Source organism: Embiotoca jacksoni, unplaced genomic scaffold, assembly GCF_022577435.1.
Source record: "Embiotoca jacksoni isolate LCO1_2020_lvr unplaced genomic scaffold, fEmbJac1.0.p SCAF_7, whole genome shotgun sequence".
Taxonomy (NCBI): Eukaryota; Metazoa; Chordata; class Actinopteri; family Embiotocidae; genus Embiotoca; species Embiotoca jacksoni.
The window spans coordinates 5,329,722-5,392,763 of record NW_027185425.1 but is presented as its reverse complement, the minus strand read 5'-3'; the positions used below and the strand labels follow the sequence as shown (position 1 = coordinate 5,392,763).

Here is a 63,042-nt window from a genome sequence, read left to right as displayed (position 1 = left end):
CATTCTGTGCACGTTCGTCAACTTCCTCGCTGTCTAAATCCTCCATTGTTGAAGACAGACAGAACAATTACGTAATGTTGGTAAGTGACTCACCTACCCGGAGACCTCCTAAAACAGAACACCTGCACGAGGATTTAGATTTGACCACTTATACTGTACATGTTACAACTGTACAGATACAAGAATGAACTAATACATTAAATAATGCTCAACAAACCAGCTTCATATGTCCAATATAAAAACTAACAGAATCTCAACGTAGAGTTTATGTTATTTCTGATCAAATTTAGGTCCGATTTCCCCTGGTACACCAAAAATGATAATAAACAAAGGTCTGCAGGAAAGTTTGATTCCAGCAGCTATAAAGGAAAGCTCCTCAGTGCGGGGAAAAGACAAAAATATACAAGCAGTTATGGAAAGTTTTAAACCTACTGCGGCCACCTGTACACTGATATTATCCCTGCATGAAAAATATGTGGGGGCATGCGGCAAAACAAAGCAGCATCAAAGTATCAGGTAAAAAAGCTGAAACTGGCAAAACTTATTAAACAACATAAAATCAGTCAGCAAGACACCACATGCAAGTAATGATAACACAATATTTCTGTCTGCCTCTTACAACTGTGAACAACACCCACTAATTAAAAATAATAAGTCACACTTTTGAGTCAGTGTGTCTCATTCTGATGAGTTTTTATCACAAGTTGTCATGCATATAGCTTTTGATCTATTTAAGCTTTCCCTGGCATGACTGGTCTTCCACACATACTGTAAAGTAAACTGAAAAGTGAACCTGCCGTGCAGACAGGTAATTTAGCAAAGAATAAAATCACATTTTAATTTTACTTATTAAAAAAAAAAAAAAAAAGTGCATCCTACTGCCTGAAACTTTTTGATGAATCCATTTTCAAAGAAAGCTTGTTTTAGGCGAACAACAAAGGACCTTGAGTCACACAACTTCAAACTAGCAACAGAGGATAATCACCTCTCAATTTAGCTTTATTCCTTCCCATCATCTGGCAGCTGCAAAACTCAGGTAACAATTCAAAGCCTGTTAACTGCTGCTCTGCTAAAACGATGCCCCTTAATAACAGCTCTCCAAGTAGACAGAGGTGAATCTTTAAGAAGTCAATTGAAATGCAAAGGCAGCTCTGCGCAGCTTCCTCATCGAGAGGAGCAAACCCCTCACCTCTGAGCCAAAAGAGTATGCTGGCAGAGATACTGAATTATAATGCAATCATTATTATGGATTTTGCTCAGTGCTTCATGTTACTGTACTCCGGTGCATCCTCTCTCGTGAATACTGCCACTCACCTACCAAGCTGCAGCCGTGGTGATGGTAGTCGCCTCACGTTTGTTGCAAATAACAGGAGATTTAACAAAGAAGGGGGGGAAAAAAAGAAAAAGCATTTGAGGTCATTTGTGGCGGCTTTCATAAACATCTCTGTCTGCGTCAGATTACATCTACTTAGAGTTGCTGTTAAGTAAATGCTGAAGTCTGGGATGGAGCTTATGTATTGTGTTGGAAATACGGGATTAAAGAAAAAAAAAGGCGTCACAAATGCGTTCACTGTTCATAGGCGTACTGAATATGGCATAGAAAATGTTTGGCCAAATCTAAAGTATATTTTGTATCTATTATTCTGCAGAAAAACGAACACATGGACGTCTTCAAAGTTCGATTTGGGCAGAATAAATGTTAGAAAATTGATTGACTATTTAATGTGGCCACGAGTAAGAACATAGCTGCATACGGAGGGAAGCCTTTGGTGTAATTGCCAAAGTAGATGATTTTCTGGTAAATAGCAGGTTGTCTTTCATCCAGCCTGCTCTAGCAACAGCTTGCAGACATTCACGGGGGGTGACGTTGCAAGGCATGATGAGGCTGCAGCCAAACGGCACAACGGGCAGAGCTTGCACACAGGGAATTGCCAACTCTTTTGCATTTGTTCAGAAGTTATGGGAGCTTTTGAAGCCCGATAATGATGCCTTTGGCCAGGCTACGCTTTGTTTGTGCACAGCAGGGACTCACTGAAAATGAGCACAGGCAGCCTTTTAAGGCTCAACAAAGGAACTGTAGCTGCCAATATCACAATACCTCAGAACTACATACTTAGCTTAGATTTTCTTATTTCTGTAACAAACCTCTATGAGGGGAGAAAAAGAAATGCGGGATAATGAATATTTTGTGTTGTTAGCTACAATGTGGGACAAAAGAGATCTGTCAATGATACAGAGGAAGGCATTGAGCAGTTAATACAAAGCCTTCAGGCCATGTGGGCTATGCTTGGTGGAGGAATGCATCATACAGGCGAGCACTCATGCACATACTCGCATACCTCTTGGCCCTATTCGAACACCCAGCCCACAAACACACATCCATTCGCAGGCGGAAAAACTGAAGAAAATAGATTCCCATTTTATTCATTCTCAGCGCTACCTGCAGGGCACAAGTCTGAAATTGAAAAAAAAAAAAAAAAAAAAAAAAAATTGAATGTACACTTCTTTACAGATAAAATCTAGTCCATCGACACTGACAAGCAACAATCTCCAGAGACACACGAAAACAAGGTCCAGCCTCTGTATTTGAGAGCGACAGGCAGAGCCAAAGATTCTGAGAATTCCCAGCGAAAACAGTCTTTAGTCTGATGTGACTTTCTGGTTTCATTTTTATTTTTTTTGTCGGTATTTTAGAGAACAGCAGCTGGTGGATGAATTGTTTTTCAAACATGATACAAACCGATTAGAACAGAAACTAATGTTGGGTGGAATTCAGGTCGTTTATAAAAGAGGGCTTGAAATTGTGATCATGAAAAAAAAAAAACATCTCTTAAAAAGCTTCACACAGTTGTCATTTATGAATAAACAGTAACTCATTGGCTGAACTGTATTTGATTAACATCCTATCAACAAAACATGATAATGAATAAGACTGTACGAAGAGGAAAATCAGATCGTGACTGCTTGAAACAACAAAAGAGGACGTCGGTTCAAAGTTCAGTTTCTCCCAACACCTTTCACACATCCTAAAACAAGAAGCTCCGGCATCACAAGTGTGTATACACCGTGTCGTGTGGTGGTGACACTGGTCCGTGCTTTCCTCTCAAGTCTCAAAAGGGTCTTAATTCCTACATCTTTAAGCCCTTTTTTCTCAAGTCCTCTTTGGCTTCTTTGATCTGTCCCCGTAGCTCTTTCGCTGCCTCTTCACAGTCGTTGAAGGTGGCCACTCTGTATCCCACCGTGGCCAGAGAGTAGCAGCCGAACGACACCAGCAGATAGAGAGGCATCGGCCAGGCGACCTCTCTGTACGTCCGCGGCAGGCTCAGGTCCAACAGGTCGAAGGTAACCAGAGCCCAAACCGCGCCCACCAGCGACACGCCGAACAGCCACTGCAGAAGTTTTGTCATGGTGAAAAAGTTTGCCAGTGATGCAGCCGGAAAACAAACCTGAGAGAGAGAAAAAAAACAAAAACAAACAGCAGTTAAAGCGTTGTTTATTCAATTAGCTTCGCTTTAGCACACTGAAGGAGCAACGTGTTAGCTTTCTGGCTACCAAACACGAGGGAGGAAAAAACAACAACAGCGCGTTAGTGATGAGAATACAACCGCTGTGCAAAAGCAATACATCCGAATGAAATCATTTGTTTGGATGACATTTCGTTCAATACATCTGTTAGACGAAATAAACCGATGTGTTTACCTCCTTTCAAACGCCACCTCAGCTCTGCGCAGATTAATGACGTCAAGAAACGTGGTGCCTTATGGGAAATGGAGTTACTGTTTTATCTTACTCGCGAATTTCAAACAAATCGATTAAAAAGTGTTGGTTATCTTTCTTGCAAATGTGTTCTATTCGCATGCAAAAGTTATATTAAAACTAACGTTATATTAACGTATTTCATATATTATATAACTTTTAATACACCCTTGATGTCATGGTGAATTCATATTATATTCTAATGTATAATTCATGTTTTGTTAGGTAAAGACCACTTGAAAGGACCAAGAGTGGAGTGAGAAGACAGTGGTCAGAAAGATTAATTACCACAACTCCTAATGGTTTTTCCTAAATCTCAAATGTTGTTGCTGTCTGTGTTTTTCATTTAAATGCCTCACTAGATTCTTGTCTGGTGTTAAAAACACCAGGGTCCTGGGAGATCTCCTGGGAGATAAAAACAATTTATTTGAACTGAGCCTTTAATGAGGCCCCCAGTAAGGCGTTTGACTCACATTACACAACTCTTTCTACGTGTCATCCTATTAATTTAGAAAAGCCATTTTGTAAATGAGATTACCATTAGCAGTAGCTAAAAGCTACCCATAAATACCAATGGGTTTTTTTCAAAGTGAGGAATCCAACAACAATTTCATTAGGGGGCCGCAGGGAGCTCACTGTTGTTTGATCTCAGTTTCTCCTGAGGTGCTGAGGGGAATGTCCATTCATTCAGGGCGGTGAACTGTCCAGGTGCAGAGGGCACAGATCTCTCCAGGGTGAAATCAGGAGTGGGAGTAGGTGTAAACATTATTCAGTGAGCTGGGGCGAGAGATACACTAAAGAGCCACTGAGAAATAAACATCATTCTTTGGGGAAAAATGGAGAGTTATTCTTGGGAGGGTGGTGTTTATGTTTGTCTGCATTAGTGTTAATAGTGCGAGTGACGATCTGCACGTCTGCCAGAGGGATAAAGCCTGTTTCTTCTGTTTATGGAGACTGCGATATGCATGACTGGAAGACAGTCAGGGTTTATGTCTGTGTGCTGCGTAAACCTTTTAAAATCCTGAAATACACATTTACTTTTATACGTTTGCATTGTCAAAACATTTTAGAGAATGCTTTATTTTGAGAATAGCTTTGTGGCTTTGTAAAACAGCCCCAATACATGCTATTATGGGTTCTAAATATCTGTCCCTTTTCACTGCATTTTAATTTCGTAAGAAGGAACTGCAGAACAAAAAGATGCAGCTGATGATTACTTTTATTATTAAGCTTCTAATAATCCACTAATCAAAACCAGGATGATATCTACAAATTCACAAAAAAAAAAAAATAAACACTGATAATAAAAGAAAAAAATGTATACATTATATTAGAGCAACAGATCTTAACATTTGTGAAAGCTGAAATTGAATGTTTGTATTTGTTTGACAAATTACTTAATGTATCAATTGGTTATCAAAATTCTTATAATCCTAATAATTTCAAAATAATAACATGCCAACATGTAAATTGTAATAATATAGTAGTAAAAAGTGGAGACTTAAAATAAATCCAAAATTGAATCAAATAATCCTGTTTTTTAATTAGACCCTGTGTTCAACGTGCTTCTCTTAATAGGAAGTGATATGACGCATATCAGACCGTCAAGGTCAGTTCACTCCATTGCATTGACACATTAAAGTGAATCCAGGTGGGATTACCCATGACATGCTGCATCACTACATACATCGTAACGTGTGTTGTGTCCTGCCTGCAATGCATCGGTATGAGCAGCAGTGTGAGCGTGTGTGTGACGCTCAGTGGGAACGGCCGAGCTGGCTTTTCTCAGTGTATCTCCCTGCCAGCTCCTGTTCCGTTCCACTACTCAGGAAACCTGTGCTCCAGCCGAGAAGGCCTGGCAGACACAACACAACAGCCTGTGAGCAGGAGGGGCATGAAACTGAAAGAAAGAAGCCAGAGAGAGACACTGAGACTGAGAAAGAAGGAGAGAAAGAGAGAGAGAGACCGAGTGGGATGTGCAAAGTAAAACAAAAAAAAAAGGAGACAGGGATGTGGGAGACCAGAGCGAGAGAGGGGTGAAGCAGTCGCAGCAGTTATTCTCGATAAAAAAAAAAAAAAAAAAACAGAAAGGAGAGGGTGTGGGGGGGATTTCATAGCTGACAGGACAAGAGAGGGAAAGCTGAGAGGACTAGGAATGAAAAGAAGGGGTGACCGAGTATGTGGACGAAAGAGGAGAGGGCAACAGAGAAATGAGAGGCGGGAGGGAGTAGACAGGGGAGAGAGGTTTAGACAGGGGGGTGAAATCAGGGGATTTGCAGGTGCAGCTTGAACAACCAGTGACCTTAATGGTGCATTAAATCCAGCTGTTGCTTATCCAGACTTTTCTTCAATCCCCCTAACACCTTCAGCTGCACAACGGCCTGCATGCGGCACCTTGGTTCCCACAACGCGCAGAGAATTTAAGGAGAGTGAAGAATATAGTACTGTAGACGAGTGAGGAAAAAAAAAAAAAAAGAAGCATAAAGACAGTGTGTGAGACGGATTGGGAGAGACAGAGCGATGGCAGAGGGGATACTTGATCCTCAAGTGCAGAAATAGGTGTGACTCCAAACAGAGCAAAGCTAAGAGGCATAGATAAAACAGGAAAAGTGGTGATGGAGAATTTTGTTGACTCTATCTCTCTGGCTTTGTCAATATTTGTAGAGTGAAAGGTCCAGATAAGAATGTGTGCTACTACAGAGCTATATAGGGTCCAAGATTTAGATAGATAATAATTGTGTAATATAACAAGTGTGTGAAGCAAGAGCTGGAGAAGGAGAGAAAAACCAGACAGAAGGAGAGAGAGAGAGAGAGAGAACATACACTGTCAAATTGCTGTTTGAGATAACAATAGAGCTTGGACTCAAAAACAGGAACCCTCTGTTTCCTGAGCTGGAGACCTTAGCCGTGTGTTATGTTGTCATTAGATGTGACTTCAGATGTGTTTGGGAAAAGCAAAGAGTGACTTAAAGTGCGTCACTGTATCCAGGTTCCATGTTTCTGGTGGAGGAGTGAGAATTGATACGTGTCGGAGATCCCAAACAGAAAGAGGGGCGTCTGGCAAAACCCGCCGAAATCTTTCTAGCTCAGGTTTTGCTATGAATTCTTTGTCTGTACAGCATAAACTCAGACAGACATGAGCCTGGCAGCTAAATGCCAGGCCAATCAGCAAACTCCCCAGACCTTGTCAAACTCAGTTTAAACGAGGCCTTGTTGATGAAAGGCGAAGCGTTGTGTCAGAACAGCGTGGCCTGTCTCTCACCTCAAACTTATTCCTTCAAAAGATAATTCTAAGAATTTTTACATTGTGGTCAGAAACAATTTTATGACTTAAATCTGAAAAACTGGCCCATTACCTTATTAAAAGCCACTAAAGTACGACAGTATATTAAATTCAGCGGTGGAAGCAACAATTTACTCTTGTTAAGGTCACAGACTATTTTTTTATGTACTTATACATTGCTGAATTTAGAAAACTGCAATTCTACATTTACTTGAATATTTTTTTAATCTCAACTTTTGTACTTCTCTAGATTTTATGTTTCAGTTGTTACAAAGAAAGAAAGTCACATGATTAAGTCAAAAACCGTGTGAGAATGGAACAAAACAGAGAAGAAGCTGCTGATGTGTCTAAAACCAACCGGAGGGCAAAAGTATTCATTCAGCGCCCTCATTGAGTGAAGTGATCAGAATCAACCATGATGTTGCATGACCCATGATGCATGCTGGGTTAGGGTTAACCTTAAACATCAGTATCATAGGAAAAACAACTGACAACTCCAGTTCAAGCAAAATGCAATTCCAGGGCAAATTAACATGTTCTAAATTACATAAGGCTCCTTTCAAAGATGTATCTTTTAGCATAGCTATTAACAAGTAGTTCAATGATTTGCCTAAAATTTGCAGATTCATACTCATTTGCATAATTCCCGCCTCATGGGTGTATTCCTCTGCCAGCCAATCGAGTTACAGTTTGCATATCTGTCCAGACTCATATGATATGTGTAATGAAGACTTTGAAGGAATTTGTCCAATAAATCTGATTCTGATAGAACACAAAGTTGTCACCATGACAGTAGACGATTCTTAAAATATTAATGTTGCTGAAAAGAAGTCACAGAATTCTAAAACGTGGATGCTTCACACACATCTTCAACCCGAGAGCAAAGAAAATAAACACAATCAGCACAGTTTCAAGGTGAACACCCAAGATTAGTGTTAACAATTAAGTCTTTGACCAACACCGACACAGTCTGCTGCTCTGATAATCATGGCCAGAAGAGTGTTTTAGCACAACATTTTAATGTCACAGTGAAATTGGCCTTTGGCCTTTTGGAAATAAAATGTCATTACATCATCATTTTAACCTATTTAGACATTTGTGTGTAATGTTGCTCCATTTTAGTGCATGGATGATTAAGTTATGGCCACAATCATGCTTTGTGAGGTCAGTGACCTTTGACCACCAAAATCTAAACAGTTCATCTTTGCATCCAAGTAAATGTTTGTGCCAAATTTGAAGTTTCTTCAAAGCGTTTCTGAGATATTACATTCTCAAGAAAGGGACAGACGACCCGAAAAACAAAATGCCTCTGGCCACAGCTATCCCCGATGCAGGAGCAAGAAAATGTAAGATCTGTGTCTATGCCAGATCTTCCGGCCACTATCTGTCGCTTTCACCACATCAAAACTTGAAATTTTCACGTTTTTGCTTTTTATGCTTTAAGTAGCGTCTGTAGGCAGATTGGTCAAAAGTAAATCAAGTCCAAATCTCAGTAGTTAATCTTTGTGACAAAAGTCCGACAGTCTCAAGCATTGACATATTAAGGTGATAGTTTTCCCAATCAAAGCATTAGGTTAAGTTGGTGTTGATCCTTGAACGAGACCACCTCTTAAATATCTTTGATGCTTCCAATCTGAAATGGCAAATGACCCTTTGGAAACCCTTTTGTGCTCAGACAGATCATGCTGAGTGAAGCAAAGTTTGTTTGCTAACTTTCCAAACTTGAGAAGAGGCTCCTCAGACAGCTGAGGTGACCATGAATCAAAGTAGACACATCAGGGTGGAGAACCCGGTGATACTTCTCATCGGGGGTCCTGAATTCAAAGCAGGGCTCCTGAAAGTTTTGACAGTGATAAGCACAGAGCTCATAAATATCCTTGAGCCAAAATCATTTAGGGACGCCGAGAGTCTGTATTAAATTGCTGCGATAATAGTTGTGGGACCTGTGTGCTACTTAGGGCCTACTTAATGAAGTCTTGGGCTCCTCAAGTGGGTGTAAGGTCAGAGTGTGGTCAAGTGTGACCAGCCTTAACCATGTGAGAATAGCACTTGTCTTGCCCCCGGTGGCCTGAGTAAAAAGGCACACCTGTTTCAGCTGCTGCTGTGACGGCCACGGTGAAACAGCGGAGGAATGCAACCCCCCCCCCAAAAAAAATACAAACCTCCCCTCTTCCCCCCTCCCACCTCCTGCCCCACCCCCCATCTCTCTCTCTCTCTCTCTCTCTCTCTCTCTCTCTCGTCTGCCCTTTCTCTCTCCCTCCACGCTCTCAATGCTGTCCTAATGAATCTCATCACACGGCCTGTGTTTGTCCCACTAGTGCTTTGTTTGTTGACCTTTATAAGACGTCATTACTTATTATCTTCACGGGTTGTGTAATTCTGCCCAATAACACAACCCCCTCAACCACATCCACGAACCCACTATATGTGTGTGTGTCTGATCAAATGCTTCTTGTCAGTGTAACAGCCATTAACAATGAACAACGGGCATAAGCTTGATGATGTCTCCCGCCTCCCTCTATCTATTCTCTCCTCTCACCCTGAAACACAATGTCCTTTAGCATTACCATTATTGACAGTGGAACTAATTGGCACATGGTTATGAAAGTTCCCCCTGGGCCATTTTAAATTGGACTGCACAATTTCCTTCAACATCTGATAGGCGAGTCTGCACGCGGGACCCGAGGAGGTATTGATTATAAATGTATTAATGTGGGTCAGCGCTGTGTACACAGCAAGGGGTGGATGATGGAGGGTTACATGTCTAGACTGGAATAAAATGACCTCATCTTGTATTTACATAATGGATAGTTATGGGAAGAAGAGGGGAACTCTTTCTAGTAGTCTTAATCTGCCCACTGCATAGTTTTACTGTGATAGAGTTTACTGTACAGGGGGAATTAAATCGGATTGCTAGTCGCATACAGCTGTAGACCATCAGGAAGACAACTCGTGTTTTGTCGATAGCACATTGATTCCAGTGTGGACATTGCAAACTTTATTGACTCATTCCACTGTTATAATGAGAGGACTATGGATAAACTGAAACATGTATCAGATAGCCAGACATGCTGAGCTGAACCTGAAGTCACATACAAAAACTAATTACGTCCAGTCGATGGATGCGAGCATCACTGACTGCATACAAGATATTGCCTTTGGTGTCTCATTATGCAGTTAATGTCCTTTCTTGTTCCACAAGATTAGGTCCGGCGTTCGGGGTCGAGGTCTCTTTGCTTTGCATGATCAGAGAAATCACATAGACTCAGTCGTCTGGGCACAGATCCATATGTTATCGATTTATTCTGCTAACTAATTACACATTTAAAGAGGCTGCAGAGTTGAGCTATCGTGCAGTAAGTCACATATATTCAGTGACTGTCAAATGAAACGTGCAGCGACTTATTTATTTCAGAATTACAAATGAGTTTGGGAGAAACTGCACAAACGCACTGTTACATTTGTTGACGCATTTGTGACTTTATATCGAAACGCTAAAAGTCGGGGATTTGAGGATTATGGATTTGTGGTGGGCTAATACCCTGAAAGCTGATTGCGGCCTCCTCAAACAGGCGTGGCTGTCTGTCATTACCCATAATTGAAGTTGATTAGGTCAGACTTCTGCTCTGTGGTTCCGTCTATCTGGACACCAGCCATATTGCCCCTCCGCCCCAGCTCCACCCAAAGACCGCGGCTGTTTGACCCCAGAGAAATCTGACCCTGGGGCTCCTCGCTGCTCCTTGAGGCACCTGCCAACCTTTCACCCTGTCACTGGGTGAGCATCTGGAAGGTGGGGAGGGACAGACGAGGAGGCTGGGGTGGGCTGTTGTGAGGCATTGACGTGGTAACAGATAGGACCAAGGAGTCATTAGACTTCAGAGAGATGGTCAGAGTGTTTTTATCTTTCCACAGATCAAATACTGACTCCCCCTCCTCCATTTCATGTTCTGCTGCAATCAGCTGCCTTGCGCCTTTCTCTTTTTCTGTCTGTTTTCTTTCTTTACCTCTAACTTTCCCTTTTTCTTACCTCTCTTAACAGTGTGCACAGATCATGCAGGCTATGATGTATGCACAGCTGGTCTTGACAGAGCTGTCCGGGAAACGTGTGGTTTACAGATCCCCTGTTGACATACTGATTTGACTTTCCTTTTACTTCTTGGAGATCTGGAATTTTAACAGTGCAGGGGATATTGCGGTCCGACTCAGCATGTTTGACCATGGTGGAAAACCACTCAGAATATGCTGCATCCTGACTGACTGACAGACTTACTGAATGGATATGTCAGATAGCACATAAAGCTCCATCCAAAATCATGGTTTCTAACCACGCATGCAATGGCCCCACACCTGCTCACGCCATTTGCTACAAAGAATTTTGTGTCATTAGTCTCGCTAAAATGCTCTCCCACACCTTGGTTTTATGGAAACAATAATATCCACGTTGTTAAGTCTGAGTGTACAGACATATATCTGAAGCTTCGCCATCCTGAAAGTTATACGCCTCGGGGCCAAGAGCTATGTAATATAGTGTGGTCCACTTCTCACACTTGATCCAAACAAAAATATGTTAATGTTTGAAAGCAGTGAACCGTTGTGTTGCGTTCAGAAAGAAATCACTCGTAAAGAGTGAGACATTCGCCTTCATGGTTTTAGTCCGGAGTTAAAGAAATAGTTCAAAGTCTTGCAAAATAGTTCGATTAGCATAAAAACTAGAAACGGGAGGAAACAGTATCCACAGTGATTATCTGAGGTGTCAGACTCTAGAAAGTCACTGCTTCCACAGCAAAGGAAAAGGATCAATTTAGCTTCGCTCTGACCTCAGCTACCTGGCTGTAGGCTGCAACCTCATATTTAACAGACATGACAGTGGTATTTATCTTCTCATCAAACTCTTAACAAGAAAACGAATATGTGTATTTCCCAATCTGCTCCTGTAGTGTACCGCTGGATGTCAGAGGGCACTTTAATTGTACAATTGTGCACTGCATGCAGGAAGCTTTGCACGGTAAACTACACAATTATTGCTTAAAACTCCTTGCATCATTGAATGGAGAAAACAAAGTACACAAATCCAATATTCCACTGGAGTGTAAATGTTAAAGTGAATTAGCCTTGTGTCTTCTCTCACTATTGCAGTGCACTGGGTTACAGTATGTGGCCATATGGGATGTGTCTAGCATTACTGACACCCCTCATTTATTATAGTAAGGGACGATGCCCCCGCTATGCCCCTCAAATCCTCTTAGACCAACATTTAGCTGATTGATTTTTTTCCCCCCTTCTATCTGGATTCAGATTATCAATGTGATAAAGGCAGGAAGTTGTATATTATTAATGCTTTTCTGTCTCATGGGTGGATGGATGGATGAGAAAGAGAAACATAAATGTTTCAGTGGTGGCCACGTCTGGAAAAAATAAGATCAAAGCGACGTTATTGAATTTAAAGGCAGAGCAAACTCAGTACAATAAATGAATGATGTGAATGTGATTCAATTGGGAGAGTAAATAACCTGATACGTATGGAGAGGGAGAAAAATTTCGCTCGTCACCTCTTGTGATTTTAATATAGAGGTTTGTCCTTCGGAAGATGAATAATGAATCAAATAAAACTTTCACAGCGTAGGTACCAGCTCTCAAAAAGCAAACTTGCATCACAAACACATCATATTAATGTCTTTTTTGTTGTTGTTCTTATTTCACCCAGTGGCTACTTAATTTCTATTGCAGGCCTCCATCACGGAGATCCATAATGATGGTTTTGACTCAGCAGAATAGGTTCTCCATAAACAATGTATTCCACTTCGGGCTATAGAAACCACGTAGTGCGTTCAGCAAACAAATCAGGTCTTTTGAACATGTGGTTTAGCTTCATGTCATTTAAGACAGTTGGGTTAGCGGATTCCAACAGACTCTGTGTTCTCCAGATGGCACCACACACTGCCTTTCACAGATTGTGTACAGCTCTGAGATCCTTCATAAATTCAGACGACTTCTCCCCCCCCCCCCGTCCTCGCCCATGAACTATACTAAATGATGATCATGGAGATTATGGATTGGTAATTCCTGCCAGGTCTTTAAAAGAATGCCCATGCTGTGTGCTTAATACTCAGCAGAGGGATTATGCAGACCCCTACATGTGGTGTTGTGGCTACATACCTCCAGTCAGACTAAACCCAATCTGTTACAGATTTGGACTAAAGAAGAGAGGTGCAGCAAGCTCAAGGGGGTGGGTGGAGGACTGTGCGGTACTGTATTCATGCTTTACAGTACATTCCACTTCTTCTATATCATGAGGGATCAGAGCTGACCCTCCCTTTGGAGGCAATATTTTTATCTGAGGGTATTAGGACGTTAAAAAAAAACCTTGGCTTGTATCAAGGCTGTGTGCTTTATTATTTCTTTTCTCTCGATCTCTTTTTTTTTTCTCCTACGTTTTTATTTTCCCTCTGTGGTTGAGGCAAACCCAAAATCCCCGTACAGTTTCCCCTTGAATGTGGGTCCAATTAAACACATGTGTGGATTTTCATATTGAAGCTCATAAAAGGTAAACTCCAGCGATTTACATTACATTTACATAAGGAATGCTAAGTGCCTGCACATGTGAGGTGTTAATATCTCCATCAAAAGCAGATGGTCATCACTATTTATTCACCCGAGGTATTTCATTGAGTAAGCATCTCAAAGGCAGGCAAATGACTTCTGATATGTGGAAAATACCATAAGCCCATTATTTCCTATCAGGAAAGGCCAAACATTACAACGTTTTTAGGTATTTCAGGCATCTGCAAAATCTGCTTTCTGTTGTAAATCCTGATTAGTCCGTAGGTGGCGTCTTTTAAACTTTACAGAACGAAAGTTTTGTCCTGTTCACGATATCAGTGGGACTATATGGCAAGCATTATATGTCTGTTAGTATGTGAAGTTTTTATTGCATGTGTGTAAAAAATAAAGGGGACTTACAGGTAATTCCTCCACAGCACGTCTTACATGTGATTCCAAATGTATAAGAGACCATTTGGCAGTGAATGCTTTTCTGTGGAGTTCAAAAACTTGGCAGGAATCCTCCAGTTCGACTTTACGATGGTCGTCCAAATCAGCCAACATGCGTAAATGTTTGTGGGCTATTAAATCAATGATTCTAATATTGTGGCTATCATTAGTCAGTCAAAGTGTAGTGGGTCATATATGTTTTTGTAGTTTGAAAAAGTCTTACTTTCATGAGAGCCCACTAATCTTTCTTCTTCTTTGGTGTTTATTTGCAGTTGGTGAACCAGCTTAGAAGTGCATTACTACCACCATCTGACTGGAGTGTGGAACAGGAAATTATGCAGGATAAATAAATGATCTGGATTCCTTCAGCTGAATCTGTTTCTATTAAAAAAAAAAAAATAAAAAAAAAATTGTCATTGGTATATCTTTGCCTGCTGTTTTCCCCCAAGAGACCTGACAATGAACAGTTAGTTGATTTTTGATCCTTTGCAACTAAAGAACGGTTATTCCTCTTGTTATTGTATTTCCCACAATAAATTAGTACGTTTGACTGTGAATGGTTGGCTACAGTGTGTGCATTTACAAACTAGGTGCTTGCCTATATAATATGTTTTGTTGAGTCCTGCATGACCCAATTCTCTCTTCTTTTTCCTCATGTTATCATTACATGGCACATTTCATAGCCCATTCAAGACCAAAATGGTAAATGAAAGAAGTTAAATTCAATGTAAGCAAAGCTAAAAACATGCTATTGAGAGTGTAATAACAAAAAAAGCTGGGGCCATAAATGTTAATTAAAGATCCATACAAGAGATCCATATATCAGTAAACTGTAAGGATTTAATAGAAAGTTTGTGTCTTGTTTTTGCCAGATTTCAGAACCTGTTTGCCAATATCCTAAAACAAATATTGTTTGGAAAGTTGATCCAATTATTCATCTTCACGACTCACAATATTCGAACCATTACAAAACCTGCAGTGTGTTGAGATGAAGTTGGAGATGTCCTTTAGGGTTCTGTAGAGTCTTGCTGCGCCCTAGTGGTGAAACTGTGACAGTGATTCCTTCTCAGTGAAGAAGAAACAGAAAGTGGTTCAGTAATTGAAACAATTTGCATTTATTCAGTGTTTATTTCCTTAATCCATCTTTCTTCTGCAAACATTCTGCCAGCAGGTGAAGTTTACATGGAGCTAATCTGCTATTCTTCTCATAAGAAGCGCTGCTCATTAACTTACAATCAAGCAAGGTTAAAAAAAAAATCAAAAAAATCAAAAGTATTATTTACGAGAAAACTTTTTACTGTCAGCCAGTCAGTGCTGTTATCAGTCAAACCACACGTTCCCAAGCACACAGGGAATTAAACACACACACACACACACACACACACACACACACACACACACACACACACACACACACACACACACACACACACACACACACACACACAGACATCTGACTCATGTATTTGAAATACAATGCACAAACAGAACTGTGGAAACTAGTGATTAGCTGTGCAGCAGAGGTATAATTGGAGCTTCTAATTACAGTATTGCCTCATTGTTCCTCTCTACCTATAATTTACCACATTTACGTCCCAGAAAAACAATGACTTTGGTTGGGATCATAATGGGTGAATGACTAGCGTTAACTGTGGTTAAACACAGTTTTAGTTATAGATGCAATAAAATAGTCTAGACTTTTTTTTTTTACTCACATAATGTTCATATCTTTACAACAAAAGCGAAACATTGAGAACATGAAATGAGTAAAAGCTTCTACAATAAAGACAAAATTGTGTGGTGCCCTATATACATAAGCTTTATAAATGTATGCAATTTAGCCAGCTACAAGTGCAAGCATCGGAGATATAATTACATATCAAGTGCTGGATTTACCAGACAATACTTAAGCAATAATTCTTGCAAAACTGCATGTAACAAAAATGTAAGAAACATAATTACATTGCATATTTGTTCCTATAGAAACATTTTCTTATACAAGAAAATTAAATACCAAAAGAAAGTCGCTGAGATATCTAACTTTTCGCTCTAGCTGAGTAAATAATTCACAATTACCAAATACATTCCAAATTACCATTAAAACCTCCGTTCAGGCATCAGTTGTTATTTAAATTGGAGCCACGGGGTTGGATTGTTACCCGTCTGACCGGAGTCTGATCTGCATTGCGATTGGCTACCAGCTCCTGCAGCTGTAGTGCCCCTCCACCAATGAAACAGAAAGCCGGGCACACGGGGCCGGAGCAGTCGACGTGGCCTTCCCACAGAGGTCGCAGAGAGTGGGCGTCGTAGAAGGTGACACGTCCCTTCTCAAAGTCAAGGCACACACCGAGCCGGGGCGGCAGCGGGTAGGTGAGGCCTACGGGCGAGGAGGGGCTGTTGCCGTTGGTGATGGGGTCTCGGATGCTGTTCCCGTGGCTACCGTGGTGGTGGTAGCTGTGCTGGGGCAGGTAGATCTTACCCATCCCCATAGTGAGGAAGCAGAAAGGCGGAGCAGAGTCCAGGGCATCCTCTGCTCCGCTGTCATGGCCACTGTCTGGGTCGTAGCTGGAGAGACCGTTTTCAAAAATGAGGATGAAATTGACTGCTACAGCAGATGAGTCATCTCTATGGTCTGTTTTACTTATTTTTTATCCACCATTACAGGTATTTCCAAACTATTTGCTGAATGTACCCCCCTAACATGTAGTATCCTTGTATTTATACAACCTTTAGTGTTCCAAAACAGACTTTAAACTCGATAGTATTAAGTAGTATTAGTGAATATTGATAAAATACCTTTTCTTTTCTTTTTTAATACAAATCAATGTTCCTGGATTTATTCAGTTAGGCTCGGCCTATTTTTTTTCCCATAGTTTTGATTAAGTTTGAATTCAGACTTCTCTTGCACCAATTTGAGTGCAAAATCTAGATGTTCTTACAATTTATCTATTTACTTCTATTTGACTTCTTTTTTCACTGTATAAGTAGTTTTAATGCACTTTAAATTGCACATGCTTGAGGTTCAAGGTAAATAGTTGGTAAGTATTCACCCTGCTTGACTTTTCACATACTTCGGTGTATTGAGGATTTAAATTCAAATAGATAAAGCTGCAAATGTCAGACCAATTTCCAAATCTATCTGTTGGTTTATTTTCATCTGAAGCACACACATATGTGTTTATTTTATGGCAAATCATACATTTATTCCTCAATTTTATTTTATTTCTGTTAATTTATTTTTCATGTTCCCTCTACTCACCGTGGACTGGCCATGTCTTGTGGAAGGTGAAACCACTCTTGCAGTTTGGACTCCAGACCCACCCCCACCTGTTCAAGACACAAGAAAAGCAACCAGTTTGTAATTAAATCAACATTTATTTTGTAGCAAATCTTAATCTTTATTCATTTAAAGTGAAGCAGAAGTACATACATCTTCGTGAGATGAAGATGCATCCACTCTGGTGATAACTTTCTATATGACCCTTTTCAAAAACAACTGCAATCAAACAGTCCCACAGTCCTGATGAGGCAGGTCAATATGTGTTTTTCAGCTTTTTGATAGATAATACCTATGATTGTTTTGTTTCAAACCTTAACTTCAATTATTGTATATTTGGTCAGGAATATTTAAAATTGTTGAAAAAAAACAACCTGTAAGAGTTGAAACAGAGCTTTAATATCGCTTATGTATAAATCGTAAAGTCTGATCCTGGCATACTATATTTCACTATACTATGTATTCTGCACTGTGAGTATGTAGTATCCAAATAGAATACTACTAGGATTTACTTGCCTTAACTAGGTAAGAGCCAGGCTCCACTGAGCATGCCCAGTAGTGCCGTCCCTGTGTAATAGCTACATCCCCCACCAGGAGGTCAGAAGTCAGGTGACAGGAAGTGAGGGCGTTGTCAGCAGCCTGTAGCAGAGAGAGACCAGGGACGCTGCGAGCACAGCGCTGCTCTTTACTGACCACCAGCCGGTCGGCATGGAGACCCCAGCGGGAGTCAAGGTAGAAGTTTAGCACTGAGAGGAGACAGGAAGAGAAAAGGACAGAGAGGGGAGGAAAACAAGAAGAGAACGGAGGCGAGAAGAGGAGAGAGGAATGAGAGGACAAAGAGACAGGTGCATTCAGAAATGACATTTAGGAATTTTAGAAGTGACAGGAGGGAAGACTCGGAGGCAACAGGGGGAAAGTGGTACAGTTACAGTCAGAGAGCAGCGAGGAGAAGAGAAATAAGGAGAATAAGAAGCCATTGAGAGGAGAAGCAAGGGGGGAGAGGGACAGAGAGCAGGCATGCACCTCCTCCTACCAGCACTGCAAGAGAAAACGACATCGATCTCTCCATTGATGACTGAGGGAGTAAAATACAGAAGGTGTCGCAACCAAGTTCTGGCAGTGGGAAGTGCTGTTCTTTTCAAGAGGAAATCCAGAGGGAGGATATGCAATATAGCAGGAGGGGAAAACAGCCAACAGGGACACTAGGAATTCACCAACCACTCAAATCAACTATTAAAAAGTCCTAGATCTGAATCCGATCCATGTTGTTAAGCCTCAGGACTTAACAAACTGCCAACCTCATCAGCACTCGGACAGATCGCGTTATAAGAGGTAAAGTGGGAGACGGAGGGATGAGTGGGCGTCTCAATAGGGGTGGAAGAACAGAGGATGAGTGGGATGGCCACAAAGAGAGAGAGGGGAAGAGGAGATAATTATGTGGCATGGCAGTACAGAGAAGAGGTGACAGGGTATGAATGCACTTCTTACGTTCTGTAGGAGGCATGTAGGTAGTAGGCTGCGTGGAAGTAGCACAGTAGAGGGTGACAAGTACAAAGCTGTGAAATGGGAAAAAAAAATACATGAGAGAAAGGTGATTAAATAAAGAACAGGAAAGTGATGATGTGTTGGAAGTGGAGAGAGAGGTGGAGATAATCGGAAAAAGAAAATAGGAATGGCAGAAAAAAATTTAAAATGAATTTTTAAGCATTTCACCATGGCAACCGTTCTAATGCTTCAATTGTAAATGATGAAAAAATGTAGGTGTGAAAAGGTGAATGGCTCCTGTCATACACTTTACACTAAGTAAAGTAGCTGTAAGTCGGGCAGCCATCAAGCCTTTAGTAAAGACCTTCCTTAAGTTCCTTTAAACCAATTCCATCCTAAAGGTGTTTAAAGAGCATGATAGGGGACTTTAATCAGTCCCATCATTTCACCTCAAAGTTCCTCAAACCACTCCTGTAACATAATATAGAACAAATATTTAACAGAGTCCTCAAGTTAAATCAAGTGTACTTAATCGTCAGGGGGGAAATCAGCAGCCTTTTTTTTGCATTACAGCTCACCTAACTGTTGATTGAAAATGTAACTGTTGGCTAAGACACATACAGAATGTGTACGTTACATCTCAGTTGAAAGCTTACTGGAAGAAAGTGAACCCAAACTCAAACAAGCAGCAGATTGGAGTTGTTTGCAGTATAGACTACGATACAATCACTTATAGATGTGCAAAATCATTCCCCTAATTTGGCACATGCTTTTATCCAGTGTCTTACATTTGGAGTGCAATTTGGGTCAATAACTTAAAAAAGTAAAACAAACATTTTGAAAGGGATTTAGATTTAGATAAAGTTGCTGTCTGCTTGTTGTACAAAATTCCCTCTTTGTGTTTGTTGCCTTTCACTGCAACTCACCAAGGATGATATACATACTTCACTCGTTTACAGCTTAAGACTACATTTTTGCCCAGAAAGTGGACTGTGGACTTCATTGAAGTCACACTAAGAGGGTCTCTCTGCCTCTATGGACCGGAGGACCAGTTAATGGGACCAGTAATACTTTTATTGTACATAATGACATGTACAGACCGTTCTGACCAATTTAACAACATTTCCAACGCTATTCTCGACATTGATGCATCAATGAGTCATACTTGATTTAAAAGCAGGAATCAAGGTGTGTTTGTTTTCCCACTACAAGCTGTGATGTGTCTAAAAGTAACTCTTACGCCTTGTTAATTAATTTGATGTTGGTTTTTTTTCCCACACAGCATGTTTAAGGCAATTTCCCTTGGCTCTTCCTGTCCACTTGTTAATACGGACAACTGAAAAGTTCACTGCGTGTCCTCACCTGGTGCTGGCGGTGTGTGCAGGTACACCTCCTCGCTGTACTCCCCGTAGCCTGCCTTGTTGCAGCCTCTCACCCGCAGCACGTAAACGCTGTCCATCTCCAACCTGTCAATCACAGCACTGCTTCCACTCACTTCATCCAGTCGTTGCCAGCCCCAGCGAGCAGCAGCTAGCCCTCCTCTGATCCCGCCCCTGGACGCTCCTCCTGGCACCACACCCCGACGGCGGTACTCTACAGAAAAGTGCCAGGCGGTTGCAGACTGCGGGGGCAGGCGCCAGCACAAAAAGAGCTGGTCGTAGGCCAGAGTGCGCTGGGTGTCAATTACTGGAGCCAGGGGAGCTAAGACAGGAGATTGACTGGTTAACTCAAATTTATGAGTTTGACATGTCATATATGTACTGCCATCTTCACCTCTATCACTGGTCACATTCACTCTAGTCTTCGCATCCTTTCCTCCTTATCTGGTCCCCTTCCACTACCTCCATCCTCACCCTCACCCTTCCTCGCCCTTCTTAACACCACTCCCCCCTCTCACCCTGGATGAAGTTCAGTTCTGTCAAGAGTTTGAGTTCTTTGGAGACGTCCAGCTGGAAGTGTCTGAAGGATGGATCCGCAGCTAATGTAAAATGCTGGAGATTCTCAATCGCTTTACTCAGCCTGGTACAGTGAAAAACAGGGAGAGCAGTGTCAGAGGAATCAAGGAGGAACTGTGTTTACGTAATGCTTTCATCTAGGATGAGTGGGAGGGGGAGACAGACTGATGAGGTGGGAAGGCTGTATAAAAAATAATGTCAACAAATCCCACGAATGGGAGAAAACCAACAGCGCATTACTCCTCTGTCAGTGCTCCCAGACTTCACTGCCATGTTTGAGTCAGTCCCAAACCTATTCATTTCTGATAAAGACAGGTTACAAAAATATAAATTTATTGGTAATAAATGGTGAAGTAGTTTTCTTAAACAGCTGGGCACTGTTGTTTTTAGCAAATGTTAATTAACAGAAGGAAACTGAATTTGTTGGAAACTATTTTCACCTACAGATTAAAACACATCTGGTGCACTTTGTGAGAGACTATATAAAGCTATATCAGGCTTTGGACACACAGATAATACTCATTAATGGGATCAATTCACTGCTGCTTTTCATGGGATTTGTTGACAATGAGAACAATTTTGAATATCAATTACAATTTCTGTTGTTTCTGATTAGCACAGAATAGCACATGTTGTAATGATAAAAAAAAATTAAAAATAAAGACAGAGTTAATCTACGATCTGTTCTATCAAGTCAGAGAGCGATGCCAGAGGTAAACAAATGGAAAACCTGTTGTGAGTCTGGCGAGCCGCCTGCACAAAGCAGGGCTGGTCTGTTTCTTTCAGCAGTTCCTGGGTGAACGCCAGGAGGCCGGCGTGTTCCATCAAGCCCCGTCTCTCCGACACTTGAGCAGCCAGTGCCTCACCTCGCTTCTGTCGCGCCACCTCCAGAGCCTGGGTGAGCGACGCGTGACGCTCAGCCAGAGCGGCCGTCAGGTCCCTGATGCTCTGAGCCAGCTGCTCTCTGGCTGACACACTGTTTACCTGGTGATGAATAGGATAGACGGACAGGTTCAAATATCTGAAAACTAACACCCTGCTGATGCTGGCATGCAAAACCTGATTCATAAGGCTTTTTCTATTAAAGGTTTACGAAAAACGGCAGGTTTCAAAATTCACACAAGTAGATTAAATTACTTTTAAAAAGCCTGTGTGCGTCAAGAACAGCAAGAAAGATGCTTTAAATGATAGATTGCTGCTCTTCTCTATAACATTAGGATTAAAAACAATACATCAAATGATGTTTACTCTGTTTTTACACATTTCTGACTCCACAAGCCCAGTTGTAACTATGAAATCAACAGCTGTTTTGCCTGGTTGCACCAACAGATGCTACTCTGTGAGAAGCATGATTGAGAGTCAGATTCTAAGTTCGACTAAGGTTTCATTTACACATTTATGTAAGTATCTAAGCATGAATTCCATAACAGCTTGGTGAAAATGAGAGTCAAATAAGTTTAGGTCACATCGAATATCTGCAGCCGTTTTACAAACAAACAAAAGCATTTGGCATCCAAACCACTAACGACTTCTAGTTGGGGTGTAAACAGATAAAACAATGTTGTATTTATATACCACTATTACAGTGCAGTGTAGGGCTTCATATTTTATATCAAGTATTTCATAGGATAAACTGGAATATTTTCTGTCAACTTTCTACAATACTGACTGAGGTCACATTTTTTGCAGCCAACTGGCAGCCAAACCAAGGGGCCAAGTAAAAATCTACAGACAGGAGCTTCAACAGTTGTGTGGAATTTAGAAGCATCATTTTGTCGGCCAATAGTATTAATCACCTCAGTCTGAGTGATGGAACTCTCCAGCTGGGTAATCTGACCCAGAACTGTGTCCTGGTTGGACAGAATGTAGTTCATCTCTTTTGTAATCTTCTCCTGTCAAATAAACAGCAGAAAACACGACATTCAAACAACAGATAAACACAGATTAATCGTTACACGCAGCCTTACAGTAACTCTGCATTCGCCCATTTACTTAACTATATTACTGTACATGCTGTGCTTTTTTAGCCTCCATACAATATTTTAAAAGCTGCTTTTTAACATTTTGAAGTAAAGCAGTTTTAAAATGTCACAGTATTACTGAACTTTATCAAAAGATCCTAATATATTGACTCAATGATTAAACTTCAAATGGTCGAGAAGCAAATAGCAGGTTAGTTTACAACTGAGTAATCATATTGGAATTCAAAATTTAGATATAAACCTACTAGTAAATAATTAGTAAATTTAGTTTAGTTAAATGATGATCACAAAACAGATTTTTTTTTTTCCTGGAGTGACAATAGGAGTCTATTAAAGGAGGTTTAATATATACACTGACTTCAATCTTATATATTCAACTAAACTGTATGTTTCCACATTAAAATGTGTTTTTCATAACTTTCCTATGCAGTAAACCTTTCATTGTTGCATTCATGCAGAGAAACACATCAGATTGGGAGCCATACCTTCAGTGCTTGGTACGCCTGAGCCACAGGGAGGATTTTGTGCCCAGTGTGGACACGGCGCAGTTTGCAGAGAGGGCAGAGCAGCCGCTGACAGGACCTGCAGTAGAACTGCAGTTTCTCCTGATCATGTTCTGGGCAGGTCAGAACCTATGGGGTGGGGGGGTGGCAGTGGGGGTGGGGTTGGGGGTTAAATTTAACCTGCGTGAATCCATCTCTGCGATTCCTTTATACATTTTTAACACCAATGAATTTAAAAACTTGATTTTGTATTTTTTGTCAGGTATGATGGTCTATGAGAGGATCAGTGTGCACCATGTTCTTACATGGTGTGAAGGATCAATCGTGTGAGAAACTATGTTTACTAGAAAAGCTGTTCTCTCTATGTCTGCTTTAACTGGACAGCTCTGCATCTCGTTTCTAATATAGCAGTAGATCCTGTGTATGTACTGTAGCAGCATCAGGCGAAAGACTACTCATAAGAATGTTGTCTAAGAAATTTCAAAAATGTTTGACCAGATTCCCTCATACTTTCTGAAAACATACAACAACAGACAGGTGAAACCATTCTTAACAGGTGCTTTTGGATAACCTTTATCTCTAAAACTATGTTACATAATTTAACTTCTGTTCTAGGAATTCTCTTTCTTTATCTAAGTACATACGTTCAACAATTTAGAAACCCTTTGTAGAGCACAGCTTGTTAGAAAGTGGTGCAAACAGGAAAGGAATTTTCTTTTTTTTTTGTTTGTAGTATTTTTTAAGTCTCTGTAAATGTTCTTCATCAAATAATTTCTAAAAGATATATGAAAACAGAGTTTATTATATTACATGTAGATAAGCAGTAAGTGTCTCACAGTACCTTTGGTCTGAAGTTGAGAGTGGGCAGGATATGTTCATGTTGCGCCCGTGGCGTTCCCCAGGGGTGATAGAGCTTGAAACACTCATTGCAGAAGTTGGCTCTGCAGTCAGCGCAGCCCTTGGTGGCTTCCAGAGTTTGAGGAGGCTTACAAAACTGGCACATCACAGCCACACTGCCCAGACTCACTGTGTGTCTGTACCTGGTGGTGGTGTGGAGAGAAGGCACCAACACAGATAGAAAGAGGACAAAGGTTATATTTAGGTTTTAGTTATTGTATTTGTTGCACTGTGATTTTTTTTTTTTTTTTTAATCATCACAGGGGATGTGACCACCAAATAAAGAAGAAATTAAAAAGTTTTCAAAAGCATAAAACAAATATGTACATGATAAAACTTTCTCCTTATCTTGTCCCCTGAAAACTGAAAAAGGTGCAGGGTGTGAGAGTGAGACAAACAGTATAAAATAGGTGAGCAGCTACACGGTGGAAACACACTGTCAGCCAGTGTAGCTACAGCGTGTTGCAGTGAATGCTGTGAAGGAGTTTTTAATGGTTCAGCTGCTGCTGAACAATAAGATTTGGAAAGACTCCCACACCCTCTGCTTTTCGGTCTTAGGCATCCTTTAATTTGACCCTAAACATATTAATACATTAAAGGACAATATCACTCTTTTTTTTTTTTTTTTTTTTCATTATTTTCTGTGAAAACTGTGTTTCATATTTGCGTGTGTGTGCAGTACCTACCTCTCCACTATACGCTCTAAGGTGAGGTTGCGCAGACAGTCAGTAAGTCCCTTCTCTCCCAGCTCAACATCTCGGCCACAGGGGACACAGGGGAACATCATCACCAGGGGGGGGCCCTCTTTACGGCGTCGCCCTGGATACGTCCCATGTCCGGGAGATCGTTGCATGGATGGCGAAGGCGGGTGGGGACCTCAAACCAAGAGGTAAAACCAGTCATGAGCACAGGGACAAAAGGAAAAGTCTAACAGATTTTTTTTTTTTTATTGACACAAGACAAAGATATTCCCCCACTCTCCCGCTTGAAAGACTAAACTTTGATTGTAAATGAAATCCAACCTGATCGCAGCACGCGGTCAATGGGCCGCTGCTCAGCTTTAGGTGTGGGCCGGCGGGCCTGACGAGGAGAGCGGGTGTTGGGTGTGGAGGCAGGGGAGTTGGGTTCTGGGGGAAGCTCTGGAGGTGGGTAGCCATTGGCCACTAAGACCTCAGAGGCACACAGGAGACAGACACTGTGCTGGCATGGCAGGACCACGGGCTGTTTGACTATTTCCTTACACACAGAGCAATGCAACTCATGCTCCAGGCTCTTCATGTTAGACTGTTGGAGGCAAAGTGGTGAGAAAAAATAGTTAGTTTATTCTAAGATCTTGAAATAAAACTTGAGGAATGCAATACATGAAGCAGCAAATTTGAACAAAAAACCTTTAATTGGAAGCTTGAAAAAGTAAATTTTATTTAAAAACAGAAACGATCTGATGATAGATTGTCAACAAGATTATGAATCTAACCAGACCAGCCATTTTTGATACCTGACAGTTCTATTGCCACTATTTGGTCAGTAGAGGAAGTGCAGTATCTGGGCAGTGAAAAGCTGTCACAGAAGGCGACACAGTGCACCAATCTTGTTAAATATGGATAAAGACCAGACATTAATTATTCAACCACTCGCATCCCTTAAATCACAGCCCTGCATATGAGCATGAGCTCTTTAGCCAGAACCCACATATGTTTTTATGACACCATGAAAATTGTCTATATTTATTACATATATCTTACTCAACACCTGAAAATACAGATGTGATTTATTTTTATTTTTATAAACAGTCCATTGGTTACACCAGGTTACAGGTGACTACCGACTCAGATGTGTATCCACAAGTTACTCATATCAGACTCATCTTAATTAATGCAACATTCAGACAATGTAGAGACACCGAAGGCCTCTGTGGTGACACAGTACACACTACCACAGTAGGGAACCAAGGATAATATGCAGTGCAATGACACAGGGAATATGACACATAGTGTTATTTGTCTGTCTGTTCATTGGTTTATATCACTATGAAAATCACTGTTTGATAGCAGCTTTGTCTCTTTCTCTACCTCACTTTTGAATCCATAGTGGTCAGAACGAGTGAAAAGCTGGACATTGGAGCAGTTAGCATGTCACTGCCCTGCTCAAGGACATGGATGTGACAGAAAAGGACACTGGCTGTTGCAGAAACCACTGACTTCACAGCTGCAGTCACCCTAACGGCTTCACGGAGGAATGCCCTGGTTTAAGAACAGCCCCATTATCATTTCTATATCCTGTTATGTGTAATAATTACTCTGATTTTTTTTCGTGTTCAGTCAGTGTTTGTTAATGCAGTACAGGAGGAGCATATTAAATTTTTTAGTATTCTAACCAGTCAGGTGGGCCTGTTTTCTCTTGCTTCATGGATGCCCTTGACACACAACCTCAACCTACAACCAAAACTGTTGCAGGGCCAGCGGCAGTCATCACAGACACTAGGAGTTAACTTCAAAACCAGGACGAGACAAAAAGACTGACTATGCTGCATTGGGGATTTAGGGATTTTGTCACCGTGATATGATGGGATGCAGCGTCTGCACAACTTATCACAGCACACTATAAACCATGCATAGGGATGCAGAATCAGTGGGCCTTAGATAAAGGGGATCTGTAATTTTTGAAAGACTAAACATACACAATACAGCCCGGTGATAAAACTCACACAGACATGTTGATTAATGAAAGCAAAATCTTCCCAGTGTACATAGTGAAATGGAGCTACAGCCAATTAAGAGATTGGCTCCTGCAGAGCCTAGTCCTAGATGAAAGCATGAAATTGGATTAATTCGAACCTACTTTCTCTCTCAGTCCACCACAGCAGCCTTTCTGTGTCATTCTCCAATGTCAACTCCGGCCTGTCTTTATCTCCTCCTCAAGCAGTTCAGCCCACCGTAATTTCAGGCTACTGCATTTTCTGCAGGCTACATGCGCCACGGCTAACTGTGGCTCTGTGCATCCATCTCAAATGGACAGTGCGCACTGCTAAATGAGGCCAGCGTGGTAAAGGCGTAAAACATGCGTCGCAGCAAGCAGCGCATTCTTACCTTCACCTGGAATCTAGGCGCCATGACAGTAGACTACGTGTACTGTATCGCCAGCAGCGGGAGAGAGCTGTCTCTAGAAAGGATGGGAGGGGTCCGAGGCATTATATCGCGAGCAAGCAGCCCCTCGCACCGGTGAGATGGGCTTTCGAGGAAAAGGACTATGTTGTCTAATTCGACAGTATGAAAAGATGCTGCACGTCACTTGCAGCACCTCCGTGTGCTGTCCGTGCACCTCAATACCCCTGGCCATTGTAACCGTGTCTGAAAATGATTGGCTATGTTTTAACCCTGCAGCCGCCGTTGCAGCCAGCAGCATCCACACACCTTTTTTTTTTTTTTTCCCTCCTTTTGCCTCAGCAGCAACCCAAGAGTCCTGCATCTCGTCTCCATGGAAACGACCATCCAATGAGCCCAAAAAAGAAATGTGTAATTTCAGTCTGCCCTCATGCTGTTTTATCTTTTGATGACATTTGCAACATCTAATCTGAAAGAAAAAAAAAAAAAATCTCTCCGTTTTGAAGAGGAAGTAAGCTCCAGTCTGATTCACCGAATGAGGCATTTTATCTCCTCCATATGATTACAGAATTAGGGGGGGGGGGGATACCTAAGGTAACAATTTAGGATTGGCAATATTTTATTGTCCACATGCAGAGTATTTTATTTGATCTCAACGGGCTCAGAAACAAATGGAATAGGCCCATTTCAGAGAATGTTGAAGCAGGTACCATTCGCGCGTTCATTTGGATCTCCATTTTAAAATGCTGAATGTGGTCTTTATAGAACACTAAATAAAAAATATAGACATAGCCTACCCTAATTTCAATGTAAATCCACTGACAACACAAAAACAAAAATATACTCACGCTGATACGAACCAAAGCTTCCATCGCTGATGTGGCTGTTTTTAAATCCATCTCTGCCATTTTAAGAAAATAGCTGCCCCCCGTTTTCATCATCTGGATATAATTTGCGATGTATTTAGGCCACAGGCCATAAAGTACATATTAATAACGCAAAATATACTTACATTCGCTCTCTAGAGTATACAAATTTGCCGGTATACCGTTCGGTAAATTTCACGTTTTCGTGTTTTTTTTCCTTTTTTTTTCTTTTCAAAATACAATCGATCTGGACATTTTTACGCACGCTAAATTAAAAGACTAATGAGCATCATCTTCTGATGCTTTGAGATATAAAAAGAAGAAACCACTTCTGAATTTGTTGTTAATGTATATCCACGCTGAATCCCAACAGATGCCTGTGGCTTTATTCCTCACCCAAACGTCCCGCCCCCTACCCTTCCCATCCCGCACCGGATGCCTTCAAATGATGTGGCTCAGCAGGGAGAAAGCTCGATGTCATTGAAAGGGGAACTCGTAATGAATCCCCTCTTCATAAACACCTTTGGATCTCAACTCAAGTCATGTTTCCTCCATGATGTTGCTCGGGTTCTTCGATTGTTAATAGCAAGGCTAATAGGGATTTTCCGGATCCTCTGTAACTCAGCAGCTAAAAGTCAACATGTTCAAGGTGAATGTAGAATATATTATGGACGCTATCTGAGCCCTGGCACTATATTCAGGCTAATTAACACAGATTGCTGTCTGAGATGACCTGGGATGTTTTGTCAGCCTCGGAAATATTCAATTCCTTTGGGCAAAATTTAATGTTGTTAGAATATCAATGATAGCAGCCTGCTCATTGTGCAGTATGGATATGCATTCAAAATGTTATGGCATCACACAGACAATGCTGTTGCTGGCTTTGTAGCCATTTTGATTCGCAAGAAATTAAAGGCTATCTAATTGAATTCTTTCTGCTCTTTGCTGACCCCAGCATGAGTTTCTGGGCATTGCTGATAATAGGTAATTGATTCTGGTCACAGCTGATCCTGGAATTAGCTCACTGATACTGTAACAGTAAATAAGTATTTTCATGTTTTACACTACATGCATAAGTACTTTGCTTTTTTTATATTTCAAGAACATTTCACTGATAATAATTTTGTTTGTTAATTTTATAGGCCTAAGGCATTGAAAGCAGGACTTCTACTTGAAATTGGGTATGTTTATTATTGCAGCATTGTTTTAATAGCCTACGCATATTTCTCGTCCACTGCCGATTTCAAGATGTTATAGTTGCATTTTGTGAATCATCCAACAGTCATTTTATATGAGGAGGAGGAGAATAGACTCGTCAAATGCAAAAACAGACCACCTTGATGAAGAATTCAGGTAGATTTCTATTTCAAATATGCATTTGTTTTTTGAAGGACAGCTGTTTCAGATTGATGCAGATGCAATCCCCATAAAAGAAATAACAGGCTATTTATAGGAAACGATGACAGTTGAATAAACCAACCTAACATACCTGCGGCTTTATTTGCTAATTTTACTTTAACATAAATGTTTGTTTGTTCCCTGCTTCACTCACACAATAAACATACTGATGGCTTCTAACCAAAAACCCTTTAGGGAACTTGGTGGAAAATAAACACGTTACTGTGGACTTGTGCTGTCAGTGCTATGTTTGCGCTATTCCCACGGTTTCACCTGCCGCAGTTTTAAAACTGGTTTTGGCTCCGCCCCTTCCGCCACGCAGACTGTTGTACGTAAACCACCACCCAGTTGCTTTAAGGTGCACCGCATTTAGCCACACTTGCCAGTGTTGAGGACACTTATATGTTCCAAATATTAAGTGTAAATGCGTGATTTGAGACAGCTTGTCGGTAAACAGCAGTTTTCAGGAAACCCTGCAGAGGCCTGTGGGCGTCTACAGAAGGTTGGTTTGAGGGCAAGTTAGTTACAGTAATGTATTGATTAAAAGTTGATGTTTGAGTTATTCAGCACAGAGGTGCAGTGTTTTGGCAATTTGTTGTTCCCAAGAAGGATAAGGAGGATCAGTATCCGACGTGTTTTAATGATTATTTCCAGGTGAGTATATTTTCTTTTTCTTTGCTACCTTAAAGTGAATGTAGCTTGTTTTATTCTCATGACTTTTCATGAAGAAAAAAAAACCTTTTGAAACATGTAGTTTGTAATAGAAACCCATAACTATGTAAATGTAACGTTTTATTGCTTTTTTTTTTTTTTTTTTTGTTAGACTGACAACTTTTGTGTTCTGGTTTTATGAATATTTAATTTAATTAAGAAAGTAACAAAAGACTATTAGATAACTCCAGACTACTGGCATGTTTTAATTAAAATTCAAACTACAATATGCAGTTTGGTGTTCTGTGTTGTCGCCTTCTGAGTGAGGACGACGGAGGGTTTTCAATCGGAGGCACAAGGATGACCACTACTGCTGCTGTGTGTAAAATAGCGTCTCCATGATTCTTCATTTGGATTACCATGTAAACTATAACACAAATACAATGGGCCTAGCACTAGTTGTTGAATACCATCTTTTACAAACAAAGTTTAAAAGTAACCTAATAAAAGGGCTTTCTTTCTCTGGTTCAAACCTAATAAAACAGAAACAAGATTGGAACTCAGGCACTTTTATTATTGTGCTGTAAAACCATGTGGGTCCGAAGACAATAGGTTTATTTTCCATTGATAGTGTTTTACACCTTCAGACTGATTAGTGTTTATAAGCAGCGACGACAATTTGAAGTATGTCATGGTGTGCTGCAGCGTATGTGGCGAGGAGTAAGGCGAACTCTTTGAAGTCCACATAGCCATCCTCGTCCAGGTCCACAGCCTCAAATATGTCATCTTCACATTTGTCCTGCATGGACAGAATACAAACACAATTGCATATGGTTGTTTCCTCAAGTACATACACTGACACATTAAACACAATGCACTTTAATGTAGTTGTACATAGCTGTAAGGACATTTGAGTGTTTATTAATGTAATCTAATGTGTATAGAGTTCATTGATTCTCCTCACCTCAGTGAATGAAGGCAGCTCCTTATTCATCATGTGTATGAAGTCGTGTTTGGTCATTTTTCCATGTTTCCCTTGATTCGACACAAAGACGCCAAACATTGCAGCCAGAGCCGTTTCCAAAGTAGTTAGAGTTATAGAGGAGCTCATTTTCAGAGTGTAGAGGATCTAGACGCAGAATAATTGTATAAATAACAATAATCATGTGGCTAATAGATATTATTGTGATATAGTCATTTGAGCTAGAAGGCAGACTGACTGAATTAATCCTAATCATCCATCCATCCATCCATCCATTATCTATACCCACTTTATCCTGAACAGGGTTTGATCCTAATCATATATTTTATTTTTTTTTTTAAATATATGTACCTCAATTTTTTTTTTTAGCACTTCTCTTTTTTTTTTTTACTTACCTGTCAAAAGGCAAGGAAACTTCACTATAGCAAGTACCTGAAATCAGAATACATGCAATTAAAAGATATTCCTCAAAACTCTGCTGGAAACACTCTAACATACAATAATTATTCAAATATATAACACGAAATGTTAAATAGTTGTATCGCTGTCCAACTGTCATATAAGTTTACAGAAAAAAAAAAAAAAAAAAACAGCCATAAAAAAGCAGCACCATTGTGCCTTTGTAATAATTTAGTTTTATCCTGGTCCTACCTTGATCCAAAGATGTGTCCACGCAGTGAAGAGAAGACGGGCTGTGAAGGTTTAAATAGAACACCAGGTCCGCCACGCCCTGGTGTTGGAGGTATCGTGTGTAGAAGGGGACAGTAGACATTAGCCCCCAAGGCAGTCGCCTAAAGCGCACCAGGGGTGCCAAAGAGGAGGAATTTGTTACTGCTCTGATCAACTTTAAAAAAAAAAAACTGGTTCACTAATATCCAGTCCATCCCTTACATTGTATAAAAAAGGAGACTACAGACACATTGTAAAAGGACACAGCTGGGGGTTGACTCTCACTGTCATATAACCATCCAAACATTTAAAGTTATCCATCTCATAATCAGAAGATAGATATAGACCGTGTGGGCAGATGTGTTCTCAACTCCAGTCAGGCAGTAGTCATTTAGTGAGTAGTTTTAAAAATTAGCCTACAATGATCTACAACCTGATATTAAAGGAGTCAAATGTGATTGATTGAGGCATTTACCTAACTCCATAAAATTGGAATGACAGATATCAAAATAGCCTCTCTATTAAAACAGATACTCTAAGGGAGTGATGGCATTCATGGTTTTGTGGCTGAGCCAAAAAAAAGTGATAAAAAAGTTGAGTTTCAGAAAACATCAGCAGTGAAAGCAAGCATGCAAATGTCTGCTTTTATTTTCTTTCAGTGATATTTAGCAGGTGAAACCCACCAGAGCTATTAGTAGAAACATTTAGAATAATTTTAATGCTGAGATTATTGAGTGTCTGTCTAAATTGTATCCAGATTCATGGGTGTCTGAGAAAAAGCTATCAGACACTGTTTAAAATATAGAAAACAAACATCATGAAGGGCATGTCAGCTGCAAAGCATAACTAAATGGCTTTAGATGAATGCCTAAACTTTGCACTGTTGAGTTAAAAGGAGTAATTTTAGATCATAAAATGAGGTCAGGACAACCACAAATATATGCCTCATATTAATACCATCTGGTTCTCAGTAAAGAACCGACAGACTCTCTGTAATGTGGAGGCATCAAAGATACGCCTACACTGATGAACATAAAATGTGGTAATGTTACAATCATATGGGGATATGAATAATCCAGTTACTTTCTATTTTATGCCTCAATATGGCTAAAACAAGGAGAATACATAATGGAACAAGCACTATTGTGCATGCAGATTATACTAATTGACAGATGGTGATAATGATGTGACACAGAAAAGAAGAGTTTTGAAAAGTTGATTTAAGTTAATTAATTAAATGATCAAATGAAAGTTTTCATAAAATACTCAAATATAAAATATGTCTCCTTGGTGCCGCCAGTGGACATAAACTTTGGGGAAACTTGTGTTTAGTTAAAACCTGTCTGTTTTGTGCTCTAGCCAAACAAACAGTTTCAAATATTTGTGCAGAGTTTGCAAAGAAACATTTGTTTGCTAGTGTAATTTAACTGCTGCTTGTATAGTCAAAGTGCATTTGTTTGGCTGTGGCACGGGCAGAAAAAATTAGCATATGTTTTCCCAGCAGCTCAAACGGATAATGGAAATTTATTTTATTCTCAAGTACTTATTGGGAGTTTCAGTAAACACACTCGTCAGAAGAATCACAAGACTTGTGAGTTTAAATTTATCTTCAGTAGAAACTACTGACACATTTCGAAAGTAGAAGATGCAATACCATAATATAAATCCAAAGTAAGTCCCACAGTTCTGTATTATCAGGGAAATGTAACTAAAGTATCAAAGTTAAAGTACTCATCATGCCAAATGATCAAATTATTAATTATTAATCATTTTATGTAATTAATATTACACAAGTGGATTGTTATTACTGTTGATTCATTAACACAAACCTAATTTTGAAATTGTAGCTGACTGAGCTTTGACTAATTCAAGCAACGTTTTATACTGTTGATTTCTTTAATATTTAACCATGCATCATATTGTAAACTGATCATATGACAGTCATGAGTGGGTTAATATGTATGTGCATGGCTGACTACATTTCCCTCTCAATTTGAGAGGAGTGGAAGTATTAAGAAGCTTAAAATGGAAATACTGACCGACTTTAGCACTGAAATGTGTGTTGTAATGTAATTTACAATGTAATGCAGATGCAGTTTCACTTTCCACCACGAGGGGACATAGAATTAATTGTTCGAACTGTGTCTGCTGAATTTGAAAATAGGCGCATGCATTTACAAGAAAGTTGAACCCCAAAAATGGGGACAGCGGAGACTTGCAATATAAATTATGTTTTGTGTTTGCAAATTTTATGAAATAAAACGGTACCATGGGATATAGCACACAATATGGATTTGACTTGATGTGTTGTCAGTCATGATAAATCTTGTTTAGAGAGTTTAATTTGAAATACAATGACAAAATGCTGCTAATTGGCTTTGGTGCTGATTACACTGACCCTATTCAACAACTCCATCAAGTTTTGTAGTCAATTGTCCGACATTTTTCCATCTGTGCTCGTGATAAATTCTCCTCTTGGGTTGCTTATTATTCTCTTTCTTTTGTGTAATGATGTTATTTATTACCCAACCACTGGTTGAAGGCCTGAAGGCAAAGTGGGCAATTTCGTTTTAGGCCCCAAAGAGCATCGCTGTAATATTAACACAGGTTACCCTGACTGTAAATCCAGAATTGTGCATCAAAATCTCTGTCTAAGACTTTTATTGTTTAGTACCTGTTAATTTATGTAGTTCACAGCTCCATTGTTTAAAAGCTGGTTTTATCAAATTGTTTCCATTTTTGTCTGTGGGTTCAATAACCTCCACAAAGGAAACATTGAGCAATGTTGTGAAAAGCTTTAACAGTATCTTCAGTCACACCGTTAATTAAACTATACATGTACAGGTGGACCGGTGGGGAATGCAGGACGATGGCCGCAGAGGAAGAGAATATCTGCTGCAAAGAGATTCATGTTGTATGTAAAAAAAAATGACATAACAGGTTGTGAATAGATGTGCACAGCTTCCAGAAGCCCCACGATGCATCACTCTCCATCCAGGACCAGAACCAGAACCAGTCTGCCTGAACCTGACTGAAACAATCCGCCGTGAAATGGTCCCTGCAGAGGCGGCTGTTGGTGTTAATCCTAAAGTCTCCTTTAGCGTGGCTCTTCACGAAATCAATCCACCTCTTTTTCCTTTCTTCATCAGTAGGAAATTTAAATAGTGATGCAGCGCTGCTTTGGAGGTTCTTCCTTCCAGGAAAGATTCACTTGCGGGTGGAGGGAGACATCCTGTAGCAGCTAGCTGATGTACAATAATAATCTGACTACAGCAGGAGTAGAATTTAAATCGAGTGGGATGACCTCTATGCAAATGAGCTCCAGGCTTTTATAGCATTTCACCGTGTGAGAGGAGGAGCCACGCAGAAGGTTATATAAACCGTCTGTGCACTAGCTCGGTGACGTACTGAGGCTACGTTTTAGCCACGCCTAAAAAAAAACCTGAGCTGAAGACAGATGAGAAACTGTTTAATGGTCTAACTCCACATTTCAGTGCTTTCAGCAACTAATTTCACACGTATGTAATGTATTGAGAAGCAAATCTTGGAATTTGCTTTACAGCATCTTTAAAAAGATATGCGTTTTTCCGTATCAGCAAGCCTGACAATATTTTTCATTAACAGTGGTTGATTGTTCAGTGGATATAATGTCACTAAATAGTAAAAATGGCCATCATTATCCCCTGACAACAAAGCTATAGGTTTACTTTGCAAAAAAATTTGGAGAATTGTAGGAAACATTGGTATTTTAAGGGTGAAACATGCATGCATTTTGGCATTTTACTTAAAAAAAAAAGGATAGATTTGGATAATTAATCATTTATCCCACTATCACGCTAAAAGAGTGTGATATGCGTACACTCGTCAGTCCACCCCACAATATTGTTTCAATGTCACATTTTTTTCTCACCTAGGTGTCAAAAATAAGGTGCCTTTGGTTTAGCCACCAAAAACCACTTGGTTACCCTTAGGAACGAAGCTAATACCTAATTAGCGTTAGATTTCTTTAAATATAATTTATGTTGCTTCCACATTAACCTAAATCCTGATCTCCTGAGTGAAAGTCCTAGGTTTGATCAATCCCATCACCCCCAACCTACCACTCTATTAGAACTTTGTCACTTTTGTACCTCAACCTCCCTCAGATGTGCATGCACTTGTCATGTCTAGGTGAGGCAGTGGACTGACAGGTGAAAATACATTCTTTACATGCTCTGCAGGGCGGCGCCTGACTATAAAATCTCCCAAACTCCTGAAGATTTCCACTTGTCCACTGCCAGCCACGTTCCAGCCCTGCAAGGTAAGAACTAATGATACTCCTCTTGTCTTTATCAGGATTTTCATAAAATGAATAACTCAAGACCCAACTAGGTCCAACCAGTTGAATATAAGAAGAATGTTTTGGATTATTTAATTTAATCTGCTGCTAATCGACTTTTTCTTAGGAGGCGCCCTGGAGAGGTGATTTTTAAGTCTCGTTGGCAGTTTGTGTGAATTCCTCTGCTGATTAGTTGTAATTATGTTATAAAGACAATGCTAGTCTGTTGTCCCTATGATTCTTCTTGGTTTTGCTTCTTACTGTCTTACTATAAGTTTTAAAATCACACTTTGATTATTTCTGAGACTTTAGGACTATCTCTGTTGAAGAGAAATGTAAACATTTGTATAAGATCAATACAGAAAGCACTGACTGAGTACAGGTCCTATTTTGTCCAGCTTTCTCATCTTATACTCTACTTGTATTGTTAATACAGTGTGGTTCTTATAGCCCGCTACAAAGGTGTGGTTGGGCATGTACACACATGTGCTCTCCTGCCTCAATGTTTTTTCTCACTCATTAAATAGAATTCCACTATTCTGGGCCTCCAATGTTTCAACTTGTTGAAGTCCTCAATTCCCGTCTTCATAAATACCACAACCTCAGTTTTCCACCCACTTCTTCTTTGTAACTGTTGCAACTACATTGTAGGAATTTAAAATGGCTTGAGTTTATCATTATCTTTTCAATCATAAATGACTATCAAAGCTATTCTAACCTTTGATGGAAAGTAACTGGGTACATTCACTTAAGTAAAGTACTTAAGTACAATTTTGAGGTACTTGTACTTTATTCAAGTCTTTCCAGATAGTTAAGTGTCATGTTTCAGAAGGAAATGTTGTGTTTTACTACATATTTTGACAGCTTTAGTTACTCTTTTAGATGAAGATTTGAATTGGTAGATCACATAACAACCAAAACATTTTTTTTTTTTATCATTCAGTCTTTTGTTTCATCAAAGCTCTCTCAGACTTTGTTTAAATGTAGCAAAAATGTACAATCAGTTGTCACATTCAACATTTTCTGCTGTATCTGTGTTTTTCAGTCTAAACACACTGCAGCAACCATGCCTTCAGAACTGGAGAGAGCCATGGAGTCTCTCATTAAGGTCTTCCACTGTTACTCTAAGGATGATAAGACACTCTGCCACAAAGAGTTCAAAAAGTTGATGGAGACTGAGCTGTCTGGCTTCCTTAAGGTGAGAAGAGAGCAACATGTAAAATTCACAGTGTACAGAATTTAAACTATTATTATAATTGTTATGTAAGTTCTTAAACATTCCAATCAAACCTAATTGTTCTTGATGCCTTATTTCTCTTATTTAACACAGTCCCAGAAGGACCCTTCAACTGTGGACAGGATCATGAAGGACTTGGACACCAACGGTGATGGCAAAGTAGACTTTGAGGGGTTTGTTTCTCTGGTTGTTGGACTTTCAAATGCCTGTGAGCAGTGCTATCAGATGCACAGGAAGAAGACGGCGAAGAAGTAAAATGTGACTGTGAAAGAGAAAAGACCAAGAAGCATTTCAGTTTTTATAAAGATTGTTTTGTTAATAAAATGGACTGAATCATTTTAAACCTCGTGATTTTGTAATAAAATTTACTTTTTAATGTAACATACAAAGTTAAATGCCCCCGTTTACTTTTAATACCATATATCCACCACAAGGTGGCACACAATTAATTGTTAAAGTATGCTTACGAAAGACCTTTTTGAGATTAATTTAAAAAGTTAGTGAAGTTTCTTAAAACTCCCATGTTTATGTACTACTTTGTTTTTTTAAATTGTTTTTACATTTTTATTTTTATTTCTCCTCTGTCTACATGAAAATATCCTGTATTACTATCTTAAACGTTATTCCCATAACACGTTTTTCATATTCACAAACACACAAACTTCTAGATGGTTCTGTAAATAAATTCAGGAATATTTCCAAGATACAGCATGCAGGCTAAAAATGAAATAAATGTTGTTTTTAACCATGTGTTTTAGCAACCAATTGAATATGAGCACAGTCAGGCCACTTTCATAGATTACCCATCAAATTTAGGGGGAAATTTTTTTTATCCTTGATAAGTTTATTGTGCCATTTAGTGCAGTGTTTCACATGTGTCTGTAATGCATGATATGAAGCCAAAGCCCCAAAAATCCTTAGAAAAATTGACAGGTTAAATGATACACTGTAAGCTTCAACCGTATACATTAAACAATAAACCAGTGGATCTGAAATCTATTCAGCCCCACCCACCCAATCAGTCTCTATACTGTACATCCCCATACAGCAGCAAGGGTTGGGGACGTTCCGCAATTAAATTAATTATACTGTCTGTAATTATGTATTATTTTCGTCTGTCCAAAACAGTCAGTGATTGTTTAGTGTGAACTGCAAATATTAAAAATGACTATCAATATTCCCAAAAGCTAATTAAATTCAGCAACAATCACAGGAAAGTAAGAACATTTTGACAATTAGTAGTATCGTGAGGTTGAAACGTGAGATTTTGACGTTTTCCTTAAAACTTAAATCAGTAATCATTTAAAGTCAATTAACTACTCCACCAACCATACTTTTAGCTCTGAACTGGCTGATTGCCAGCAACAACAAAAAAACGACCATGTTTAGTTTGACTCAATATACAACTGTTCTCGGCACATTTTCTTGGTTTGAAGAAGCAAACTACTCTTTATCCATAAAATTGATCAGTCTATATCACCGGCCATTCCTGTATAAACATTCGACAGGGTCCAGCGTCGTTATCACACTTTGACTCACTGCACAGCAGTCAGGGCGGCGCCTGGCTATAAAATCCGTGCTGCGCTTGTTCCAAACCCCTAAACATTTCCACCTCTCCACTCCCGGCCACGTTTCCAGCCCTGCGAGGTAAGAACTGGTCTAACAGTTGTGGTTTAATAAGGAATTTTATCTTCAAACTGTATAACGCTTGCAGGTACAACCGTGTGGGCGTGAATGGAATGCATTGTATTATTTATTAATCAACTTTTTTACGGGGAAGCACGCTCTGTCTGGAGGTTTTTAACGGAGTCTGCTATACAAAATTTAAGTTAATTCCTCTGCTGTTAAGTTTTAACTAGAACCTATGTTTTACCAAGGCAATGCAGAATCCCCCTTGTTTTGGTATGTTTTGTTTAAGTTTTGCCATTACACTTAACGGAGTTTTGGCAAACTCTTAAGGATTAAGTAAATATTTTATGGGTTAACTATATATATTACACTCACTGAGTACACATTATTTTCATGTTAATCCACTGAATCTTTCTTTTATGGTTAACCCAGCTGAGTCCATAGTCTATATGTACTCTATAGGGTATATATGGGTGTGGTTGGACTGTGGGCATGTACACACATCTGCTCTGCTGCTGCAGTGTCTTCGCTTACTTGGATCCCACCATTTTGTGCTTCACACATTTCAGCTCAGTCAAGTTTTCCATCCACTCTGACACAAGTATTTCAACCTCAGCTTTCCACCCCCTTCTGCTTTTTAACTGTTGCAACTATCATTTTACACTGGCATGAGATTTTTTTTTTTCATAGTTTTTTCTGCCTTGTCAGTATGTTTGGTTGAAACAATGCTCTCATTTTCGAACAACTTAATAACATACATTTACTCACTCGTCATGAGCATTACTCACCAGTGGGAAGGGTGCTGGAGAAAGAGCAAATGTGTTGCTTCCCCCTTATTCAGCTGCATCATATACTCATACAAAGCAATGCAAAAGTCCTCTTTTACAGGACAAAGTCTGACCTTGACTTCACCAAAGACATGACCCACCTTCTCTGACAGACAAAACAAGCAAATCGTCCGACTTGATTCTAGATAAATCTTATGAGAGAAGCTGACAGATTGTTAAAAATGTCAAACCAGCAATTGCTTCACACAAGTAAGGCCTCCCACTGTTCATACTGAGAGTATTGGCACCTTGGCTTAGAATTCCTCCATACCCCTTTAAAATGTCGGACAGGGCCAACAGTTGAACATATCCCAGATGAGTTTAACATCTTTCATCACAACCAAAACAAATTTTTATCATTCATTCTTTTGTTTCATCAAAGTTAATTAAGGCCTTTTTTAAATTAATCTAAGTTGTACAATCAGTGATCATAATCAACATTCTCTGCTGTATCTGAACATTGTTTTTCAGTCAAAACACACTGCAGCAACCATGCCTTCAGAACTGGAGAAAGCCATGGAGTCACTCATTACAGTGTTCCACCGTTACGCCTCTAAAGACGGTCAGTCTGGCACACTCAACAGGCGAGAACTCAGAGAGTTGATGGAGAACGAGCTTTCTGGCTTCCTTAAGGTGAGAAAAGACCAACCATGTGTAGTTGTACAGAATTTAGGCTGGTATTATAATTATTTTTATTATCATTATATTGCTTTTAAAACATTGAAATCTAACCCAATTGTTCTTAATGCCTCATTTCTATAATTTAACACAGTCCCAGAAGGACCCTGCAGCTGTGGACAGGATCCTGAAGGATCTGGATACCAACGGTGACGGCCGGGTGGACTTTGAGGAGTTTGTTTCTCTGGTTGTTGGATTATCCATTGCCTGTGAGCAGTGCTATCAGATGCACATGAAAAAGACGGCAAAGAAGTGAAAGGCAACTTTGTAAAAGAAGAGACCAAAAAGCATTCCAGTTTTTGTAAAGATTTTTTTGTCCATGAAATACAGTGAATCATTTGAAACTGTTGTGTCGAGTGGTTACTGTGTTTGTATGTATGTTAGACACACGTTTGACTGCAAGTTATTTGATCTGATTTACATGCAGTATAAAACCACATCTGTCTCTGAGATTTTGGAGATGTGTTTTTTTTACTTGTATGAATGCTAAAAACAGACAACCCATAAATCATTGCTATTTAAACTCTGGTAAAGCTCATCCCAGTGATTTGACTCCCTCTGCAACACCACCCTTTACACTAGGTGTTATTATGTTATTCCCACCTGTATCATATGCTTTCGTGAGTGTGAAAGGGCAGAAAAGCCTCTCCGTTTCTATTTGATAAAGTTCTGCTTATTGCGGCTCAGAGGAATCTGCAGAATGTTCCTGGCACGAACACACCCCTCTGTGAAGCATAATCACTCAGCTGATGTTGCAACTCCCAACATTATAAAGCATTCATGAACAGATAAATTACCCAATAGGGTGTTGGGCAACTCTGTCGCATTGGAGTCAATTTGATTTCATGGAGCCAAACCTTTAGCACATTGTATTAATGTCGAGGGTCTGAGTCATACGGCACACAAAGCATGTACGGGGGAGGAGGGGGAGAGAGGGGGTGTCAAAAATTCTTTTCATTTTGTTTCATGTCTGGTGAAAGTAAGATAACACCAGAGAGAAAAACAGGATAGACCGTCCATGCCCCACCTCTCCATGAATAGGAGTGTTTTTGCTCTAAAATCAAGTCTCCCAGGCAGCACTATTCATGAAGGATATAATTACAAAGGATAAAGTATGGCCATCTTTTTGCAGTCTGCCAATCCCGGTGAAGTAGGAAGAACATTCACTGTAAGAAGAAGGCCTGCCTGAAAGGCTAACCTCAGGGTAAATAAATTGTCGCAGACTCTTGGGCTCTATGCACACACCTCCATGGGCTGGGCCTAGCTAATGTTCATGGTTACAGGGCAAACACTGAAGTTGCTAGGTGAGGTTGCTCTGTCTGTGCGTGTGTGTGTGTGTGTGTGCGTGTGAGTGTGCGTGTGTGTTTGTAGCTAGCACCACACCCATGTGACTAGCAGCTGAGTTTAGAGCCGGGAATTCCAACTTTGCACTGTTTTTTTAAATGTTCCTATTGTGCAGTTGACATTTTTTCTGATATCAAGAGATCACTGTATTCATAGAGACATACACACCACTGAAGTCTTAAGATTTTTACTGCACTTGCTATATGTTTATCATGTGGTCTAAAAGAATAAAACAGTGTTTGTCAAGAGGAACAACTATCCCCAAGCCGGAAGCGAGAGATCAGACGCTGCTCTGTGACGCTGATGCACAGGTCAGGTCTTGTTCCCTCAGTGAAGAGACTTGCAAAGAGATCATATGCTTCATCGCAACCTTTGGCAAATAGAAGGATATTGCATACTCTCATAGTTTTACTACTGCTCAAGTCGTTCTTCTAATCTAAGGGGTGTCTGTTGATGTAAATTCAGAGATTAGCAAATAATACTCACACACACACACCACACCCCTGTCGGACACACAGGCAGAAAAGCTTCTGTCTTTGGAAATTTGTTCCAACAATAACGCTAAAGTTCTGTACATACCAACACGTCCAATATCCAGTTTTATATCGTGGGAAATAAAATCAAACTATGGTGATCTACCGTGAAGCAGATGAAGCTAACCTCCAACAATGTTTGTAATATATGTAAAATTAGATTATACCAGTTATATTCACAGCTAAAGAGATATTTCCAGTTGTTTTTTTTTACCCCACCGATCAAAATTTACTGAAAGTATAATTTACTAAATTGAACAGACTGGCCATCGGATATACCTCGGTGGGCTGTGGCATCAGTAGGCCAGCCCATAAGGTTTTACTGTCTATCTCTTTATGCCCCTTCCCCTCACTGTGTCTGTGAGCAAGTATGTAAATCCCAGAGGACACCTGTGAATGTGGATTGTGATGAAGAATCACTTGATTTTTATCGTGGCCTATGTTTTGTCTCCACTGAACTTTACTGCACAGACAAACAAACCACATTGAACATGTAACCTCCTTAGCAGAGTATCCTGCATTGGTTACTTGCATTTTTTTTTTATACTCTAAATGATATGATGAAGATGATATGTAATTTTACTTCAGAAACATTTTCCATGCAGGATTTTTACCTATAATTCAGTATTTTTACACTTAACTAGTAAACTAGTTTACTGCTATTTTATTGCTTTTCTATTATTCTATTATTATCTTATTGCTGCTGTAGCGAAAAAATGTTCCCTCGGGGATTAATAAAGTAACTACCTAACCTAACCTAACCTAACCTAACCTAACCTAACCTAACCTAACCTAACCTAACTATAAAATGTGTTTACCTAACCTCTGTGACAGAACCTACAGGTTTCTTGAAAACCGATTTTGAAAGTCAATGTGGCTCCAAATTGGGAGAGGTTGACTCCGCATTCAGAGGTAGTGGTGCGTGAGTGGAGCTGGGGCAGGCTGAAACAAACCTGATTGCAAACTATGCACACAGCAGCGCAGTGGAGAGTCAGTCTGTATGGTTCTGACTGACAACTTATGTCTGACACTCAATAACTCAATTATACGTAACTTTAAGCGTTTTAAACGGATGAGTTATTTTGTACCAAGCAGTAAAAAAATTTAACATGGGGGTCTATGGCGATATACTTTTTGGAGGAAGCCTCAAGTGACCATTTGATGAACTGCAGTTGTTTGGCACTTGGGTGTTGGCTTCATTTTTTGCTTTGGACGTTGTCACTTGTTTTTTAGTGTGACGTTAATAGTTTTACTTCACCACTGGCTTTAGTCTGTCCATCTCTTTTTTCCATCATTTCCTGTCATTTCTCTTTCCTTCTAATCTCCTTTTTGGTTCCTGATTAAACTGAGGATGGAGGAGGTGTTACACTCAGGACACTCATGACTTTGGTATTTTTTAGAAATCTGGCTGAGTGGCCCTGGGAAAATGTTTAGTTAGTAGGCAGCATTAACTTGAGATATCACTTTCCTAAGAGAGATACACATTGCTGCAAGAGAACATTTAAAATGTTTTCCTCTCAGCAGACTTGACCACTAGATGTAATAAAAGCACAACTGTAATTCTAACATTGACTATGTTAAGCATTTGATTTCCTATGAAAACCCCTCCAGCTGTACTGCAAATAGTTTCATATGAATCACAGCTGGATGTAATAAGGAATAGATACTCCTTTCCTAATTTGGTAGATCTGAGTGAGTCAGATGGAGAAAGAGACAACTGAGTAATGATTTCCACACAGTGAAGGACAGTACAATGTAAAATCTGGTATGAATGGTAGTGACAGTAACTTCTGTCCTATGATCTGTAATTAGCTAAACTTTGAAGTAATTAAAGACCAAAATGATTTTACCGTGACAAAAGAGGAGAGAGGATACAGCTAATTTAAAGTCGTACAAGAGACCACACATGCAGGGAAACAAACATGCAAACAGAGTTCCACAGTACACATTTTTCTGGGCTCTCTTGTATAACTTCAGCGACGTGACTGTGAGTCACAGCCTCACTACAAAATTGCAAGGAAGAGCGAATCCACTTGGGACCATAACAATCAGCAATCAGTGAGTCACTGTGCCCAGTGTTTTCACTTTAGATTCCTGTGCATCTCCAACGATTAAACAAAAATAGAAAAAAGACAATAACATATACAAAACACCAGAAATTTGTTCGTACAACATACACTTAAAGTGTCCTGTAATACAAAATAGAATAAAGAGATACACATTTAACTTAAAGCATATATAACTGTCCATTTCTTTGATGTCCTTTTTAGCTGGGCAATAACGTTTTCAAGCGGGGCATTACAATCAGTGTCCTTACATTTGGCCTTCATATTACAAAAGTAAATATGATTTTTGGGGGGATTTGCAGCTCAGTGAAAACCTGAAATTATGGTTCAAAAAGCATTTGCTAATATTTTGAATTGATCAAAGTTAGTGTTTTGGTTGTGAAATTACTTAAAACCTCTCAAAATACTTCTAGCATTTTCCCCCTCACAACACCATCAAGAGTCTTAAAAAGCATGTTTATGCAAGGCTCTAGACTAAAGTGTATGACACAAATTGTAGATTTTCTTTTAATGGATTAACAAAAGTGACCTCCAAATGGAGCAGCTGTATGTCATTACAAAAAGGGATTCAGTTCACAGTTCACAGTTCACAAGGGCGGCACGGTGGTGCAGTGGTTAGCACTGTCACCTCACAGCAAAAAGGTTACGGGTTCGAATTCGGTCCTGGGCCTTTCTGTGCGGAGTTTGCATGTTCTCCCTGTGCTTGCGTGGGTTCTCTCCGGGTTCTCCGGCTTCCTCCCATCATCCAAAAAACATGCACCTCAGGTCAGGTTACCTGGCGCCGCGCTAGTGGCAGCCTGCTGCAGCATCTCCCCCCTGAGAGCCCCCCTGCTGTAGTGAAGAAATTTCCCTCGGGGATTAATAAAGTGTATAAAATCTAAAAAAAAATCTAAAATGCTGTGTTCCTCCTTTCATCAGCTTGCAAAACAAAAGTCTTAAAGGGATAAACTCAGCTGATATTTCTTCAAAATAATTTTATATTAAAAGTTAATTAAATGGGGGAAAACTGTTAACTAACAGTAAACATACAATCGTAAATGCTTGAATATATTAAATCAAAGAGTATTTTTAAGACAATTACAGGAGTTTGTTGGCTTTAATTACAGCACAAAACATTTTTGCTTTGTAAAACCACTGTCTTAAAGATACAGCACTCTACAAGACATCATAACACTCCTGAATTCAAGTTCAAATGCAATCTAGAGATAACAACATGAGAAACATATTTGGAATAAATGAAGTTTTAGCATTTTGAAAATATCTCTTTAATTGAACATGCACTGTAAAAGCACATAAATCCAGTATTTTTTGAAGAATAAGTTGGAAAAACAAAACACAGAACAAGAGAAGGGGGAGTGTTTGGAGATGAAAGGAGCATTACAGAGGGAGGGACACAGGGTGTGGTGGTGCATAAAGCACCCTCTTCCTCCATTTCCTCATTACTGCAGCTCCTCCAACACTGAATTTCACTCTTCATTGTACTTAAATTTCAAACGGTGAGTATTAAATCTTAATAATTTTGTCACATTTGTTTTTTGGTTTCATTTATTGACTTTAAAGACATGCACCACAACCTTTTCTAGTTAGAACTTTTTTTTTTCACGCGACAATGTTCATGTCATCATAGTGAGTTTTATCTGAATGCAGTTTAAATTTTAGCGATTCATAAAGTGCAAAATTGCTATCTGTGTGGGCACCTTGTGTTTGTTTTGGTCTAACTATAAATTATCTTCATTGCTGGTCAAATTTGATGTTGCAATAGACATTGCTCATTCACTCCAGTGCCTGGTATTTGAAAAACACCATTTAACCGATGGATTGAACATTCTGAAGTCAGTACCAATCTTAGTTTTTACCTTTTGTAACAAAGTTAAACAATTGAGCAGGGTGCAGTATTGGTTTTGTGTACTCTTCCTCCACCATACCCATCTGTTTGCGCACCCTTTGATGCCACAGCTTGCTCAACATACCATGGCCCAGGGGTTTGGCACAGCACCATGTGAGTCACCAACCACAGCCACAAGTGACTCTCTTGGGTTTATAGAGTCAGTGGAAAACACGCTATTCGGATACACTGCGTTAAGAGAACAGACACCGGAAATCACCCCCGGGACTTTAATCAAGCCTTAGCCTACCTCTTTATCTAGAGACGCTGCGTTACAGACAAGTGACAGGAATTAATGAATTAAACTAGTATGCATTGCTTTAAGTATTTACATGTCACTATAATTACAGTAAATAGCCGCTTAAACTGTAGCAGGGGGAATAAACAATCGATGAATGTGGAAATTAAACTTCTTCATGAAGTGAGTGAATCTGTTCAGTCCTGCTTTTTCCAAAATTTACCTAATCTCATCTCAAAACGTTATGCCGTCCTTCTCTTGCAGCCACTCCCTAAAGTTGTGGATATAAATAATGTCCTTTGTTAAGATCCCAAATTGGACCACAGAACCAAATGACCCACAATTATAAGCGGCAGTTAATGTGAACAGATCTAAACTCAGCCTCTAGATGGAGTCATGGAAGCATTAGATAAAAACATTTCTTCCTTAGTCGTCTGAATATATACAACAAATGTCAATTCTATGTGTCACTATTTAACTCCCATTTTTCTTTCTGTCCTCTTAAATTAGCCGTCATCATGAGTGAACTCCAAACAGCTATTGCCATTCTCATAAAGGTCTTCCGTGAATACTCCGGCAAGGAGGGAGACAGCAAGAATCTCTCTAAGGGAGAGCTGAAAGAGCTTTTGCAGAAAGAGCTTCTAATAAGCATGGACGTAAGTGACTTTCGGTCTCTCTATCTCAGCACACCCAGAAGAATGTATGAATGCACTGACTGTAATTTGCATGTGTAATGTAGAGCATTGTACTGAGAGAGTGATAAATACGCAACCATATGCAATTTTTTTTTTGCATAAATAGCCCAAGTGACAATTTTAATATGTCTGAAAGTTGTAGACAGTCATGTTTGCAAACTTTTTTCTCAACCACAGAAAACCGCTGACAAGTCACCAATTGACAAACTCTTCAACCAACTGGACTGTGACAAAAGCAGTTCAGTGGATTTCAAAGAGTATGTGTCCTTTGTCGCCTGCATGGCTGCTATGTTGGAAGAGGATCTGTGCTCCTCGGCTGGGAGAGCCGCCTCTCTCTGAAGGAGAAGAGTGCGCCTTGACAGCTGAATAACTAAAAAAGATTTACAACTGCTCAAAAGCATAAGTACAAAAAATGACAATGAGGTGTCAACAATAATAATGTAATGAAAATTTAAATAAACTTTTTTTCCTCTGAAACACTGGAGTTGGACTCTTTCTGTATTAAAACATTGCTGGGAGAACAATATTTGAACCAGTATTGGACAGTTGCACAGATATGTCAGCACTATAACCTTAGAAAGTTTGTGATGCTTTCTCAAAAACTAATTTTGTGGCTTAATTTTGTTAACACCAGACTTCATGCCTAGCTAGCAGATCAGCTTCAGGGAGGGAGTGATACAACTACAGGTTATATCAAGGAAGGATGCCTTTAATGTTGCTTGCAGATGGGTGACATAACGGAGCTCAATTACCAAAGCATGTTATTAAAAGTAACTCTGTGTAACTTTTAAAAGGAAAAATACAGGCTTTCTCGGACACGGAAACTAAATGCATCCATTCATTTAAAACACTCGGGGTCCATAGGTTGTACAAATAATTACTCATGCTATAGGCAGCATTTGATAGATGCTGTTGTAAAACTGACATTACTGAGACAGTTTATAGCCCTAAAGACTCTTCACTACTTGTGTTATTTGTGTCACATGTTAACATTCACCAATATATGTAATTAAGCTTGAACTAACAACAAACAAAGAAAATTATTGCTTTAAATAAGATTTGAAGATATCCTGCTGTAACATCAGCTTAATATCTTTGTTTTGTTCGACTCAGCTACATTTCCTTAAAGGCTTTTAGTTTTTATTTTGAAAAAATTAAAAAAGAACACACAACAGGTAATAAAAACTAAATCACACATGATGTGTTGTACCAACACAATGGCTCACAAGTGGATACCTTTGCAGCTAGAAGGCTCTGGGTCTAACCAAGACTTGCTGGATGGGGGTTCAGTGGCATGTTTTCCTGTGTGTGGCTTTCAGTGGGTGCCCCAGCTCACTTGCAGTCTAAAAACATGCAGGTTACATGAACTGTAAGTTTTAAAATGCCTTTCAGTAACTGCAGTTGTCTGAATGTGTTGGCCCTTTATTGGACCAAAGGCCTCACCTGTTTGTAACCCATATACTACAAAGTGCACTATAGGCTGTCCTCAATGCAAGATATAGGAAAGTGGATGGATGGATGAAAAGCTGAACAGTTGTTTTTGCAAGAACATGAAAGATTCCGATAGTTACACTTGTGGTAAATATGTAAATCTTCTGTTCACTTTATTATTTTTTAAGGAATTTTCATGGTGGCATTGATGATGATATTTAAGGTTTTCCATCACAGTCTTTTCTTGTATCTTTGACTGTACAATTATAATAATCTTGCAACTTCTGTAATCGACATTCATTTTCATTAAGTCAGTGTGTTGCCTGCAGAGGGAGGAGCGGTGATAAGCTTTAACATCAATATTCTTACAACATAAAGCACTTATGGAAACAATGGGTAATCATGTACCTCAAGGGCCTGAGAACCTATTTCATTTCAGTGCTACAACAGGTGCTGTGCAGCAAGATGTTAGAGATGTTCTACCAGTCTGTTGTGGCCAGTGCATTGTACTTCACCATAGTCTGCTGGGGGAGCAGCATTGGAGCCGGCGACACCAACAGACTTAACAAACTGGTTAAGAAGGCCGGCTCCATCATTGGCTACAATCTGGATAGTCTGGAAAAGATGGTGGAGAGGAGGACGCTGAACAAACTATTATCCATATTGGATAATCCTGACCACCCTCTCCACCACCTGCTGCAGGGACAGCGGAGCACTTTCTCCAAAAGATTCCTCCAGCTCCGCTGTCACAAGGACAGATACAGGAGATCATTCCTGCCGACCGCAATTAGACTGTACAATAACTCACCTCTGGCAAAATAATACTGTTGACTGTGTTTTTTGGTTGTTTGTATATAATGTATAGAGATATATACTGTACTGTATACACTGTATATACTGTGCATTTTATATTTTATATTTATATTTTATAATTTTACTGCTATTTTATTGCTTTCTATTGTTCTATTATTATCTTGTTGCTTCTGTATGCTGCTGTAGCGAAAACATTTCCCCTCGGGGATTAATAAAGTAACTACCTAACCTACCTAACCTAACACCGTTGTCTGTTTTTCTTGGTTGTTTAAATATTTTAAAAAAAACCAACAAAAAACCAACAACAACAACAAAAAACGTTGCACTATTGTTTAGTTAGTTTTAATTTAATTTAATTATTATTTTTTAATTTTATTATATTTATTGTATATACTGTGCATTTTTATATTTCATATTTTTTACTGTTATTTTATTGCTTTCCTGTATCTATAAATGCTGCTGTAGCGAAAAAAAAAATTCCCTTTGGGGATTAATAAAGTAACTAACTATCTATCTATCTATCTATCTATCTATCTATCTATCTATCTATCTATCTATCTGTGCATGGAATCAGTTGTTTGATGACTGAAATTGATAAGAAAGAAATATTATATTTTACAATATTACAACATTAGGCTAATATTTGGAAGAATATATTAAAATAAATATAAATATATTAGCAATGTTTAGCATACAATTAATGTAATATATTCATATTTAGCATACATTCCCGATAAAAGGTTTTAAAAAAATAAACATCTGCAGCTATAATGCATTTAATCGTCTATTTCTGTTTCTCTTACTTTTACTTTTTGTTTGGGTAAAGCACTGAGTTGCATCAGAAAAGTTTCTTATTGATAAAAAAAATTACACAGAATAAAGGAATAAGCAATACAGTATAAAGCTGATACTCACTGCCACATTAACAACAACATTAAAAAATAAAAAAATAAAAATAAAAAAAAGACGTGATCATAAATGATGAGTAAGCTTGCAATGTAGAGATGTCGCGAGTAAAAGGACCCGACTTTCGGTGACGCCTCCGGTCCGTCACGTTGCGCGGCCGCGTCCCGTGACGCCGCTTTTAGGGGCGTGTTGTTACCAACAGAGTCGGTCTGTGGAGCTCGTAGAGACAAGAGCCCGAGTGTTGTTTTGAATTCGCTCGAAGACACCGACCGGAGGGGAGGGGGTTGGTAGTAGTGCCTGTGAATAAGATGGCGGATGTAGGAGGCGATGAAACTCGGCCGGCTCTCCCTTCGGCGTCCCGTAACGGTCCGGTGGTCGGTTCGCCGGCGGGCACCGCGGGCCAGAACGCGACCACGGTGACGTCCGGTCCGCGGGTCGTGAGGATCGTCAAGTCGGAGTCCGGCTACGGCTTCAACGTCCGCGGTCAAGTCAGCGAAGGTGGGCAGCTCCGGAGCATCAACGGGGAACTGTACGCTCCTCTTCAGCACGTCAGCGCTGTCCTGCCCGGAGGAGCCGCGGACCGAGCCGGGATAGCGAAGGGTGACCGGATCCTGGAAGTGTGAGTCGCGGGGGGGGGGGGGGGGGGGGGGGACCGGTCCGTCCAAACCCGAGACGGGCAAGTTAGCAGGAGGAGGAGGGGGGGGTGGCTGAGCTACCCAGTTTAGCCAATTTCAAGCGTGCCGTTAGCCGTCTTCGAGCTACGTCACTTAGGTGTTGTTAAAAAAAAAACACACACAAGTAACCTGTTAACTAACTGGTTAGTTAGTTAATTGCTCAGCTTGTAGGCATTTTTATTTATATATATATATATATATATACCTAACTGAACATGATGTAGCTACAACGAGCTAGCGCTGGTGATTTAACTAGCAGGCTAACCAGCTTACATAAGTTGTGACTACAGGCTGTGCATGTTGATTAGCTTCAGCTAGCCAGGGAGCTAACGCGGCTAGCTCCTTGCGCAGTGGCTGTCTGTCTCAGCGCGGGTTTGGGAAAGCGAGATTTCCAACGTCGGTGTAGTTGACATTGCATTGACATACGTATAATATTGCTGGTGTGTGTTTTGGATGGAAGTGTTGTCGCTCAAATTCAGCATCATTGTGCTTCTTTCACTTGCCCACCCTTCACTTACAGCCCTGCTGTTTACATGGGACAGCTGTAGGTGCTTGTCTGTTGTTGTTGTTGTTGTTGTTTTTTCTTTCTTCATCACTGTCAGTGTCCTTGAGTGTTTTTTTTTTTTTTTTTATATGCATGTCTGGATTCCTGGAGACATTTTTGTACAACTGCTTTTTTTGTTGTTGTTTGTTTGTTTGGTCAGACTCTCTTTAACTTCATTGTTTAAAAAAAAAATAAAAATAAAAAAGTCTCTTCTTACAGTACGTTTTATGAGCTGCCTCAGTCAGTTCATATTTGTAGACGGGTACATTTCCCAAAACAAAATGTGAGACTCCATGATTATAACGCCCCTCCGGGTGGGGGGGCTTTGGTCTTTGACAAATTCTTGAATGTGTAAAATGAACTAAATGTTCATGTGTGGCTCAGACTGCATCAGCTTTAAAAAAAAAAAAAAAAAATCATCGTTAAATCTAAGCAGTGAAAACATGTGACTGTGAACTTGAACGTAGGTTCAACTTGAGGAAGACATAATGAAGAACAGAAACGGAAAAACAAGGAACACGTCTACTTGCTGAGGCATCAACTTGTTTATACGATGCAATAGTTTTGTCCCTTTTATAGCTGTTGAAACCCTCTCTGGTCATATGATAGTGCCAATACTTCTCATGTGACTTATTAACCAGTTTGACCATTTTGCAAAAAAAAAAAAAAAATCACAAGAATGAGGCGGTTGAGAATGTCATAAGTCAGCATTTTACCTCCAAAGGTCTTACAAACAAGAAAATAGCAATAATCTTAACTTTGCGGCTACAATGTGGTATTTCTTATCCGAGTCTATCAGTACTGCCTGTTTAGTTTGTGTAGGAAATCAGGTTTTAATTGTCCTCTTTTACAAGTACACAAAGAATAAAAATGAAACCAAATGAAAAATTACCTTCCTTTGCTTGTGTGTATTTACAGGAGACATTACTTTTATGTTATGTTCTGTAAGGCTTCACTTTAGCATCTTTTAGTAAATCAATTGCCTATTAATCAGGGAACCTTTTTCAGTTTTGACCACTGATTCCCAAAAATACTAGTTTGATCATTTATATGATGACAGGTAACATATTTAAATCTTTTATTTAGTGACAATACTATCGTAACATTTTAGCCAAACAAAATCTATCTGCTTATCTCTTATTTATATTAATATTTTGTCTGGATTTCTTGGTACCTTTTTGTCATTTTATGCTCCATTGAGTCATTACAGGAATTTGTCAGTGTCTGTAATCTTTTATGGAATTAATATTTCAGCAAAAAAATATTCACTACGCACTACTTAAGTGCTATTATTGCTTCATTTCTGTCCAAGCCTAATTGACATTTTATACTTTCTCACTGACACACCATGCTGTGTTTCTGTTTCGTCTAACAAGAGGACGATGGGATCAGAGAAGTGTACAGACCAAAACTTCTTCCCTTTATCTTTGCTTCTTTGTTCCCCCCCTCCCCCCCAACCCTCAATTTTGCTGTTCACTTGAACAGTTTGGAGGAATTCTGTCATGTCAATATGCGTTTCCACGACAGACCCGCTCTCCCCATCCACCGCTGTTGCCTTCATTTACCACTACCCTGTCTTACTTGTTTCACTTCCCATTTTGATCCGTGATGCTACACGGATATACATCTATGTACAATGATCGAGACGTGGCATATAATGAACAGCTCCTACTTTTTTCCCCTCCTGTCATGCGTGCTTCCCACTGTTTCTCATACGAAGATTAGCAGAGACACCTGATGCTGGTGCCATCTGGCCTCGGCAAAGCCAAGAAGGGAGGTGTCTCACAGTCAGCACCAAAGGAAAGGGAAACATTAGAAACGTTAGAGCTGACCTGGTTACTCAACACTCCCAACATTGTGTTCATCAACGCAGGACAATGCACTGACATGACTGCACACAATAATAGGACAATGTACAGGAAACATATTTGCAGCATTAATAAAAATCTGATTTATTAAAGCTGCAAATAGATTAAAATGGGATTCTAATTATATTTATGCAGGCATGAATCTTTTGTGTGCCAGTACTGAGCTGACTAATCCACATCAAATACAGTTTATTTATCAAATTTTGTATAAAATTGTCTCTTTTCTGTTGCATTCGTTCTGTTCCTTTGGGGCGGTGATACTTTGTGCTGCAGCCTGACCTCAGGTTACCTCACAAAAGACTGATGGCTCAGTATTTGTATATCAGGAAATCTCCAGAGTGAATGTATTGGATTAAATATCGGGAGAGAAATAGCTGGATTAGCATATTTACAACATAGATGCATTTTAAACTTTTTTTTTTTTTTTTTTTTTATCAGCTTGTGGGCTTATATCTATCACGAATGTTACATAATAACCTGATAGCGATTATTTGAGCTGACTGTCATTATTTTTTATAATCGTTTCCATTCATCTTTATAAAAACTGCTGGATAAAAGGAACAGTCGTTTTTCCATCGTTTGAGGTTTGACCTGCGTTCTTTTAATGACGTCATCTTGATGAGCCCTTTTCTTTTATTATGGTTTAAAGGCACATGAGTGGAGAATTAGTGCCACCATAGTAGATTGTTTATTTAGTAATTTCTTTGTATCTCTCACTTTATTTACATGTTCCATTGTTCAATGCTGATAAATGGCTCCTCTTCTTCATAAGTCAAATGTGTATTATTGAATTATTTGGCTATTAGTGTCATAAAATGAACAAGGAAAAGACAATTAATTTGTTAACCGCAATTATTTGTGTAATAACAGGTTTAAAACTCACTTTCTTTATGTCCCTCCTTTCTCCATTCCACTTGCTTCTAGTAACGGTGTGAGCGTGGAAGGTGCAACCCATAAGCAGGTGGTGGACCTGATCCGAGCAGGCGAGAAGGAGCTGGTTTTGGCTGTGCTGTCTGTTCCACCTCAGGAGGCCGATGGTTTGGAAGGAGGGGAGGACATCCAGCCCAACTACGACTACAGTGACAAGCAGGCCGTGCCCATTTCTGTTCCCACATACAAGCATGTAGAGCAGCACTCCGAGAGGTTTGTGGTGAGTGCAGAAAAACTTTTCAATACTTTTATCATACAGATAGAACATGTTTTATTTTAGCTTGTGGATATCAGAAAATGTATAACTCTTGGATGTAAACTTTTCATTCTGTCTATTGTCCTTAATGCCAGTCTGTTTTTATTTCAATGCCCGTAGGTGTACAATGTGTATATGTCAGGCAGACAGTTGTGCTCAAAACGCTACCGTGAGTTTGCCATCCTGCACCAGAACCTGAAGAGGGAGTTTTCCAACTTCAACTTCCCAAAGCTTCCCGGTAAATGGCCCTTCTCCCTCTCGGAGCAGCAGCTGGATGCTCGCCGTAGAGGCCTGGAGGAATATCTCGAGCGAGGTAGGCTGATTTGTGAAAGGTCACCAGCATATAAACCTGCTTGTGCATTGACTATTTTAAAATGAAAAAAGACAAAAGAGCTTTTCTGTTACCAAACCCACATGCTGTTCAAGAAGAATTACCGCTTCATGTTCGAGTATGTTTGGAATGATCACAAACTGAATCTATGTGTAGATATCATGTAGTTAGGATGGAAAATACACCACTTTTCCAAAGTAAAAAAAAAACAAAAAAACCTTTCCCCTTTGTTTATTTCATTTTCTTTGACTTCCTCTGTTTCGCTCCATCTTTCTCTATATTTGTCTCTAGTGTGCTCTGTACGGGTGATCGGTGAGAGTGACATCATGCAGGAGTTCCTCTCTGAATCAGATGAGGTATGCATGTCATTCATGGGTATTCTGATACAGATTTTAGTACATTGGGATGCAGATATTTTCTGTGTGATATTTGATTCTGGGTTTTTAAAAGTGACTGCCCTGAGCCTGGAATCTTTTTCTGGAACCCCTTTAAAATTTTCTCCAGTGCACAACTTTTGACTTCTAAAACAATACATCTGCACACTGCATAGCACTACAGCTTTTTGTTTGTTTTGCTATCTGATATGCTTTTCCTGACTGGGTCTTTCAATCCAGAAATTGTAATGGGTGATAGTAGAGATTTACTTATCTAATGTTCTAAATCTATAAATGTAATACAATTACGAATGTATTAGGATTCTTCCCAAGTCATATTTCCATTAGTACACTCACATTTAGTACTCCTACATTTTTGTACACTTACTTGTGAAGTACTTGGATTTCGACTGCCGTTCTGCCCTAACGGAAATAACCATAGCATTTAAATGCCTCACCAGCCAACATATCTGCTGGCTTTAATTATTTTACCCAGAAATGAATGGGTTTTAATATCCTCTGTTTAATGCACACAATAAACATCACAATGGTTTTATCCAACAAGAGTTTGGTGGTAATTAGTGAAATATAACCACTTTTATGCAGTGTCCCCAAACACCTTCAGCTTCCTCGGTCGTCACAGTTTTGAAAATACTTTAGGTTGTTGGTCCCTCCTTTTCCACTACGTAGGCATAATGCCAACCGTTGAGTTTGAGAAGTGATAATAATTTCATACTCAGTTTGTGGACTGACTTGAGTACACCAGGTACTTGTAGTGTACTATATGTTTCTATTCACAATAATGTGAATGCACTTTTGCACTCAAAATAGTATGTTTTAGTTCAGAAATACACTATGAGGAACATAGAAATGAGCTGCACAGAATCACCAATTCCCCTCTGATTGCACAGCTGAGTTACAGAGTGATGCCCCTTGTGCCGAATAAACAATCTTTGGCTGAGTGCAGACAGCAGTGTTGTGTCAAAGTCTATTTCCTCATTAGCTTGCAGAGATGCACAAATCCGACAACAGCAAAGTCTCATTTTGGCCTATCATCAAGTTATATTAGAATTAACATCAGTTAGCGACAGATGCTATGACCTGATGTTTTTCCTTTTAATCGGCAACAGTGACAATCAGCGCTGGCTAAAAACAAGAAGTGAGAGAAGTAGGGCCAGACTTTCTTTTGTCAAGTGGGTGGTAGAGTTTCGGCTGAGAAACGAGGTTCTTTTGTCTGACTATCGGACACTACAACTCTTGAGATGGCAGCCCATGAATGTGTTTATAAAACCTCCTCTGATCTAGTTTGGGGGCTATTCGCTCTAAACAAACAACACTTGTGGCATTGGTTGAAGGTAGCTGGGTGGCGGCGGTGCCTGACGGTCTGGAAATCAGTCAATAGTTGCCATGCCAGTGTTTTGAGCTATTACAGCACCAAAACAAATACTGATCTAATCCCTCTTTTTTAAGAAACGCAATTTGGAAGATTAAGACTTCTTCCAGATCCTAGTTCTGGTGTGGTTATGGCTTGTTGGTTTTTGTTGTTTTAATCTCGAGGTACTTAGCAGTAATGTAGAACAAACACAGGCATGCACACTCATTCAAACAAGTACAGACCACAGAGCCGTTGATCCAAAGGACTTAATGCAGCTGTTTTCATTATGTTGTGCTTCACTGTACAGAACTACAATGGAGTGACCGATGTAGAGCTGCGGATAGCCCTGCCAGACAAGACCACCATCTCTGTCAGAGTCCGCAAGAACGGCACCACTGACCAGGTGTACCAGGTAAGACCACGAGACTGCTGCTGGCATAATGCTGTTTAACAGTTATATTATACAGTTTATTGTCCCATCGTCTGGACTCTGGATGTGCAAAGTGGGCTTTTCATTCAATTCTTATTTTGAATTATGTTGTCAGATTGTGTGTACTGGTAAATACATAACTGAGTGTGTGTTGTTCGTCTGCAGGCGTTGGTGATGAAGGTGGGAATGGACAGTATTATGGCGAGCTACTTTGCCCTGTTTGAAGTCATCAACCACTCCTTCGGTAAGAGTTGCATGTCAATCTGATGTGATTTTTATTTTTTACCTTCTCTTATGTGTTTAATGTAAAAAGCCTTCTCCGGGGTGAGTTTATTCATGACCACTGGTTTTCTAAATAAAGATTTGTATCATCCCACCGGTGAGTTGCATTTATTGGGCCGAGGGGTACGTGTGTATTTGTGGACAGCAAGGGCAGGTAATTTGGTGTAGGTTACGGTTAATTCTTTTTTATAATGACACACCGTGCTGCTCATCCCCCTCCTCAGTCCTCTCCGTCTACCTGTTTTTTGTTGCAGTGCGGAAGCTGGCGCCTAATGAGTTTCCCCACAAGCTTTATGTGCAAAACTACACGTCGGCAGTGCCGGGGACCTGCTTAGCGCTCCGCAAATGGTTGTTCAGCTTCCAGGAGGAGGAGTTGCTCCGAGACAACCCACTGGCACTGCACTACTGCTTTCACCAGGTAATAGAAATAACGGATTCCCACTTGTCATGGGCTTCAGGGAAAATACAAAATTTGAACCTTTGGGTTTTTACTTTAAGAATTTATTGACTTCTTTCTGAGCTGAAGCTGTTCAAAAATATTAGATAATTTCTGACACATTCAGGGGAATATACTGTATTACTCTGCTCTGGTCTCAGATCATTTTTGCTTCCACCTAGTTATAATTTTATAGTTTAATTCCAGTTAAAAACTAGCTTTTACAATGGCTTTTAATATATTCACCTTCACCATGTACAGGTTCACTCACTCAGAAGCAGTGTCATTTTGTTGTTATCTAGCTTTCCTGGACATTATACACAATATGCAGTACCTGATGACTGCTAAGCTAGACCAGATATATAACAGTTTTAAAGTAGTCTTGTCTTCTGTGAGGCTACTCGCTAAACATGCTTCGACATTATGACAAATACAAACTGGGTCTGCTGTAGGAAAAATGTGTAATTTTACATCCTAAACAGAATATGAACCCACTACAAAACAGTCTCATTTGATATCCTGCTTTGAAGGGTCACAATTTAATGAACTTAATCCGGAAACCAGAGGATACTCTACAAGCCAGTAACAGGCTACCACAGTTTTTGAAGTATAAAGGGTGAGCTGGTAAAAAATAATCATCTAGTTTGTTAAAGCTGCTAAAATTAGCAGTATTAGTCTGCAGGTTGTCCACTCACCAGTAAAGGTCACTACCTGAAGCATTTAAGCATGTGAGGTTCAGCAGTGACTCATTTAAGAAAGCATGAAAGCAAATCAACAAATCCAGAATATGTAAACTTTTAGTAAAGTTTTTTTTTTGTTTTTTTTAGTTTCTGGTCACTGTATTGACATATAATCACTTACTAATTCAATATAGATTGCTATATTAATCATTAGCTACTTTCAACCAGAGTTGTGGACATTTATTGATTCTGAGATGCATCACTGCATCAATGTTGTGGCAGAACAGAGCCATAATTAAAGCCCAGTGTTTCTTTTACATTGGCTCTACTTTAGCGACCCTCCAAAGCAGATTAAAACCACACAGGTAGATAAAATCAATTGGTTTCAACTCGGGGAAATTAAATATTAGAACATCTTATTTCACTCACTAAGTAAGTTTTTGCCACACACCAATCTGAGTTGTGTGCAGTAAATGAGTGGGAACTAAAGGTTTCTCTGTGCGCAGCTACTTACATCTACGACAGCTTCCATGTGGGGCATTGAGACATCTATAAAGTGTAGCTAAAGAAAATAACCTGGCTTACACTTTGTCCCTCTAAACTGCATAGAGATGCATTGCACAATCAAACTGTTGACATGCGAATCATATCACAACTTGATTCACACCTCAAGTTGTAACGCAGCCAGCAGTCACACAGTAACATTATCATTCTTTGGGATTGTTTTTTTTTGGCAAATATTTCCTCTCTCTCTTAACTTCTTGCTTCTAAATGCTCCACTTTATTCACCATATTGTCACTAACTATGACTGTCTGCTGTTAAATGCTGAGCAGGTAGTGTACAATGGGCTTCCAGATCACTTTCTGCTGAAGCCAGCTGCATTCCGCTAAAAATCAAGCTATGAGAGCAGCGACAGGGAACCAAAACATTGGAGTTGCGGACCAGACAGCAAACAATGAACTGAAACTCATTAAAAAGCTCTGAAAAATAGAATCCACGCTGCGACTTCAGTGACCTCCTTTCATATTGTCACGTTGTTTTCACATTGTTGGGTTGATACATTGTGGTCATAAAAATATTTATTATAGCTGCTTTAAAATGTACACAAGAGGTTATTGCTGTCATTGTTTGAACTTGGCTACTTGGAATTTAATGTATAATCATTCTCGGAGGATAAATGGTGTTGTACATCTTCATGCCACCCCCACCCCCTGTCTGTCTAGGCACTGGATGATGTGAAGAAGGGATTCATGAAAACAGAGGACAAATCCTACCAGCTGCAGAAACTGGCAGAGCAGCGCAAGATGGCCACAGTCAGTACCACAGACCAGTCTTTGTTCGGGGAAGGGACTGGGATGACTACACTTTTTGCCTGCTGACCAGAGCCATCACCAAAACACTACCAAATAAAAATGGACAAAAAAAGCCAGCAACCCTTCCACACTTCAGAATACGGAGCCCGCTGTGGTGTAAACAGAGAGAAAGGCTTTAAATTTATATTAATGTTTGTAGAACATTCACCAGAAGTGGCATGTGTGAGGGCTTCTACACTCACAGCTTTTGTAGCTCCTCACTACAACATTCACAAGCTTTTAAAGGCTAGTAAATGAAAGTAAAAGCAACATTTTTTTTTTTTATGACCACTTCAGTAGTCTGATTGTGACAAGTATCAGGCAGTGTTTGATTTCAGAAATGTTTAAGCATACAAAACACGTCTTTGGGATCAGGGATTATAAAGAATTTGACCGAGAGGCCAAAATATTAGCTGAGCATAAACCTGCATCTCATAAAAGCCACTTTAGTTCAAAATTTGCATGTAAAAGACACGGGACATTGAATATATTGATATTTCTGTTCATGCAAATTGTCACTCAAAGAGAACAACGCTACATTTATTTTTGTGTTTATAATTTGCAATAAATAAAAGACACTTTCAAGTGCAGTCAGTTTTTACAGCTTATTGTAAATTCAGACTGCTCTACCAGTCCAAATGCATTTTTCAACAAAAATATATAAATCAGCAGTGTCACATACGTAAACAAGTTTCCCACAAATTTCCCCCATAGAATATTTTTGCCATAATTGGTACAGCGATGTAGTTTGGAGTCCGCGCGGCATGTTAACTAGGATTTTTGAGAATCAGATGTGTCTTTAGTTTAACTTAATCTGCTTGCTTACAGTAATAGTGATTGCTAGTGTGCTCTATAATACTCTGTAGTACCTGAGCCTATTGCGGACGTGTGAGGGCTACAATGAGGTGGATTTCCCCCACTGCTCCTGTGACTCCCGGAGGAAGGGCCATGTCATCACAGCCATCAGCATCCATCATTTCAAGCTGCACGCCTGCACTGAGGACGGCACGCTGGAGGTGAGCTGTTGTGTGTGTGTGTGTGTGTGTGTGTGTGTGTGTGTGTGTGTGTGTGTGTGATACTTCAAAATGCAGTACAAGTGGACAGTCCAGCTTATCACATTAAAAGCAGTGTTTTTTGTTTTTTTTCTTCCATTTAGTAAAAATATGGCTAATATAAGATTATTTAATGTAATGATTGTTTCCTTTGTTTAAAATTATTTAAAAAAAAATTTTTTTATAAATATTTTCCTCAAAATAGATTTTCCAAATGCTAAATCAAAACAATGTTAAGCTTGACCTTTATAGGCATTCATCTGCACAGAGTTAAACTACCGTCTCTTGTCTCAGAGCCAGGTAATAGCGTTTGAGTGGGGCGAGATGCAGCGCTGGGACACTGATGAGGAGGGGATGGCTTTCTGCTTCGAGTATGCCAGAGGAGAGAAGAAACCTCGCTGGGTCAAGATCTTCACTCCATATGTAAGTGTACATACACCCGCCTACCTGTTTGATATGTTCTGCAGGCTTTTGGTTTCAGAGTGTGTTTTTTCTTAAAAATTCCAATAACCCTTCATACATACAAACATGATTTAGTCAACGCTCTTTCCTTCACATTCTAATCAAATCTTTATTAATGAGTGAAATAAAAAAAAAAAATGATTTAGCGTCTTTCCAATAAATCAAATGTGATTCAAAACGCTTCACAAGACATTGACAAAGTGATGGATGTTTAAAAACTGATGATGAAGTAATGCACACTCAAACGACACAAAACCAAATAGTGAAGTCAATGAAAAAATAAAAAAGTAATACGAAATATCAACATGTCAATAAAATAAAACGGAACAGAATATATAATCATCAACAGTAAAATATTAATAAACAAGATAGAGTAAAATTGATTCTAATTATGATCTTAAGATAAGTAGGAATAATAAAATTATAAATTAAATCTACACTGAATAGATGTTTTTCTTAGTTCAAAGATAAATATATTAATATTTTCAGCGCCTCAGATCCTCTGGCTGCTCCAGCGGTTTGGAGGCTGAGGGCAGTATCACCAAATGTTTTTGTTCTGCTTTGAGGAAGAGTTAAAAGAGAGGAGCCGGCGGATCTGTGTGGCCTCCCTGGTTCATAAGCCAATAGCATGTGTGAGGGAGAGTCTGGTCCAAAGTCATGTAGTGTCTTCTAAACTAAATCAATATGAAAACTGACACGTAACCAGTGTTAAATCTGTAGTAAGAAGAAGTGTATCCAACTGTTATAAACGTAACTTTACACTGTGACTTTGCTGATTGTGGTGAACTAGAGGCCTGAACAACAATTCTGTCTGCTTCTTTGTCTCCCAGTTTAACTACATGCACGAGTGCTTTGAGCGAGTCTTTTGTGAGCTGAAGTGGAGGAAACAGGTAAGGACCACTCCTTTCCTCTTTTATTCTGGGAAGCCTATGACTCCATGCCAGCTTTGAATTTCTACACTGAGCTTATTCTTAAGTTTCCCTTTACTTATACAAACAAGCCACAAACGTGTTTTCATTCAGTCTCTTCTTTGAAATGTTTTATTTTATATTTCTGTGTATTTCTTTCTTTGTTGTCAGGTTGAAGAAGAGGCATCTGATAAAGACAACAAAAACTGCAGTAACAATGGTGAGCAAAAATCATTTTTATGGGACCATTTTGGCCTTAATTCAGAGAGACGATCTTCTCAGTAGCACAGTTAGTAAACACCAGCACTGAATGGTTAGAGGCTAGGTTTTTATCTAGGGCAAATCATAAAGAAATATGCATTCAGATGCAGTGCTGAGTGCTTTGATTGATGGCACCCGTCAAACAGCATGAATTATTCAAAAAATTCTCCATCTGACAAAACCTGAAATGTCAAGGGCAGGGTGAGGATTTCAAGTGTGCCATCTTCTTTAATTTCAATGCATTAAAGACAAAAAAATATCCATGTAAGCATATGAATAATGCAGTCAGTAAGTACATTTATTCGGTCAATTCCTTCCAGATTACCGTTTTAGTTTTAATATTTCTTTTATGAAGCTCTAAAGGCATTACAAGGAAGTAAAAGTCCAGAGAAAATTACAAAGATGTGAAAAAGTTGCATTTTAAAGACAAT

At 39.6% G+C, this 63,042-nt stretch overlaps 5 protein-coding genes across 7 annotated transcripts in view; 3 read left to right on the top strand and 2 right to left on the bottom strand.

The window, feature by feature from the left end:
- Window positions 1-2,396: 2,396 nt before the first annotated feature.
- Window positions 2,397-3,744, bottom strand: dpm3 (dolichyl-phosphate mannosyltransferase subunit 3, regulatory). Its single transcript, XM_069176161.1, has 2 exons — window positions 3,700-3,744; window positions 2,397-3,446 (listed from the first exon to the last, which is right to left on the bottom strand). The coding sequence occupies exon 2, from the start codon at window positions 3,405-3,407 to the stop codon at window positions 3,129-3,131; it is 279 nt and encodes a 92-aa protein (XP_069032262.1). The 5' UTR covers window positions 3,408-3,446; window positions 3,700-3,744; the 3' UTR covers window positions 2,397-3,128.
- An 11,376-nt stretch (window positions 3,745-15,120) lies between these two features.
- On the bottom strand, window positions 15,121-28,493 carry trim46b (tripartite motif containing 46b). Of its 3 annotated transcripts, none has more exons than XM_069175877.1 (12): window positions 28,078-28,493; window positions 25,151-25,412; window positions 24,815-25,004; window positions 24,073-24,271; window positions 23,214-23,360; window positions 22,543-22,638; window positions 21,477-21,730; window positions 20,689-20,810; window positions 20,154-20,492; window positions 17,823-18,052; window positions 17,289-17,356; window positions 15,121-16,594 (listed from the first exon to the last, which is right to left on the bottom strand). In XM_069175877.1, the coding sequence occupies exons 1-12, from the start codon at window positions 28,168-28,170 to the stop codon at window positions 16,147-16,149; spliced, it is 2,448 nt and encodes an 815-aa protein (XP_069031978.1). In that variant the 5' UTR covers window positions 28,171-28,493; the 3' UTR covers window positions 15,121-16,146. The 3 variants fall into 3 exon arrangements, with proteins under 3 accessions (XP_069031978.1, XP_069031980.1, XP_069031979.1); XM_069175879.1 differs by lacking the exon at window positions 28,078-28,493 and adding an exon at window positions 27,215-27,577; XM_069175878.1 differs by lacking the exon at window positions 28,078-28,493 and adding an exon at window positions 26,967-27,139.
- Window positions 28,494-29,876: 1,383 nt separating this feature from the next.
- On the top strand, window positions 29,877-38,100 carry LOC138214991 (protein S100-A1-like). Its single transcript, XM_069176899.1, has 4 exons — window positions 29,877-30,147; window positions 36,016-36,095; window positions 37,159-37,311; window positions 37,444-38,100. The coding sequence occupies exons 3-4, from the start codon at window positions 37,180-37,182 to the stop codon at window positions 37,603-37,605; spliced, it is 294 nt and encodes a 97-aa protein (XP_069033000.1). The 5' UTR covers window positions 29,877-30,147; window positions 36,016-36,095; window positions 37,159-37,179; the 3' UTR covers window positions 37,606-38,100.
- Window positions 38,101-38,892: 792 nt separating this feature from the next.
- On the top strand, window positions 38,893-41,007 carry LOC138214482 (protein S100-A1-like). The gene is made up of 3 exons (XM_069176140.1): window positions 38,893-38,997; window positions 40,278-40,439; window positions 40,579-41,007. Exons 2-3 carry the CDS (start codon window positions 40,299-40,301, stop codon window positions 40,738-40,740), a joined length of 303 nt encoding a protein of 100 aa, XP_069032241.1. The 5' UTR covers window positions 38,893-38,997; window positions 40,278-40,298; the 3' UTR covers window positions 40,741-41,007.
- Window positions 41,008-50,594: 9,587 nt separating this feature from the next.
- Window positions 50,595-63,042, top strand: part of snx27a (sorting nexin 27a) — a 17,431-nt gene continuing 4,983 nt past the window's right edge. Inside the window, exons 1-12 of the mRNA XM_069176721.1 lie at window positions 50,595-51,014; window positions 54,406-54,631; window positions 54,788-54,980; window positions 55,290-55,354; window positions 57,055-57,159; window positions 57,343-57,421; window positions 57,714-57,877; window positions 59,800-59,889; window positions 60,795-60,944; window positions 61,275-61,403; window positions 62,273-62,332; window positions 62,522-62,570. Coding sequence (XP_069032822.1) covers window positions 50,704-51,014; window positions 54,406-54,631; window positions 54,788-54,980; window positions 55,290-55,354; window positions 57,055-57,159; window positions 57,343-57,421; window positions 57,714-57,877; window positions 59,800-59,889; window positions 60,795-60,944; window positions 61,275-61,403; window positions 62,273-62,332; window positions 62,522-62,570 — 1,621 coding nt within the window. The 5' untranslated portion in view covers window positions 50,595-50,703. The remainder of the gene's footprint in view (window positions 51,015-54,405; window positions 54,632-54,787; window positions 54,981-55,289; window positions 55,355-57,054; window positions 57,160-57,342; window positions 57,422-57,713; window positions 57,878-59,799; window positions 59,890-60,794; window positions 60,945-61,274; window positions 61,404-62,272; window positions 62,333-62,521; window positions 62,571-63,042) is intronic.

Excerpts from the sequence above, each read along its gene's own strand:
- trim46b (XM_069175877.1), bottom strand. The coding sequence starts at position 28,170 with ATGATGAAAACGGGGGGCAGCTATTTTCTTAAAATGGCAGAGATGGAT. Across the intron at positions 17,357-17,822 it reads CTGGCTCTTACCTAGTTAAG|GTGGGGGTGGGTCTGGAGTC; the intron begins GCAAGTAAATCC and ends TGTCTTGAACAG. Across the intron at positions 16,595-17,288 it reads CAAGACATGGCCAGTCCACG|CTACGACCCAGACAGTGGCC; the intron begins GTGAGTAGAGGG and ends CGGTCTCTCCAG.
- LOC138214991 (XM_069176899.1), top strand. The coding sequence starts at position 37,180 with ATGCCTTCAGAACTGGAGAGAGCCATGGAGTCTCTCATTAAGGTCTTC. Across the intron at positions 37,312-37,443 it reads AGCTGTCTGGCTTCCTTAAG|TCCCAGAAGGACCCTTCAAC; the intron begins GTGAGAAGAGAG and ends TATTTAACACAG.
- LOC138214482 (XM_069176140.1), top strand. The coding sequence starts at position 40,299 with ATGCCTTCAGAACTGGAGAAAGCCATGGAGTCACTCATTACAGTGTTC. Across the intron at positions 40,440-40,578 it reads AGCTTTCTGGCTTCCTTAAG|TCCCAGAAGGACCCTGCAGC; the intron begins GTGAGAAAAGAC and ends AATTTAACACAG.
- dpm3 (XM_069176161.1), bottom strand. The coding sequence starts at position 3,407 with ATGACAAAACTTCTGCAGTGGCTGTTCGGCGTGTCGCTGGTGGGCGCG.